Raw genomic sequence first — 72,089 nt, forward strand, 5'->3', positions numbered from 1 at the left:
TCTAGTTATTTCGCTCTCATTATCCAGATCAGCTGTCACTACCTGCCCTAAGCACCGCCAAGTGTATGAAAGTTTTGCAGGCCACAGTGGTGACTTTCGAGGAGCTGCAAAGACAAGTACTGCAATTCTTGCATCACGCTTTTCACTCGGTTGATGTGGCGGATATATAGCTTGTCTGGGCCGCGTATTTCCGTTTGCTAGCCGCCGCAGACAAGCCCAATGTTGCCCACGCCCATTCCTGGCAAGTGCAATGTTGCCAAAACAGACGCTGCAGCCAAGTGCAGTGTTGCCCACGTCTGTTCCCGACAAATGCAATGTTGCCAAAACCGCTGCAGAAGCCCCGCGTCTGGCGTGGCCGCGTATTTCCGTTTGCTAGGCCGTTCCCCCGCGTCTGGCCTGGCCCAAGTTGTATTAAAGGAGCGGAAGTGACAATTGTGTCAGGTAACCTAGGACAGCGCACTGGGCTGTAAGATCATTGCCTTTAGACACTGTTGCAAACAGTTTCATGATGGCATATACTTGCTCTCTTATCTTAGCATTGAACACAGGAATGGAAAAATCCCACTAAGCACAACCTCCCATAACTAAACTGTTCAGAGTGCAAACAGTAGTCATTAATATTGCATCCACTGCTCTGTGTCTAATCTGAGCTCGATGTGGCATCCACATGTTTTCTGCAATCTGTGATCTGGTAGGTCCTAAACATAGGTGATAGTGCTGCTTGGTTTATGTGCTTGCTCCTTTTCTCCAATGCATAATGACTCTTTCGGTGTTGCTTACAGTGAGCCGCCCTTTGGTTGCTTGGAGCTTATATAGTGTCCTTAGAATAAAAAAAAAAGTGGCTACTTCTCTGAACATCAATATTTATTTTTTATTTAACAGTTACTTGCACCACCCCATAGGACAAGAGTATATTTCTCACAGTTTACAGCAGTTTTAGCAAGTAAATATTGTAGAAAGATTTTAATCCAATATTTTTTCCGTGGTCATTCTGTTGTTTCTATTTCAGTTTGCGTTTTGCTCTGTCATTCTGATTTCCTGTCTTTAATTTCCCAGTGGAAATCAAGCAGGACTGTTGTGAATTTTTTCAATTTACTTATAAGTGGCCATGTCTGCAAGCCCCAACAGACACATCCATATTCAAGTATTGATCACACATGACTATCAGCTGTATTCTGAAATCACTGTGCAAATGACCGAATCTCTACTGTAATCAACCCAGAACTGATGGCTGCCTTATTCCCAATGTAATTCACTTGCTTATTTTAAGGCCTGAGATAAAAGCACTCCCAAGCATAAATTTCTTGCTTGTTCTTAAAGTAATATAATTAACTCTGTACCTATCAGTCATTACAGCACTGTCTTGTAAAGTTGATGTGAACAGTTTGCAAAGCTTTTAACAAAGTTGGTGAATCATACACAATTTGTGAATTACACTGGAGGAATATCATCAGGACCACATACCTTGGCCTGATTAACATCTTGCAATAATATACCAATCCCGCTGGTGATCGAGCACTCATACCCTGCACACATCACACGTCCGTAACGTGACATAAAAAATGTCATGCTAGCTCTGCAAATAGATGTCCATCTTTTAGACTTTCAGATTCTGCCTCATAGCCATGGTAAAAGCAACAGTATGCTTTGAGTTATTTGATGCCTATGGTGATATAGTGGCAATAAGCAGGCTGGTGCATCTGCCGAGGTGAAGACATCCTCCTCCAGATTACACGATGGATGGAGGAACCGGAAGCCGAGAAGCATATACGGTCCACTTCTGGGTAAATAGTGATATTTGTTAGGAAAGATGTGGTAAGCGCCTTGCTCACAGCTTCGTCTTTCGCATGAGAGTTTGCGAAAGCGGGTTCATGCTTAGAGCAAGCAAATGGCATTCACTCAGCTGTTGCCACATGCCTCACGCATATTTCTAGCAATGATGCAGCGCGTACTCAACTTCAATTGGACAGTGGCTCACCGTAGGTATGAAGCGTACTTGAGCATACGGCAGAAAAGCGCATGTGCCTCATGTTTGCGTGGAAGGAGCCAGGACTAATTCTACAGTTCGCATGTTCTAACGCAACAACATACAGTAAATGGTACAACTGGAATATATGGTGTTTGTCATGCTCAAAGCAGAACAAATTGTTCATCGCTGGTGCACTCAAAGTATGCGCACCAAACACCAATCTCCCCAATACGCGCAGCGGGTAAGCATTCTTGACTCAGAGGTATAATTATCCTTGCGGGTGATAAGCCAAACAAGTGCAATGAGAATAACATTGAGCCAAGCTAGAATTGAAAACCAGACTTTTAAAAACACTGACAAACTCGGGAAAAAATGTACCAGGTCTATCCGACCTACTTTTTGCCATAATGTTTCCAGAAACCCACCTACTTGTTTTCTAGACAGCCCTAAAACTGGTGTGATTGTGTTATCACTTACTTGCTAAAGGCTTTGTGAGCAACTGGCAGTAAGGTAAACAGCCTCTAAAATTTCAATTCTTGATCACCCTCTTCTTTATGGATGAATATGTTAGCATTCTTCCATGCTTCCAATATGCCTGAAGTCATATGGCATTGCATGTAAGCAGGTGGCAATTAAGTTTTCCCAGCGGAACGCCTTCAGTGTAAAAACCTGTGTGTAAATATCTGGGATGTCCAGGCTGTTTTATTCTCATACACAAAGAAGAATTCTCGCGTCTTTGGAAATCACCCAATTTCTTGATTTGTTTTCTTCCTTACAGTTCACTATATTTCACATCTGAAGTGAAAGTTGAGTGAACAATGCTAATAAAAAAGCCTCGGCTCAGTGTAAAAGGTACTATTCACGCTGTAGGGCATCCTGAAAATACCAAATGTCTGCACATTCACATCTTGTCAGCTTTTCCTCGTATGATTTCTCTCATAAGATGTAATGCTATGCGTGTGGACAAAAATAGTCAATCTGTGTAATTACTTCTCAGCTTTAGAAAATTTGCTGAACACTGAATTTAAAAGTGAACTTGTAGGTATAGGAAATTATTACGATAGCTTGATTTGCTAATTTTACTGATCAGGTCTTTTTATTATTAGTACACGCAGATGAGACTGGGGGAGGGCCCTTGCATATCAAATTGTGACTTGAAACTTTCTTTTTGCAGAGAAAAAAAAAAGTGTTGTTGACAATTTGGAGAAATATCTCTCTTTCGAGCATGACCCGTTACTTTATTTGTCCCGGTATCTCCCCACAAAACACAAGAAGGGCTACGCAATGTGTAACAAATGTCTACAAAAGTTTACGATAATGTCTAGAAGAAATCTATTTTCAGATGTTCTGTTGACAATAGGCAAAAAGAGGTGTTATATGCCTGCTAATGCTCCGCCAAAAAAGATCTAGAAAACTTCTTCGTAAGAACTCCTTAAGAACATATTTAGACTTTTTTATTTTTGGAAATGGCTCCTTATATGAAGCCTATAGACTCAAGATCAGTAAGCTATATATTTAGAACCCTCTAAATTCAACGAGTGGGATCCCAGTAAAAAAAAAACAATGGGTCCAATTAGAAAATTTTCACTTGAAACCAATGGGTCGAAAACCAAATGTGTTTTAAGCACCCATTGGGCTCGACCAATTGAGCCCAACTGGTGCTTCCAATTAGAAATAATTGGCCATCCAACCAGACGAAATGATCCACCAATGGAAGTTGGCATACCTATTTGACTCATGGTTTGAGCTGGTCAGCAAAAAAAAATTACAATTGATTGGATCCAATTGGCTTTTCTTCTATAACTGCTGTGAGACTGCTGCAAACATTTCTACAAGGGAACTAAAATTATAAATACACGTCGTTAAGAAAACAAGAGAGACCAACAAGCATGCATTATGCACATATAGAGTCATACACTGTATACCAACACAAGTTCTCAACGTATATCCACAGAGCACGCGTTTGTAGTCACTTATACATACCGTCTAGCTGGAGCCAGTTGCAGGGGAACATTAAGCAAAGCTAATTTAAGAAAACCCGCAGTGATGGTGGAAGTGATGAAAAGAATTCAAGAGATTAAGCTGCTACTATCTCTTTTACAAGAACCTAATTAGCCTAGTGTTCTGTTTTATAGCCAGCTAAATATATCCACAGATTGAAAGACATGATTGACTTACACTTAAATTTTCTATTTGGATCGCCCAGTTGAAACCAACTGGAGCTTCCAGGTTGGAGATCAGCTTCCAAATGGTTTTCTTGGTTCCAACTGGGAGCTCCAATTGATTTCAAATGGTTCCAGTTGGGCGATACAACTGGGAGTGCCGAAATCAATTGGAACCTCACAAACCAGTTGGAAATGCAGAACCAATTGGAATGTCCAACTGGGACTAGGGAAACCAAATGGACTACTCACTTGGATTCATGAGCCCAGCTGGCTGACCAATTGGAATCGAATGGTATGCCCAACTGGACCCATTGTTTTTTTTTTTACTGGGCTATTTCATTAGGTTTAGTGCTCATGCGTCTTTTAGAGCTGCAGATTTTGTTTGCTCAGATATGTGCAGTATAGGTCGAACTGCAAAGGACAGGCAGCTGCCCTTTGCATCATAAATACACCTTCAAATAAGGCAAGAAAACCCACTTCATCAGTGTCTGCTATAGTTTATTATATAAGTGTCCAATAGAAAAACAATATTGCTTGGCATTAAAACTGGTAGTAGCAGCTAGGATGCTTCTTTTGCATGCCACCTTGCAAATTTTTCTTAGAGTGAAAAGTTTCATACCTGCAGTTTCATACCTGCATAAGTTCCCAAGTAAACTTCTCATTAGAGAACTTTTTAAAACGTTACGAGCAAACTATATATTTAGAGTTTTCAGAACGTTTGTGAGTAAACCTCTTTTGTCTTACATTTTAAAATGTTTGTGAATAAACCTCTTTAGTCAGTACGTTTTTAAAACGTTTGTGGATAAACCTCCATTGCTGAGATGTTTTTAAATGTTTCAATCTAGAGTTTGACGTTGCTAGATGTTTGGAGTTGTTTGAAGACGTTTTATAGAAGTTATTTGTTTCATGGCTCATTCCTCTCTCACATTACCAATTAATAGTCTGACACAAGTCTTATCCTAACTTATATTTTCAGAAGCCATCTTTGTATGAGAGTATACTGTAGGACGCAACATTACTGAGAAATGAACAAAAAAAAATGCTGTGCAAATTTTAATTATGCCAAAGCATATTTCATAAGTGTTTTTATGTGTCCCTCATCTGGGCTTTGTGCTCACCGCAGTATGCAGGAGCAACTGGCGCAGCAGCATGTTCTCTTCAACAAGTGGTAGCCAATATAGCTGGCCACCTAAACCTTTGTGCTAATCTTGCCCATTACTTTTTTTTTCATTTGCATGCAGTAAATTTAAGTGCGAGCCTAATTGAGACATCTCGCATAAAATAAATTTGGTTTGCACGCTGATATCGCCTGAAAAAAAAAGAAGCCATCAATCAACAGAGTTGTGTAAACCAAAGCATGTTCATAAATTCTTTGCAGTTCTGAACTCGTTTGAACCGGCTTGAACCTGTGTCACCCAGAATGAAAATTTTCTCTGGAGCCAACCTGAACTTGAAAAGCGGTATGTCTAACCGAATCTGATCCCCCAAAAGTTTTGTTTCGACGTGTTTTTCATATTCTGGACATTCTGTTGCACTAATGCTATCTAACTACAGCATTTGCTTTTGAAATTGACTCGGTGAGGGTTTTTCCTAGGATGAGAACAAGGCAAAGAAAGGTGCTTCAGATTTGAAGAACATGCTTCACTGACATGCTTCATAGAAGGTGTAAGGTTTCTTTAGCCTATGCTTAATTTTTTAACGTCACTGGAAGAAATGGCCACCTTTTAGTACGCTCTTCTTTTCAGCCTCAAGGTGGTGTAATCATATCTTTGTTTATGGGGGTTTAACACCCCGAAGCGACTCAGGCTATGAGGGCCGCTGTAGTGAAGGGCTCCAGAAAATTTGACCACCTGGCATTCTTTAACATCCACTGACATCGCACAATACGCGGGCCTCTAGAATTTGGCCTCCATCGAAATTCGACCGCCGCGTTTGGGACTGAACCCGCATCTTTTGGGTCAGCAGCCAAGTGCTAGGAGGTGTAATCATAGACCTGTGTTTAATGCTTTACAAGACACAAGCTGCATGCGAATCGCGTATGGATACAAAGGTAAAATTGCACTTGGAATGACTCCAGAAATTGAATGACATCACTTTACAAGCTACTTTCTCCTTTCGTTTAGTAGAAAACAACAAGTACACTATTGTACTAATGACTTCGTAAAAATACATCGAATGTGGTCTCTATCCGTACCTCATCGTAGTCGACGCTTAAGAAAACTTTCATCAGAATTGAAAGTTACTTCATAAGGTATTATGAGGCAGTTCACCGGTGGAAAAGGCTCAAAAGCTGAACAGTTTATCAAATATTATCCATTTTTAACTGTACACCTCCACCTGTAAAAGCAAAGTCAACACGAAAAAGGTCATTTGGCAAAAAATAAAAATGCTGAATAGTCTGTTTGATACTTAATTATTATTCAACATGCAAAAATATCTTATATAGGTGCACCATTGTCCATTTGGCGGCACGTGAACCAAGTGAGAGTTCCGCTATCCTGCAAAGTGTTCAGCACTGCAGTGTTCATGCTTGCCTAACTGTTCTCAGAGCAAGAGCATATGTTGAGTATTTTAGCTTTTTGATTCTCTTCTCTGGTTTCTGTGGGTGTGTAACAAATCAGGAAAGATATTGCTCAGGGCAGATTCGTGTATTATTGTTAGCATATGACTGGGCACTGGTGTTGAAAATTGGTTGTCGGGGAAAAGAAGTGGCGCAGTATCTGTCTCACATCTCGGCAAACACCAGAACCGCGCCGTAAGGGAAAAGGTAAAGGAGGGATTGAGAAAAGAAAGGAAGAAAGGTGGTGGTTATGCTCAGATTCGCTGTTGCTTTATTGCAGGTTCTGAGCAAAGAAGCTTTGGAAGTGGAGATAGTTCGAGCAAGGAAGGCAGTGGAAGTGTCTCTTGACAGCGGAATTTCTTAGCTCTGCTGAACAAATAGAAGGGGAGTGCCTACTTTTGCTTGCAAGTGAGTCCCTTTAATATCTGTAATTGTATGTATGCTGTTCTCAGTCCATTAGTCATAATCGGGGTGATGTGCTGTCCTCTAAAGTCATTCCTGTGTGCACTTGGGGCTCACTAGCTGAGAGCAGGCAAGCATGCCTAGTGGAAGGAGAATGGCTCAAAACATGTGGTGGCTGTGGAGATGATGGGGTAGTTCCCGAGCATGCCTCCCTGACTTTGAGCCAGCCGCAGCTGCCCTCCAAGTGAATGTTCCTGGCTGCTCAGCTTGATGGGATTCTGGGTATGTAAATTTTAGATGGCTGTGGCATTCTTAGTGACCTCAGAAACTGGGTCATCAAAGTATGTCATCTACTGAGTCCTCAAACATTGTAATCATGCATGTTGTTGGGCTAGCAGTAGACAGTTTAATGATCTCATTGTGGCTGTGCATCATCTGGCATTGTGCAATTTTCAGCCTAAAGACTGCACTGATTGGAAATAACTTTACTGTTACAAGGTTATGAGGTAGTGTATTGTTTGCCATACATCATGCGGCTACGGGAAAAAGGAAGCGAGATCTTTGCCCACATTCCTTATCATTGTTATATGAGAATATAAGAGAAAAGAAATCAGACCATTATTTATTCAAGTTTCCTGTGAGCGTGGAAGTGACAGTGTGACCTCTGCAAACATCAGGATGGCTCCATTTTTGTTGCAGTGATAGCAAAATTTATTTTTGAGTTAGCACTGTGGTATTCATTTCGGGGCCAATTGTGCTATGGCCTTTTTGGCACTGTATTACAGTACAATATATATGGTACAGTGTGCATGGATCAGCCCAGTGAATTCTTCATTCACCTCATGCGCCACTATAACTTTATTGGCAGAAGATTATTTGTTTGTTCATTTGCTTTCAGCCTTTAACAGAAAGCCCCTTTTCATTTCAAGGTTGCATTTTTTGTGCTGTTCTCCTTGGCTGAAATATTTCCTGAATTTTTGTCAGATGTCAAGTAGTTACACCAGCTATGTTGCAGTGGCTGTGTACGTGGTGGTATAACATTGATTGTACAGGACAACTGCATTTTACTGCTGCCTACTCTTAGCTTGGGAATGGATGACTGTAAGGGCAGCACATTTGGGAAGGCATGTGTAAAACGTCACAGTGAGAGAACAGGGACTAAATGACCAGTAAGCCACCTAAGCTGGTGATGCCAAGTTCATCTAGAAGCATAAAATACAGGACGTTTACGTGCCTCTTAATTTTTTTTGCCACACAATGCCTGGATAGAAGGGAACACAAAGTGCAAAAACAAACAAAAATATTCATTCTATGAGGGGTAACTGTGTAGAGTGGCAATATTTTCTGAAGTCTTTCTTATGAGGATAATTTTTTTTGTGCTTCTTCACCATCGACATGTAAGGGGCTTTGACACAGAAAGGATTATTTATTTTGTGCCTTCTGAGAGTTGACGCTATGTAAAATAATTTGGTGCGGCATCTTAGCGTCTTTCAAGGTTGCCTTGTGTTTGTCATGTGAACATAGCTTCACTTTTCGATGCTAGTGTGTCTCTTATCATGTGAGACTGCTTTCATTAGAAGCTGTCCATTACAGTCTGTGCCTGAGAAGCAATGGGGCTCAGGTGCTGGCCAGCTAGCTAGATGCTGTCAACCGCAGGCAGTGCCAGCACTAGTGCTCTACTTCAGCAAGCATATGATTTTGAGAGACCTACAGGCAGACTTTGCTGTGAAAGTGCGCACTCTTGGCCAGAAGTCTTCAGGCGAAATGCTTTTCGCTTGAGCCACATAATGGAGCCATCACGTACGGTGGGATTAAAGGGCCTTGAAATATTAGGAGGTGGTTTCTTCTCGCACTAGAGAAGCTTGCTGCTTGAAGTGTACTTTGAATGCTCCAAGACGCGAAGCATTCAAGAGGCATTCATTCCACTACAAGTGAATGCTGTGGCCTGAAGACTTTTGACGGGGGGGTGTCCATCCATGCCTTGGTACGCGCAGCTTACCATGATATTTTTGAAAAAAAGAAACTGCCTTGAATCTGTGTTGTTTTGGTTTGGCACATTGAAATAATATTGCTACCACAGTTAGTGAAAGCATTTTTAATTCATGCATTTACTGGATAACAGCAATTTTTAAAAAATATCGGGAAATTAGTTTTTGCATAGTTGAACCATGTTATCACAAAAATGTCCAATAATGAATTATTGGGCATAAAGAAAAAAAGCATAACGCTGCTTGAAGAGCTCACTAGAAAGGAGGGGAAGGCTTTGAGGTGAGAAAAGTAAATCAAAGGCACAGTGACTATTTCAGTTTGAGTGTACACCGGAACTGTGCCAAGATGGAAGGGCTAACTGGAGTGAAAAGAATGGAGCGGTGTTCCACATACAGCCTTTGGCAAAAGCAAGGAGTCCACAGGGTTTTCTTCTTGGCCATGCTGTGTGGATTGATGTGCATCGTAAGAGTTCCAGATCTCTTGAAAGTGAGGGGAACTCTCATCGTTATCCCTGCGGAGGTTGAACACCCACGGATGCTACAAAAGCCCCACATTCAGCTTAGACGCAAACCCGTCTAGCTCTCTAATTTTGACAGAGGCTGCACATGCCATGCATGTTCTAGGCTGTGTTTGTGGGTAGGCCCAGCCCATTCCCCAAACATAGCAACCCATGCATCCAGCATGTCATTTTTAAAGGAATCCTCCTGAGGTAAAACTTTCCCAGACATAGATAGATGACGAATCGTTTCAGTTCCTAAGCAGAATACTATAAGCTTCCAATCTGCACTTCTTTATTTACTTGTGGCACACGGCATGGGCAGTGCAAGCTTTTACAAGCAAAGAATGTATTTCCCCCTTGGCATTCCAAGAACAGCATCCAAGTTGCCTCATTCTTTATTTAGAGGAAACTTGGTTCGAAACCACAAACAAGTAATGAAATACAGATTTCACAAAGCCATGCGTTGTTTATCGTCTGCAGTTTCAAACTTCAAATACGTTGCAGACGATCAACATTTCTGTCGAGTTTAGTCTGCAATCTCTGCAGTGCCTTCTGCTTCCTGTGCGCTCTGGTGTAACAGTGTTGTTACCAAATTTCAAGAAACGATATCTAGCGTTAACAAAATAACTTAGTTTGTAGCTGCATTGAGATGCAGGCAAAATACAAAAAGCACATATTCTGCGCAATATCAGTCTATGCTAAAGAACCCCTGGTTTTCCTTGCAAGAGGTCTTCCTTTCTCAGCAATTATTGTGAAACATAAGGTGCAGTAAATAGAGACAATTTGTACATTAAGTTTGCAAAGTTGTACCACGATCATTAGTGCATTAGAACTATTACTGTGTGCCTGTCAACAGTTTTCAAAGAAAGGGCTGGTTACAATGTTCTTTAAGTTTGGGGCGTTGGCTCGTATTAGCTCGTTCCTCGGTCTTATGCTGTCGTCATGGAGCTCACGGTCAGTCTCTGTTTATGCTTGGCCTCATACATACTAGCTTAGCCACTGTGTGTAGCTGCTAGTGCATTGGGTTTTATGTGCTGTCTGATATTGATAGTTCATTATGTGCCAAAATATACAGCAAAAGTGTGTTAAAGCTGAACAAAAAAATGTGCTCATATACATGGCTGATGCTGAGGAGTAATTGTGGCTAGGTGTTAGAAAAAAATGCTCAATGGAGACTTGTGCTGACTTACAAAATTTTTGAAAGATAAAATAATCGCTTGAAGATGTATACGGCGCACGATGCTCTTGTTTGTCAATAAATTTAGAGCAGAATTCAGTGCAATCTTGGTCCCTCATAGCCTGAGTCGCTTTGGGACATTAAACCCCCATAAACCAAATCAGTGCAATCTCAGTGATACGAATCTCATGGGGTCGTGAAAAATATTGTTTCCCAAAATTCGCATAATCAAAAAGTAAACAAAATATATATGCTGAAGCACAGGAAATGCATTCATGTAGGTCTGTTTGCTGCATACAGGGTATATATATGGCTGCACGCCACAACTGTGTGGTCATGGTGATGCTCGTCGGTGGGATCATAATTCCTGAGTTCACATCATTCCAAATGGTGCGGAAGACTAAACAGGGTATCCAAAATTGTGCTGACTTCGTGCAATGCGCTTCATTCGTGGCACTTTATAAATGCATTAAATACCGAGATATGTACCAGGGACGATCGTATCATTGAGATACATTTGTGCACATGTGAGCTATGCAAAGTGAAATCGTATGACACCACCTGGAACGCTGTACGATCCACAAACGGTTGCGTGAATTTTGGTACGAATGATGGTAAAACTTGTACCAGATGGAGGTCGGCCAGTGTCGAGTATATATAGACGAACGACATATACAGGATTGTCTGAAGTGCCTGTGCTTGGCTGGGTGTGTCTGTCATACGGCCGCTAGGTGACGTCACCCAGTTTTTCTTGTCATTGCTGAGATTTTTGTACCATCTGCGAGTGCACATTTACACGCCGCATGATTTTATCGTATTGGGACTAGTAATGCTCTTGCATTAAGTCACTTGCAAAAGAAAATGCTGGACAAGCCAATTTCGTACGTTTTAGGATGGCTAAACCCAAGTTTAAGTCTTGACGATTCCAAAAGGAGTGGTTTACTTTCGAGGCTGGGCTGGATGCTTGAGGACAAAGTGTTGCCGTCAAAGATTTGACACCACGAATGACGTTTGTTGTTGCTGCATACAAGACAGAGAAACGATAGAACATTCTCTTCTCAAGTCCCAGACCCCCCTCCCTGAGTGCAGGATGCCGCTGTAGGAATCCGCAAGGCCCTAGGGTTTCGGAACAGACAGGACATGCTCAATTTTCAAAAAGTTAGAAGCAAGTAAGAGACGACTAGAGGATTGGTGGAGAAGGTGACGAGAGTAGTTTGGAAGGAAAATCAGCAGTTAATCTGAAGATCTTGAACATGCATGGAATTAATGGCTAGGTGACACCTCTCACCACCCTGATACAAAAGTAAGGCTAAAAAATTCGAGGACGCTTAAGCTTCGATCGCGTTTAAGGGTGAAACGTGACAGCGTGTTGCAGCGGTGCCAGGAAGCCCACGAATCACCCGTTCGGCGCGACGCTTTGCCCATTGGAAACACCTTTGAACCCAGTTTTCTTTTTTTTTAAATTGTTTCAATTAATTTATCAATTACACACTCTAAATTTTCTCAACTGCCATGTCATCAAACATTGGTTTTTTCAGTCTGAGCGTTTTGACAGCTTTGAACCCCCTTCTCCAATTGTTTCATTTCTTTAATTAATCAATTAATTGCAATGATTTCCTTAGCTTGTCATCGCCTATCACACACCAATCAGTCATCAATCTCTAGAAGTACAAATTACGATACGATTTTTTTACGCACCCCCGATTATTTGGCACGCGCTGCCAAATACTACAATTTTTTTTAAATTGTTTTTTAGGAAAGGAAATGACGCAGTAACTGTCTCACATATCTCGGTGAACACCTAGCTGAACAGCGCTGTAAGGGAAGTGATAAAGGAGGGAGTGAAAGAAGAAAGAAAGAAAGAAAGAAAGAAAGAAAGAAAGAAAGAAAGAAAGAAAGAAAGAAAGAAAGAAAGAAAGAGGTGCCGTGGAGGTCCCCGGAATAATTTAGACCACCTGAGGATCTTTAACGTGCACTGACATAGCAGAGCACACAGGCGCCTTTTGTGTTTCATCTCCACCGAAACGCGTCCCCCGCGGTCGGCTTCGATCGAACCCAGTTAGTCCGACTCAGTATAGACGAGTGCCTTAGAAAATAACCACTGAGCCACCGCGGCGGGGTACGACTACTAGCTACTACGCCGACGGCTTTTCAACATAACCAGCTGTACAAGCTGTCGCGTAAATTTTTTTATCTGGTGGGTAGGTGGTGATGACGGGACCTGTCTCGAACAGCTAGGAAATTTCGTGACAGATAAACCGAAAACATTTTGTGAGACGACAATCTAAATGCTAATTGAAATACCCTATTACACTATCCCCGCCAACCACGTCTGAGATGTATAATATGTCTCTCGAGTCCTCCTCTGGAAACCACCGAGCTCTCAAAAGGAAGTATCTTTCAACAGCAGTTGGTCGGGGCACGGCTGCTGCTGTCATTCGTAGCTGTGTTGCCAGTGAAAGTATACGTAGCGTCTTTTAACTGTACGCGGTATTCTATACTAACACGTAAGAACAGTTTCAATTTTTTCCTCCATGTCCTTTAAATTCAAGACGCACCAAGTTCAAAACTGCCGCGGAACAACGCGAAGAAATTTCTCTCCGCCGAAACTGCCTGGCAGGTGCAATCACTGCAGTCGACAAATCACGTGCAGTCACTGCAATCGACAAATCACATCGACGGAAGCGGCGCCCCCACGCTGTCGCTTGGGAAGAATGTTCACTCGTGCTTCTCCATTTGCCGAGGCCACAGCACATTCAGACGCTGGCTCATATAGAACGCTTAGATGTGCTCGTCGTCGCAGTCGTGTCAGCTCAAGGGTTCTCCATCAATGAACCTCCGCGACCAGTCGAAAGGATGTCTCCCTACGCAGCTTCCTGTGAGCCTGCCCTGGAAGACACCCTGTGCTACCTCCACGACATATTCAGAAGGTCAGAGTTCGCCAGAACATTCGCCGAGTTCTGTCTCGCCCGGCGGCAAACGTACGATGTGTGCGCCGCCAACTTCAGCGACCCTTGCGCGTTCGAGCGGTGTGGCGAATTGCAGGCCCTGCTGGCACAGGACTACCTCTGGGCTCTTTGCCACCTCGACGACGTGTTCAGCAAGTCGGACGTCACCGGAACGTTCGCCGAGTTCTGTCTCGCCCGGCGGCACACGTAGTACAGTACGACTTGTGCGTCGCCAACTTCAGCGACCCTTGCGCGTTCGAGAGGCATGGCGAATTGCAGGCCCTGCTGGAACAGGACTACCTCTGGGCTTTTTGCCACCTCGACGACGTGTTCAGCAAGTCGGACGTCACCGGAGCGTTCGTCGAGTTCCATCTCGCGCCGCGGTGCACGCTTCCGTACTCGTACAACGGGTACGTGCGTCGCCATGATCGTGATCGTGGCGCATTGGAGCAGTGCGAGGAATGGGAGCCCCTGCTGCAAGAAGACTGCTTCCGGGGCTCGTTCGGATGCCCCCCACGGCCACGACGCAGCAGTTGCTGTGGGGAAGACGGACGTGTGATTATTTCGATAGGGAATTTCGACACGTGCAACAACAGAAGACGGTGTTTGCGAGTCAGCTAACCCTACCTGCCCAGTGGCGTCTGGTGGCCATCCATACCCGCAGCGCTACGCAGGACACCATCGCTTATGCGAGAACACGCACCATATGTACAATCTATGACTCTGCTAAAATGTGGTGTTTGCAATTTTGCCGCGATATGATGCTTATATTTCTAAGAGTAAATAAAACAGCGTTGATGAGTGAAGAAGGGGCATGACTGCAGCAAAATTTACTGCATCAGCAAATCAGAGGATACTAAGGTTCTACATTACTGTCATTCTCCAAATTTTTACAAGATATCTGTCTTCACACCTCTTGTAAACACTTGAGGAGTGGCAGTGGAGAAATTGTGCCACTTTGCGTGACACCCTCACTAATTGGCATTCGGTAACTTTTGCTGGGGAGGACCACGGTCACTTATAATTATTTACCATCACCTTCATATCCTCTTCCACACCATGGTTATATAATGCTGGTATGGCTGCTGATCTTTCCAATTAATCAAATACTTTCTTGTAATGTATGAAAGATATATAGGGGCTGGTTATATTCAACACCTTTCTCTGTCATCTTATTGATGGTGTAAATATGGTCTTATGCTGAGTACCTTTTCCGAAACGATGTGGCCGTAGATTCATCCAGCGTACCCAGTTCCTAAAGTTATGGTGGACATCTGTGTAGGTTCATGGCTAAAGTCATTTGCAAAGTACAGTACTCACGGATTGAAATAGGACATTTGGAGCGCGTGGCCGTCGCTTCATGGAGCGCCGCCCGTAGATGCTCATGGAACCAAGGTGGTGCATTGTGGTATGGCACGAGGGGGAGAACATCTACAAAGCAGAATTGTTCCTTCCAGTCGCCAACGAGCCGGCCTGTGGTTTAGCACATGCCTGCGTGGCACTGCAAGGCTTGCGCTTCGAATGTCCTATTTCAATCCGTGAGTACTGTACATGATATGCACTGTTTCCCACCAAGTGTCATCATTATCATCATCAGCATGACCACATCCACTGCAGGGCGAAGGCCTCTCCCATGTCTCTGCAGTTAACCCTGTCGTTTCTTAGCTGTGCCCACTGTATGCCTTCATCCGCTCGCCTAACCTTCTGCCGCCCTCTGCTACACTTGCCTTCTCTTGGAATCCACTTCGTTACCTTTAAGGGCCAGTGGTTATCTTGCATTCGCATTACATTCCCTGCCCAAGCCCATTTCGACTAGGATGTCATTAACCCGCGTTTGTTCCTTCACCCACTTTGCCTGCTTCTAGTGTACTAACGTTACACCTATCATTTTTCTTTCCATGGCTCGCTGCGCTTTCCTTAATTTAAGCTGAACCCTTTTCGTTAGCCTCCATGTTTCTGCCCCGTAGGTGAGTACAGGTAAGATACGGCGGTTGTACGCTTTTCTATTGAGGGATATTAGTAGACTGCCATTCATGATCTGAGAGAACCTGCTATATGCACTCCACTCCATTCTTTTCCTTCTAGTTATTTCGCTCTCATTATCCAGATCAGCTGTCACTACCTGCCCTAAGCACCGCCAAGTGTATGAAAGTTTTGCAGGCCACAGTGGTGACTTTCGAGGAGCTGCAAAGACAAGTACTGCAATTCTTGCATCACGCTTTTCACTCGGTTGATGTGGCGGATATATAGCTTGTCTGGGCCGCGTATTTCCGTTTGCTAGCCGCCGCAGACAAGCCCAATGTTGCCCACGCCCATTCCTGGCAAGTGCAATGTTGCCAAAACAGACGCTGCAGCCAAGTGCAGTGTTGCCCACGTCTGTTCCCGACAAATGCAATGTTGCCAAAACCGCTGCAGAAGCCCCGCGTCTGGCGTGGCCGCGTATTTCCGTTTGCTAGGCCGTTCCCCCGCGTCTGGCCTGGCCCAAGTTGTATTAAAGGAGCGGAAGTGACAATTGTGTCAGGTAACCTAGGACAGCGCACTGGGCTGTAAGATCATTGCCTTTAGACACTGTTGCAAACAGTTTTATGATGGCATATACTTGCTCTCTTATCTTAGCATTGAACACAGGAATGGAAAAATCCCACTAAGCACAACCTCCCATAACTAAACTGTTCAGAGTGCAAACAGTAGTCATTAATATTGCATCCACTGCTCTGTGTCTAATCTGAGCTCGATGTGGCATCCACATGTTTTCTGCAATCTGTGATCTGGTAGGTCCTAAACATAGGTGATAGTGCTGCTTGGTTTATGTGCTTGCTCCTTTTCTCCAATGCATAATGACTCTTTCGGTGTTGCTTACAGTGAGCCGCCCTTTGGTTGCTTGGAGCTTATATAGTGTCCTCAGAATAAAAAAAAAAGTGGCTACTTCTCTGAACATCAATATTTATTTTTTATTTAACAGTTACTTGCACCACCCCATAGGACAAGAGTATATTTCTCACAGTTTACAGCAGTTTTAGCAAGTAAATATTGTAGAAAGATTTTAATCCAATATTTTTTCCGTGGTCATTCTGTTGTTTCTATTTCAGTTTGCGTTTTGCTCTGTCATTCTGATTTCCTGTCTTTAATTTCCCAGTGGAAATCAAGCAGGACTGTTGTGAATTTTTTCAATTTACTTATAAGTGGCCATGTCTGCAAGCCCCAACAGACACATCCATATTCAAGTATTGATCACACATGACTATCAGCTGTATTCTGAAATCACTGTGCAAATGACCGAATCTCTACTGTAATCAACCCAGAACTGATGGCTGCCTTATTCCCAATGTAGTTCACTTGCTTATTTTAAGGCCTGAGATAAAAGCACTCCCAAGAATAAATTTCTTGCTTGTTCTTAAAGTAATATAATTAACTCTGTACCTATCAGTCATTACAGCACTGTCTTGTAAAGTTGATGTGAACAGTTTGCAAAGCTTTTAACAAAGTTGGTGAATCATACACAATTTGTGAATTACACTGGAGGAATATCATCAGGACCACATACCTTGGCCTGATTAACATCTTGCAATAATATACCAATCCCGCTGGTGATCGAGCACTCATACCCTGCACACATCACACGTCCGTAACGTGACATAAAAAATGTCATGCTAGCTCTGCAAATAGATGTCCATCTTTTAGACTTTCAGATTCTGCCTCATAGCCATGGTAAAAGCAACAGTATGCTTTGAGTTATTTGATGCCTATGGTGATATAGTGGCAATAAGCAGGCTGGTGCATCTGCCGAGGTGAAGACATCCTCCTCCAGATTACACGATGGATGGAGGAACCGGAAGCCGAGAAGCATATACGGTCCACTTCTGGGTAAATAGTGATATTTGTTAGGAAAGATGTGGTAAGCGCCTTGCTCACAGCTTCGTCTTTCGCATGAGAGTTTGCGAAAGCGGGTTCATGCTTAGAGCAAGCAAATGGCATTCACTCAGCTGTTGCCACATGCCTCACGCATATTTCTAGCAATGATGCAGCGCGTACTCAACTTCAATTGGACAGTGGCTCACCGTAGGTATGAAGCGTACTTGAGCATACGGCAGAAAAGCGCATGTGCCTCATGTTTGCGTGGAAGGAGCCAGGACTAATTCTACAGTTCGCATGTTCTAACGCAACAACATACAGTAAATGGTACAACTGGAATATATGGTGTTTGTCATGCTCAAAGCAGAACAAATTGTTCAACGCTGGTGCACTCAAAGTATGCGCACCAAACACCAATCTCCCTAATACGCGCAGCGGGTAAGCATTCTTGACTCAGAGGTATAATTATCCTTGCGGGTGATAAGCCAAACAAGTGCAATGAGAATAACATTGAGCCAAGCTAGAATTGAAAACCAGACTTTTAAAAACACTGACAAACTCGGGAAAAAATGTACCAGGTCTATCCGACCTACTTTTTGCCATAATGTTTCCAGAAACCCACCTACTTGTTTTCTAGACAGCCCTAAAACTGGTGTGATTGTGTTATCACTTACTTGCTAAAGGCTTTGTGAGCAACTGGCAGTAAGGTAAACAGCCTCTAAAATTTCAATTCTTGATCACCCTCTTCTTTATGGATGAATATGTTAGCATTCTTCCATGCTTCCAATATGCCTGAAGTCATATGGCATTGCATGTAAGCAGGTGGCAATTAAGTTTTCCCAGCGGAACGCCTTCAGTGTAAAAACCTGTGTGTAAATATCTGGGATGTCCAGGCTGTTTTATTCTCATACACAAAGAAGAATTCTCGCGTCTTTGGAAATCACCCAATTTCTTGATTTGTTTTCTTCCTTACAGTTCACTATATTTCACATCTGAAGTGAAAGTTGAGTGAACAATGCTAATAAAAAAGCCTCGGCTCAGTGTAAAAGGTACTATTCACGCTGTAGGGCATCCTGAAAATACCAAATGTCTGCACATTCACATCTTGTCAGCTTTTCCTCGTATGATTTCTCTCATAAGATGTAATGCTATGCGTGTGGACAAAAATAGTCAATCTGTGTAATTACTTCTCAGCTTTAGAAAATTTGCTGAACACTGAATTTAAAAGTGAACTTGTAGGTATAGGAAATTATTACGATAGCTTGATTTGCTAATTTTACTGATCAGGTCTTTTTATTATTAGTACACGCAGATGAGACTGGGGGAGGGCCCTTGCATATCAAATTGTGACTTGAAACTTTCTTTTTGCAGAGAAAAAAAAAAAGTGTTGTTGACAATTTGGAGAAATATCTCTCTTTCGAGCATGACCCGTTACTTTATTTGTCCCGGTATCTCCCCACAAAACACAAGAAGGGCTACGCAATGTGTAACAAATGTCTACAAAAGTTTACGATAATGTCTAGAAGAAATCTATTTTCAGATGTTCTGTTGACAATAGGCAAAAAGAGGTGTTATATGCCTGCTAATGCTCCGCCAAAAAAGATCTAGAAAACTTCTTCGTAAGAACTCCTTAAGAACATATTTAGACTTTTTTATTTTTGGAAATGGCTCCTTATATGAAGCCTATAGACTCAAGATCAGTAAGCTATATATTTAGAACCCTCTAAATTCAATGAGTGGGATCCCAGTAAAAAAAAAACAATGGGTCCAATTAGAAAATTTTCACTTGAAACCAATGGGTCGAAAACCAAATGTGTTTTAAGCACCCATTGGGCTCGACCAATTGAGCCCAACTGGTGCTTCCAATTAGAAATAATTGGCCATCCAACCAGACGAAATGATCCACCAATGGAAGTTGGCATACCTATTTGACTCATGGTTTGAGCTGGTCAGCAAAAAAAAATTACAATTGATTGGATCCAATTGGCTTTTCTTCTATAACTGCTGTGAGACTGCTGCAAACATTTCTACAAGGGAACTAAAATTATAAATACACGTCGTTAAGAAAACAAGAGAGACCAACAAGCATGCATTATGCACATATAGAGTCATACACTGTATACCAACACAAGTTCTCAACGTATATCCACAGAGCACGCGTTTGTAGTCACTTATACATACCGTCTAGCTGGAGCCAGTTGCAGGGGAACATTAAGCAAAGCTAATTTAAGAAAACCCGCAGTGATGGTGGAAGTGATGAAAAGAATTCAAGAGATTAAGCTGCTACTATCTCTTTTACAAGAACCTAATTAGCCTAGTGTTCTGTTTTATAGCCAGCTAAATATATCCACAGATTGAAAGACATGATTGACTTACACTTAAATTTTCTATTTGGATCGCCCAGTTGAAACCAACTGGAGCTTCCAGGTTGGAGATCAGCTTCCAAATGGTTTTCTTGGTTCCAACTGGGAGCTCCAATTGATTTCAAATGGTTCCAGTTGGGCGATACAACTGGGAGTGCCGAAATCAATTGGAACCTCACAAACCAGTTGGAAATGCAGAACCAATTGGAATGTCCAACTGGGACTAGGGAAACCAAATGGACTACTCACTTGGATTCATGAGCCCAGCTGGCTGACCAATTGGAATCGAATGGTATGCCCAACTGGACCCATTGTTTTTTTTTTTACTGGGCTATTTCATTAGGTTTAGTGCTCATGCGTCTTTTAGAGCTGCAGATTTTGTTTGCTCAGATATGTGCAGTATAGGTCGAACTGCAAAGGACAGGCAGCTGCCCTTTGCATCATAAATACACCTTCAAATAAGGCAAGAAAACCCACTTCATCAGTGTCTGCTATAGTTTATTATATAAGTGTCCAATAGAAAAACAATATTGCTTGGCATTAAAACTGGTAGTAGCAGCTAGGATGCTTCTTTTGCATGCCACCTTGCAAATTTTTCTTAGAGTGAAAAGTTTCATACCTGCAGTTTCATACCTGCATAAGTTCCCAAGTAAACTTCTCATTAGAGAACTTTTTAAAACGTTACGAGCAAACTATATATTTAGAGTTTTCAGAACGTTTGTGAGTAAACCTCTTTTGTCTTACATTTTAAAATGTTTGTGAATAAACCTCTTTAGTCAGTACGTTTTTAAAACGTTTGTGGATAAACCTCCATTGCTGAGATGTTTTTAAATGTTTCAATCTAGAGTTTGACGTTGCTAGATGTTTGGAGTTGTTTGAAGACGTTTTATAGAAGTTATTTGTTTCATGGCTCATTCCTCTCTCACATTACCAATTAATAGTCTGACACAAGTCTTATCCTAACTTATATTTTCAGAAGCCATCTTTGTATGAGAGTATACTGTAGGACGCAACATTACTGAGAAATGAACAAAAAAAAATGCTGTGCAAATTTTAATTATGCCAAAGCATATTTCATAAGTGTTTTTATGTGTCCCTCATCTGGGCTTTGTGCTCACCGCAGTATGCAGGAGCAACTGGCGCAGCAGCATGTTCTCTTCAACAAGTGGTAGCCAATATAGCTGGCCACCTAAACCTTTGTGCTAATCTTGCCCATTACTTTTTTTTTCATTTGCATGCAGTAAATTTAAGTGCGAGCCTAATTGAGACATCTCGCATAAAATAAATTTGGTTTGCACGCTGATATCGCCTGAAAAAAAAAGAAGCCATCAATCAACAGAGTTGTGTAAACCAAAGCATGTTCATAAATTCTTTGCAGTTCTGAACTCGTTTGAACCGGCTTGAACCTGTGTCACCCAGAATGAAAATTTTCTCTGGAGCCAACCTGAACTTGAAAAGCGGTATGTCTAACCGAATCTGATCCCCCAAAAGTTTTGTTTCGACGTGTTTTTCATATTCTGGACATTCTGTTGCACTAATGCTATCTAACTACAGCATTTGCTTTTGAAATTGACTCGGTGAGGGTTTTTCCTAGGATGAGAACAAGGCAAAGAAAGGTGCTTCAGATTTGAAGAACATGCTTCACTGACATGCTTCATAGAAGGTGTAAGGTTTCTTTAGCCTATGCTTAATTTTTTAACGTCACTGGAAGAAATGGCCACCTTTTAGTACGCTCTTCTTTTCAGCCTCAAGGTGGTGTAATCATATCTTTGTTTATGGGGGTTTAACACCCCGAAGCGACTCAGGCTATGAGGGCCGCTGTAGTGAAGGGCTCCAGAAAATTTGACCACCTGGCATTCTTTAACATCCACTGACATCGCACAATACGCGGGCCTCTAGAATTTGGCCTCCATCGAAATTCGACCGCCGCGTTTGGGACTGAACCCGCATCTTTTGGGTCAGCAGCCAAGTGCTAGGAGGTGTAATCATAGACCTGTGTTTAATGCTTTACAAGACACAAGCTGCATGCGAATCGCGTATGGATACAAAGGTAAAATTGCACTTGGAATGACTCCAGAAATTGAATGACATCACTTTACAAGCTACTTTCTCCTTTCGTTTAGTAGAAAACAACAAGTACACTATTGTACTAATGACTTCGTAAAAATACATCGAATGTGGTCTCTATCCGTACCTCATCGTAGTCGACGCTTAAGAAAACTTTCATCAGAATTGAAAGTTACTTCATAAGGTATTATGAGGCAGTTCACCGGTGGAAAAGGCTCAAAAGCTGAACAGTTTATCAAATATTATCCATTTTTAACTGTACACCTCCACCTGTAAAAGCAAAGTCAACACGAAAAAGGTCATTTGGCAAAAAATAAAAATGCTGAATAGTCTGTTTGATACTTAATTATTATTCAACATGCAAAAATATCTTATATAGGTGCACCATTGTCCATTTGGCGGCACGTGAACCAAGTGAGAGTTCCGCTATCCTGCAAAGTGTTCAGCACTGCAGTGTTCATGCTTGCCTAACTGTTCTCAGAGCAAGAGCATATGTTGAGTATTTTAGCTTTTTGATTCTCTTCTCTGGTTTCTGTGGGTGTGTAACAAATCAGGAAAGATATTGCTCAGGGCAGATTCGTGTATTATTGTTAGCATATGACTGGGCACTGGTGTTGAAAATTGGTTGTCGGGGAAAAGAAGTGGCGCAGTATCTGTCTCACATCTCGGCAAACACCAGAACCGCGCCGTAAGGGAAAAGGTAAAGGAGGGATTGAGAAAAGAAAGGAAGAAAGGTGGTGGTTATGCTCAGATTCGCTGTTGCTTTATTGCAGGTTCTGAGCAAAGAAGCTTTGGAAGTGGAGATAGTTCGAGCAAGGAAGGCAGTGGAAGTGTCTCTTGACAGCGGAATTTCTTAGCTCTGCTGAACAAATAGAAGGGGAGTGCCTACTTTTGCTTGCAAGTGAGTCCCTTTAATATCTGTAATTGTATGTATGCTGTTCTCAGTCCATTAGTCATAATCGGGGTGATGTGCTGTCCTCTAAAGTCATTCCTGTGTGCACTTGGGGCTCACTAGCTGAGAGCAGGCAAGCATGCCTAGTGGAAGGAGAATGGCTCAAAACATGTGGTGGCTGTGGAGATGATGGGGTAGTTCCCGAGCATGCCTCCCTGACTTTGAGCCAGCCGCAGCTGCCCTCCAAGTGAATGTTCCTGGCTGCTCAGCTTGATGGGATTCTGGGTATGTAAATTTTAGATGGCTGTGGCATTCTTAGTGACCTCAGAAACTGGGTCATCAAAGTATGTCATCTACTGAGTCCTCAAACATTGTAATCATGCATGTTGTTGGGCTAGCAGTAGACAGTTTAATGATCTCATTGTGGCTGTGCATCATCTGGCATTGTGCAATTTTCAGCCTAAAGACTGCACTGATTGGAAATAACTTTACTGTTACAAGGTTATGAGGTAGTGTATTGTTTGCCATACATCATGCGGCTACGGGAAAAAGGAAGCGAGATCTTTGCCCACATTCCTTATCATTGTTATATGAGAATATAAGAGAAAAGAAATCAGACCATTATTTATTCAAGTTTCCTGTGAGCGTGGAAGTGACAGTGTGACCTCTGCAAACATCAGGATGGCTCCATTTTTGTTGCAGTGATAGCAAAATTTATTTTTGAGTTAGCACTGTGGTATTCATTTCGGGGCCAATTGTGCTATGGCCTTTTTGGCACTGTATTACAGTACAATATATATGGTACAGTGTGCATGGATCAGCCCAGTGAATTCTTCATTCACCTCATGCGCCACTATAACTTTATTGGCAGAAGATTATTTGTTTGTTCATTTGCTTTCAGCCTTTAACAGAAAGCCCCTTTTCATTTCAAGGTTGCATTTTTTGTGCTGTTCTCCTTGGCTGAAATATTTCCTGAATTTTTGTCAGATGTCAAGTAGTTACACCAGCTATGTTGCAGTGGCTGTGTACGTGGTGGTATAACATTGATTGTACAGGACAACTGCATTTTACTGCTGCCTACTCTTAGCTTGGGAATGGATGACTGTAAGGGCAGCACATTTGGGAAGGCATGTGTAAAACGTCACAGTGAGAGAACAGGGACTAAATGACCAGTAAGCCACCTAAGCTGGTGATGCCAAGTTCATCTAGAAGCATAAAATACAGGACGTTTACGTGCCTCTTAATTTTTTTTGCCACACAATGCCTGGATAGAAGGGAACACAAAGTGCAAAAACAAACAAAAATATTCATTCTATGAGGGGTAACTGTGTAGAGTGGCAATATTTTCTGAAGTCTTTCTTATGAGGATAATTTTTTTTGTGCTTCTTCACCATCGACATGTAAGGGGCTTTGACACAGAAAGGATTATTTATTTTGTGCCTTCTGAGAGTTGACGCTATGTAAAATAATTTGGTGCGGCATCTTAGCGTCTTTCAAGGTTGCCTTGTGTTTGTCATGTGAACATAGCTTCACTTTTCGATGCTAGTGTGTCTCTTATCATGTGAGACTGCTTTCATTAGAAGCTGTACATTACAGTCTGTGCCTGAGAAGCCATGGGGCTAAGGTGCTGGCCAGCTAGCTAGATGCTGTCAACCGCAGGCAGTGCCAGCACTAGTGCTCTACTTCAGCAAGCATATGATTTTGAGAGACCTACAGGCAGACTTTGCTGTGAAAGTGCGCAGTCTTGGCCAGAAGTCTTCAGGCGAAATGCTTTTCGCTTGAGCCACATAATGGAGCCATCACGTACGGTGGGATTAAAGGGCCTTGAAATATTAGGAGGTGGTTTCTTCTCGCACTAGAGAAGCTTGCTGCTTGAAGTGTACTTTGAATGCTCCAAGACGCGAAGCATTCAAGAGGCATTCATTCCACTACAAGTGAATGCTGTGGCCTGAAGACTTTTGACGGGGGGGTGTCCATCCATGCCTTGGTACGCGCAGCTTACCATGATATTTTTGAAAAAAAGAAACTGCCTTGAATCTGTGTTGTTTTGGTTTGGCACATTGAAATAATATTGCTACCACAGTTAGTGAAAGCATTTTTAATTCATGCATTTACTGGATAACAGCAATTTTTAAAAAATATCGGGAAATTAGTTTTTGCATAGTTGAACCATGTTATCACAAAAATGTCCAATAATGAATTATTGGGCATAAAGAAAAAAAGCATAACGCTGCTTGAAGAGCTCACTAGAAAGGAGGGGAAGGCTTTGAGGTGAGAAAAGTAAATCAAAGGCACAGTGACTATTTCAGTTTGAGTGTACACCGGAACTGTGCCAAGATGGAAGGGCTAACTGGAGTGAAAAGAATGGAGCGGTGTTCCACATACAGCCTTTGGCAAAAGCAAGGAGTCCACAGGGTTTTCTTCTTGGCCATGCTGTGTGGATTGATGTGCATCGTAAGAGTTCCAGATCTCTTGAAAGTGAGGGGAACTCTCATCGTTATCCCTGCGGAGGTTGAACACCCACGGATGCTACAAAAGCCCCACATTCAGCTTAGACGCAAACCCGTCTAGCTCTCTAATTTTGACAGAGGCTGCACATGCCATGCATGTTCTAGGCTGTGTTTGTGGGTAGGCCCAGCCCATTCCCCAAACATAGCAACCCATGCATCCAGCATGTCATTTTTAAAGGAATCCTCCTGAGGTAAAACTTTCCCAGACATAGATAGATGACGAATCGTTTCAGTTCCTAAGCAGAATACTATAAGCTTCCAATCTGCACTTCTTTATTTACTTGTGGCACACGGCATGGGCAGTGCAAGCTTTTACAAGCAAAGAATGTATTTCCCCCTTGGCATTCCAAGAACAGCATCCAAGTTGCCTCATTCTTTATTTAGAGGAAACTTGGTTCGAAACCACAAACAAGTAATGAAATACAGATTTCACAAAGCCATGCGTTGTTTATCGTCTGCAGTTTCAAACTTCAAATACGTTGCAGACGATCAACATTTCTGTCGAGTTTAGTCTGCAATCTCTGCAGTGCCTTCTGCTTCCTGTGCGCTCTGGTGTAACAGTGTTGTTACCAAATTTCAAGAAACGATATCTAGCGTTAACAAAATAACTTAGTTTGTAGCTGCATTGAGATGCAGGCAAAATACAAAAAGCACATATTCTGCGCAATATCAGTCTATGCTAAAGAACCCCTGGTTTTCCTTGCAAGAGGTCTTCCTTTCTCAGCAATTATTGTGAAACATAAGGTGCAGTAAATAGAGACAATTTGTACATTAAGTTTGCAAAGTTGTACCACGATCATTAGTGCATTAGAACTATTACTGTGTGCCTGTCAACAGTTTTCAAAGAAAGGGCTGGTTACAATGTTCTTTAAGTTTGGGGCGTTGGCTCGTATTAGCTCGTTCCTCGGTCTTATGCTGTCGTCATGGAGCTCACGGTCAGTCTCTGTTTATGCTTGGCCTCATACATACTAGCTTAGCCACTGTGTGTAGCTGCTAGTGCATTGGGTTTTATGTGCTGTCTGATATTGATAGTTCATTATGTGCCAAAATATACAGCAAAAGTGTGTTAAAGCTGAACAAAAAAATGTGCTCATATACATGGCTGATGCTGAGGAGTAATTGTGGCTAGGTGTTAGAAAAAAATGCTCAATGGAGACTTGTGCTGACTTACAAAATTTTTGAAAGATAAAATAATCGCTTGAAGATGTATACGGCGCACGATGCTCTTGTTTGTCAATAAATTTAGAGCAGAATTCAGTGCAATCTTGGTCCCTCATAGCCTGAGTCGCTTTGGGACATTAAACCCCCATAAACCAAATCAGTGCAATCTCAGTGATACGAATCTCATGGGGTCGTGAAAAATATTGTTTCCCAAAATTCGCATAATCAAAAAGTAAACAAAATATATATGCTGAAGCACAGGAAATGCATTCATGTAGGTCTGTTTGCTGCATACAGGGTATATATATGGCTGCACGCCACAACTGTGTGGTCATGGTGATGCTCGTCGGTGGGATCATAATTCCTGAGTTCACATCATTCCAAATGGTGCGGAAGACTAAACAGGGTATCCAAAATTGTGCTGACTTCATGCAATGCGCTTCATTCGAGGCACTTTATAAATGCATTAAATACCGAGATTTGTACCAGGGACGATCGTATCATTGAGATACATTTGTGCACATGTGAGCTATGCAAAGTGAAATCGTATGACACCACCTGGAACGCTGTACGATCCACAAACGGTTGCGTGAATTTTGGTACGAATGATGGTAAAACTTGTACCAGATGGAGGTCGGCCAGTGTCGAGTATATATAGACGAACGACATATACAGGATTGTCTGAAGTGCCTGTGCTTGGCTGGGTGTGTCTGTCATACGGCCGCTAGGTGACGTCACCCAGTTTTTCTTGTCATTGCTGAGATTTTTGTACCATCTGCGAGTGCACATTTACACGCCGCATGATTTTATCGTATTGGGACTAGTAATGCTCTTGCATTAAGTCACTTGCAAAAGAAAATGCTGGACAAGCCAATTTCGTACGTTTTAGGATGGCTAAACCCAAGTTTAAGTCTTGACGATTCCAAAAGGAGTGGTTTACTTTCGAGGCTGGGCTGGATGCTTGAGGACAAAGTGTTGCCGTCAAAGATTTGACACCACGAATGACGTTTGTTGTTGCTGCATACAAGACAGAGAAACGATAGAACATTCTCTTCTCAAGTCCCAGACCCCCCTCCCTGAGTGCAGGATGCCGCTGTAGGAATCCGCAAGGCCCTAGGGTTTCGGAACAGACAGGACATGCTCAATTTTCAAAAAGTTAGAAGCAAGTAAGAGACGACTAGAGGATTGGTGGAGAAGGTGACGAGAGTAGTTTGGAAGGAAAATCAGCAGTTAATCTGAAGATCTTGAACATGCATGGAATTAATGGCTAGGTGACACCTCTCACCACCCTGATACAAAAGTAAGGCTAAAAAATTCGAGGACGCTTAAGCTTCGATCGCGTTTAAGGGTGAAACGTGACAGCGTGTTGCAGCGGTGCCAGGAAGCCCACGAATCACCCGTTCGGCGCGACGCTTTGCCCATTGGAAACACCTTTGAACCCAGTTTTCTTTTTTTTTAAATTGTTTCAATTAATTTATCAATTACACACTCTAAATTTTCTCAACTGCCATGTCATCAAACATTGGTTTTTTCAGTCTGAGCGTTTTGACAGCTTTGAACCCCCTTCTCCAATTGTTTCATTTCTTTAATTAATCAATTAATTGCAATGATTTCCTTAGCTTGTCATCGCCTATCACACACCAATCAGTCATCAATCTCTAGAAGTACAAATTACGATACGATTTTTTTACGCACCCCCGATTATTTGGCACGCGCTGCCAAATACTACAATTTTTTTTAAATTGTTTTTTAGGAAAGGAAATGACGCAGTAACTGTCTCACATATCTCGGTGAACACCTAGCTGAACAGCGCTGTAAGGGAAGTGATAAAGGAGGGAGTGAAAGAAGAAAGAAAGAAAGAAAGAAAGAAAGAAAGAAAGAAAGAAAGAAAGAAAGAAAGAAAGAAAGAAAGAAAGAAAGAAAGAAAGAAAGAGGTGCCGTGGAGGTCCCCGGAATAATTTAGACCACCTGAGGATCTTTAACGTGCACTGACATAGCAGAGCACACAGGCGCCTTTTGTGTTTCATCTCCACCGAAACGCGTCCCCCGCGGTCGGCTTCGATCGAACCCAGTTAGTCCGACTCAGTATAGACGAGTGCCTTAGAAAATAACCACTGAGCCACCGCGGCGGGGTACGACTACTAGCTACTACGCCGACGGCTTTTCAACATAACCAGCTGTACAAGCTGTCGCGTAAATTTTTTTATCTGGTGGGTAGGTGGTGATGACGGGACCTGTCTCGAACAGCTAGGAAATTTCGTGACAGATAAACCGAAAACATTTTGTGAGACGACAATCTAAATGCTAATTGAAATACCCTATTACACTATCCCCGCCAACCACGTCTGAGATGTATAATATGTCTCTCGAGTCCTCCTCTGGAAACCACCGAGCTCTCAAAAGGAAGTATCTTTCAACAGCAGTTGGTCGGGGCACGGCTGCTGCTGTCATTCGTAGCTGTGTTGCCAGTGAAAGTATACGTAGCGTCTTTTAACTGTACGCGGTATTCTATACTAACACGTAAGAACAGTTTCAATTTTTTCCTCCATGTCCTTTAAATTCAAGACGCACCAAGTTCAAAACTGCCGCGGAACAACGCGAAGAAATTTCTCTCCGCCGAAACTGCCTGGCAGGTGCAATCACTGCAGTCGACAAATCACGTGCAGTCACTGCAATCGACAAATCACATCGACGGAAGCGGCGCCCCCACGCTGTCGCTTGGGAAGAATGTTCACTCGTGCTTCTCCATTTGCCGAGGCCACAGCACATTCAGACGCTGGCTCATATAGAACGCTTAGATGTGCTCGTCGTCGCAGTCGTGTCAGCTCAAGGGTTCTCCATCAATGAACCTCCGCGACCAGTCGAAAGGATGTCTCCCTACGCAGCTTCCTGTGAGCCTGCCCTGGAAGACACCCTGTGCTACCTCCACGACATATTCAGAAGGTCAGAGTTCGCCAGAACATTCGCCGAGTTCTGTCTCGCCCGGCGGCACACGTACGATGTGTGCGCCGCCAACTTCAGCGACCCTTGCGCGTTCGAGCGGTGTGGCGAATTGCAGGCCCTGCTGGCACAGGACTACCTCTGGGCTCTTTGCCACCTCGACGACGTGTTCAGCAAGTCGGACGTCACCGGAACGTTCGCCGAGTTCTGTCTCGCCCGGCGGCACACGTAGTACAGTACGACTTGTGCGTCGCCAACTTCAGCGACCCTTGCGCGTTCGAGAGGCATGGCGAATTGCAGGCCCTGCTGGAACAGGACTACCTCTGGGCTTTTTGCCACCTCGACGACGTGTTCAGCAAGTCGGACGTCACCGGAGCGTTCGTCGAGTTCCATCTCGCGCCGCGGTGCACGCTTCCGTACTCGTACAACGGGTACGTGCGTCGCCATGATCGTGATCGTGGCGCATTGGAGCAGTGCGAGGAATGGGAGCCCCTGCTGCAAGAAGACTGCTTCCGGGGCTCGTTCGGATGCCCCCCACGGCCACGACGCAGCAGTTGCTGTGGGGAAGACGGACGTGTGATTATTTCGATAGGGAATTTCGACACGTGCAACAACAGAAGACGGTGTTTGCGAGTCAGCTAACCCTACCTGCCCAGTGGCGTCTGGTGGCCATCCATACCCGCAGCGCTACGCAGGACACCATCGCTTATGCGAGAACACGCACCATATGTACAATCTATGACTCTGCTAAAATGTGGTGTTTGCAATTTTGCCGCGATATGATGCTTATATTTCTAAGAGTAAATAAAACAGCGTTGATGAGTGAAGAAGGGGCATGACTGCAGCAAAATTTACTGCATCAGCAAATCAGAGGATACTAAGGTTCTACATTACTGTCATTCTCCAAATTTTTACAAGATATCTGTCTTCACACCTCTTGTAAACACTTGAGGAGTGGCAGTGGAGAAATTGTGCCACTTTGCGTGACACCCTCACTAATTGGCATTCGGTAACTTTTGCTGGGGAGGACCACGGTCACTTATAATTATTTACCATCACCTTCATATCCTCTTCCACACCATGGTTATATAATGCTGGTATGGCTGCTGATCTTTCCAATTAATCAAATACTTTCTTGTAATGTATGAAAGATATATAGGGGCTGGTTATATTCAACACCTTTCTCTGTCATCTTATTGATGGTGTAAATATGGTCTTATGCTGAGTACCTTTTCCGAAACGATGTGGCCGTAGATTCATCCAGCGTACCCAGTTCCTAAAGTTATGGTGGACATCTGTGTAGGTTCATGGCTAAAGTCATTTGCAAAGTACAGTACTCACGGATTGAAATAGGACATTTGGAGCGCGTGGCCGTCGCTTCATGGAGCGCCGCCCGTAGATGCTCATGGAACCAAGGTGGTGCATTGTGGTATGGCACGAGGGGGAGAACATCTACAAAGCAGAATTGTTCCTTCCAGTCGCCAACGAGCCGGCCTGTGGTTTAGCACATGCCTGCGTGGCACTGCAAGGCTTGCGCTTCGAATGTCCTATTTCAATCCGTGAGTACTGTACATGATATGCACTGTTTCCCACCAAGTGTCATCATTATCATCATCAGCATGACCACATCCACTGCAGGGCGAAGGCCTCTCCCATGTCTCTGCAGTTAACCCTGTCGTTTCTTAGCTGTGCCCACTGTATGCCTTCATCCGCTCGCCTAACCTTCTGCCGCCCTCTGCTACACTTGCCTTCTCTTGGAATCCACTTCGTTACCTTTAAGGGCCAGTGGTTATCTTGCATTCGCATTACATTCCCTGCCCAAGCCCATTTCGACTAGGATGTCATTAACCCGCGTTTGTTCCTTCACCCACTTTGCCTGCTTCTAGTGTACTAACGTTACACCTATCATTTTTCTTTCCATGGCTCGCTGCGCTTTCCTTAATTTAAGCTGAACCCTTTTCGTTAGCCTCCATGTTTCTGCCCCGTAGGTGAGTACAGGTAAGATACGGCGGTTGTACGCTTTTCTATTGAGGGATATTAGTAGACTGCCATTCATGATCTGAGAGAACCTGCTATATGCACTCCACTCCATTCTTTTCCTTCTAGTTATTTCGCTCTCATTATCCAGATCAGCTGTCACTACCTGCCCTAAGCACCGCCAAGTGTATGAAAGTTTTGCAGGCCACAGTGGTGACTTTCGAGGAGCTGCAAAGACAAGTACTGCAATTCTTGCATCACGCTTTTCACTCGGTTGATGTGGCGGATATATAGCTTGTCTGGGCCGCGTATTTCCGTTTGCTAGCCGCCGCAGACAAGCCCAATGTTGCCCACGCCCATTCCTGGCAAGTGCAATGTTGCCAAAACAGACGCTGCAGCCAAGTGCAGTGTTGCCCACGTCTGTTCCCGACAAATGCAATGTTGCCAAAACCGCTGCAGAAGCCCCGCGTCTGGCGTGGCCGCGTATTTCCGTTTGCTAGGCCGTTCCCCCGTGTCTGGCCTGGCCCAAGTTGTATTAAAGGAGCGGAAGTGACAATTGTGTCAGGTAACCTAGGACAGCGCACTGGGCTGTAAGATCATTGCCTTTAGACACTGTTGCAAACAGTTTTATGATGGCATATACTTGCTCTCTTATCTTAGCATTGAACACAGGAATGGAAAAATCCCACTAAGCACAACCTCCCATAACTAAACTGTTCAGAGTGCAAACAGTAGTCATTAATATTGCATCCACTGCTCTGTGTCTAATCTGAGCTCGATGTGGCATCCACATGTTTTCTGCAATCTGTGATCTGGTAGGTCCTAAACATAGGTGATAGTGCTGCTTGGTTTATGTGCTTGCTCCTTTTCTCCAATGCATAATGACTCTTTCGGTGTTGCTTACAGTGAGCCGCCCTTTGGTTGCTTGGAGCTTATATAGTGTCCTCAGAATAAAAAAAAAAGTGGCTACTTCTCTGAACATCAATATTTATTTTTTATTTAACAGTTACTTGCACCACCCCATAGGACAAGAGTATATTTCTCACAGTTTACAGCAGTTTTAGCAAGTAAATATTGTAGAAAGATTTTAATCCAATATTTTTTCCGTGGTCATTCTGTTGTTTCTATTTCAGTTTGCGTTTTGCTCTGTCATTCTGATTTCCTGTCTTTAATTTCCCAGTGGAAATCAAGCAGGACTGTTGTGAATTTTTTCAATTTACTTATAAGTGGCCATGTCTGCAAGCCCCAACAGACACATCCATATTCAAGTATTGATCACACATGACTATCAGCTGTATTCTGAAATCACTGTGCAAATGACCGAATCTCTACTGTAATCAACCCAGAACTGATGGCTGCCTTATTCCCAATGTAGTTCACTTGCTTATTTTAAGGCCTGAGATAAAAGCACTCCCAAGAATAAATTTCTTGCTTGTTCTTAAAGTAATATAATTAACTCTGTACCTATCAGTCATTACAGCACTGTCTTGTAAAGTTGATGTGAACAGTTTGCAAAGCTTTTAACAAAGTTGGTGAATCATACACAATTTGTGAATTACACTGGAGGAATATCATCAGGACCACATACCTTGGCCTGATTAACATCTTGCAATAATATACCAATCCCGCTGGTGATCGAGCACTCATACCCTGCACACATCACACGTCCGTAACGTGACATAAAAAATGTCATGCTAGCTCTGCAAATAGATGTCCATCTTTTAGACTTTCAGATTCTGCCTCATAGCCATGGTAAAAGCAACAGTATGCTTTGAGTTATTTGATGCCTATGGTGATATAGTGGCAATAAGCAGGCTGGTGCATCTGCCGAGGTGAAGACATCCTCCTCCAGATTACACGATGGATGGAGGAACCGGAAGCCGAGAAGCATATACGGTCCACTTCTGGGTAAATAGTGATATTTGTTAGGAAAGATGTGGTAAGCGCCTTGCTCACAGCTTCGTCTTTCGCATGAGAGTTTGCGAAAGCGGGTTCATGCTTAGAGCAAGCAAATGGCATTCACTCAGCTGTTGCCACATGCCTCACGCATATTTCTAGCAATGATGCAGCGCGTACTCAACTTCAATTGGACAGTGGCTCACCGTAGGTATGAAGCGTACTTGAGCATACGGCAGAAAAGCGCATGTGCCTCATGTTTGCGTGGAAGGAGCCAGGACTAATTCTACAGTTCGCATGTTCTAACGCAACAACATACAGTAAATGGTACAACTGGAATATATGGTGTTTGTCATGCTCAAAGCAGAACAAATTGTTCAACGCTGGTGCACTCAAAGTATGCGCACCAAACACCAATCTCCCTAATACGCGCAGCGGGTAAGCATTCTTGACTCAGAGGTATAATTATCCTTGCGGGTGATAAGCCAAACAAGTGCAATGAGAATAACATTGAGCCAAGCTAGAATTGAAAACCAGACTTTTAAAAACACTGACAAACTCGGGAAAAAATGTACCAGGTCTATCCGACCTACTTTTTGCCATAATGTTTCCAGAAACCCACCTACTTGTTTTCTAGACAGCCCTAAAACTGGTGTGATTGTGTTATCACTTACTTGCTAAAGGCTTTGTGAGCAACTGGCAGTAAGGTAAACAGCCTCTAAAATTTCAATTCTTGATCACCCTCTTCTTTATGGATGAATATGTTAGCATTCTTCCATGCTTCCAATATGCCTGAAGTCATATGGCATTGCATGTAAGCAGGTGGCAATTAAGTTTTCCCAGCGGAACGCCTTCAGTGTAAAAACCTGTGTGTAAATATCTGGGATGTCCAGGCTGTTTTATTCTCATACACAAAGAAGAATTCTCGCGTCTTTGGAAATCACCCAATTTCTTGATTTGTTTTCTTCCTTACAGTTCACTATATTTCACATCTGAAGTGAAAGTTGAGTGAACAATGCTAATAAAAAAGCCTCGGCTCAGTGTAAAAGGTACTATTCACGCTGTAGGGCATCCTGAAAATACCAAATGTCTGCACATTCACATCTTGTCAGCTTTTCCTCGTATGATTTCTCTCATAAGATGTAATGCTATGCGTGTGGACAAAAATAGTCAATCTGTGTAATTACTTCTCAGCTTTAGAAAATTTGCTGAACACTGAATTTAAAAGTGAACTTGTAGGTATAGGAAATTATTACGATAGCTTGATTTGCTAATTTTACTGATCAGGTCTTTTTATTATTAGTACACGCAGATGAGACTGGGGGAGGGCCCTTGCATATCAAATTGTGACTTGAAACTTTCTTTTTGCAGAGAAAAAAAAAAGTGTTGTTGACAATTTGGAGAAATATCTCTCTTTCGAGCATGACCCGTTACTTTATTTGTCCCGGTATCTCCCCACAAAACACAAGAAGGGCTACGCAATGTGTAACAAATGTCTACAAAAGTTTACGATAATGTCTAGAAGAAATCTATTTTCAGATGTTCTGTTGACAATAGGCAAAAAGAGGTGTTATATGCCTGCTAATGCTCCGCCAAAAAAGATCTAGAAAACTTCTTCGTAAGAACTCCTTAAGAACATATTTAGACTTTTTTATTTTTGGAAATGGCTCCTTATATGAAGCCTATAGACTCAAGATCAGTAAGCTATATATTTAGAACCCTCTAAATTCAACGAGTGGGATCCCAGTAAAAAAAAAACAATGGGTCCAATTAGAAAATTTTCACTTGAAACCAATGGGTCGAAAACCAAATGTGTTTTAAGCACCCATTGGGCTCGACCAATTGAGCCCAACTGGTGCTTCCAATTAGAAATAATTGGCCATCCAACCAGACGAAATGATCCACCAATGGAAGTTGGCATACCTATTTGACTCATGGTTTGAGCTGGTCAGCAAAAAAAAATTACAATTGATTGGATCCAATTGGCTTTTCTTCTATAACTGCTGTGAGACTGCTGCAAACATTTCTACAAGGGAACTAAAATTATAAATACACGTCGTTAAGAAAACAAGAGAGACCAACAAGCATGCATTATGCACATATAGAGTCATACACTGTATACCAACACAAGTTCTCAACGTATATCCACAGAGCACGCGTTTGTAGTCACTTATACATACCGTCTAGCTGGAGCCAGTTGCAGGGGAACATTAAGCAAAGCTAATTTAAGAAAACCCGCAGTGATGGTGGAAGTGATGAAAAGAATTCAAGAGATTAAGCTGCTACTATCTCTTTTACAAGAACCTAATTAGCCTAGTGTTCTGTTTTATAGCCAGCTAAATATATCCACAGATTGAAAGACATGATTGACTTACACTTAAATTTTCTATTTGGATCGCCCAGTTGAAACCAACTGGAGCTTCCAGGTTGGAGATCAGCTTCCAAATGGTTTTCTTGGTTCCAACTGGGAGCTCCAATTGATTTCAAATGGTTCCAGTTGGGCGATACAACTGGGAGTGCCGAAATCAATTGGAACCTCACAAACCAGTTGGAAATGCAGAACCAATTGGAATGTCCAACTGGGACTAGGGAAACCAAATGGACTACTCACTTGGATTCATGAGCCCAGCTGGCTGACCAATTGGAATCGAATGGTATGCCCAACTGGACCCATTGTTTTTTTTTTTACTGGGCTATTTCATTAGGTTTAGTGCTCATGCGTCTTTTAGAGCTGCAGATTTTGTTTGCTCAGATATGTGCAGTATAGGTCGAACTGCAAAGGACAGGCAGCTGCCCTTTGCATCATAAATACACCTTCAAATAAGGCAAGAAAACCCACTTCATCAGTGTCTGCTATAGTTTATTATATAAGTGTCCAATAGAAAAACAATATTGCTTGGCATTAAAACTGGTAGTAGCAGCTAGGATGCTTCTTTTGCATGCCACCTTGCAAATTTTTCTTAGAGTGAAAAGTTTCATACCTGCAGTTTCATACCTGCATAAGTTCCCAAGTAAACTTCTCATTAGAGAACTTTTTAAAACGTTACGAGCAAACTATATATTTAGAGTTTTCAGAACGTTTGTGAGTAAACCTCTTTTGTCTTACATTTTAAAATGTTTGTGAATAAACCTCTTTAGTCAGTACGTTTTTAAAACGTTTGTGGATAAACCTCCATTGCTGAGATGTTTTTAAATGTTTCAATCTAGAGTTTGACGTTGCTAGATGTTTGGAGTTGTTTGAAGACGTTTTATAGAAGTTATTTGTTTCATGGCTCATTCCTCTCTCACATTACCAATTAATAGTCTGACACAAGTCTTATCCTAACTTATATTTTCAGAAGCCATCTTTGTATGAGAGTATACTGTAGGACGCAACATTACTGAGAAATGAACAAAAAAAAATGCTGTGCAAATTTTAATTATGCCAAAGCATATTTCATAAGTGTTTTTATGTGTCCCTCATCTGGGCTTTGTGCTCACCGCAGTATGCAGGAGCAACTGGCGCAGCAGCATGTTCTCTTCAACAAGTGGTAGCCAATATAGCTGGCCACCTAAACCTTTGTGCTAATCTTGCCCATTACTTTTTTTTTCATTTGCATGCAGTAAATTTAAGTGCGAGCCTAATTGAGACATCTCGCATAAAATAAATTTGGTTTGCACGCTGATATCGCCTGAAAAAAAAAAGAAGCCATCAATCAACAGAGTTGTGTAAACCAAAGCATGTTCATAAATTCTTTGCAGTTCTGAACTCGTTTGAACCGGCTTGAACCTGTGTCACCCAGAATGAAAATTTTCTCTGGAGCCAACCTGAACTTGAAAAGCGGTATGTCTAACCGAATCTGATCCCCCAAAAGTTTTGTTTCGACGTGTTTTTCATATTCTGGACATTCTGTTGCACTAATGCTATCTAACTACAGCATTTGCTTTTGAAATTGACTCGGTGAGGGTTTTTCCTAGGATGAGAACAAGGCAAAGAAAGGTGCTTCAGATTTGAAGAACATGCTTCACTGACATGCTTCATAGAAGGTGTAAGGTTTCTTTAGCCTATGCTTAATTTTTTAACGTCACTGGAAGAAATGGCCACCTTTTAGTACGCTCTTCTTTTCAGCCTCAAGGTGGTGTAATCATATCTTTGTTTATGGGGGTTTAACACCCCGAAGCGACTCAGGCTATGAGGGCCGCTGTAGTGAAGGGCTCCAGAAAATTTGACCACCTGGCATTCTTTAACATCCACTGACATCGCACAATACGCGGGCCTCTAGAATTTGGCCTCCATCGAAATTCGACCGCCGCGTTTGGGACTGAACCCGCATCTTTTGGGTCAGCAGCCAAGTGCTAGGAGGTGTAATCATAGACCTGTGTTTAATGCTTTACAAGACACAAGCTGCATGCGAATCGCGTATGGATACAAAGGTAAAATTGCACTTGGAATGACTCCAGAAATTGAATGACATCACTTTACAAGCTACTTTCTCCTTTCGTTTAGTAGAAAACAACAAGTACACTATTGTACTAATGACTTCGTAAAAATACATCGAATGTGGTCTCTATCCGTACCTCATCGTAGTCGACGCTTAAGAAAACTTTCATCAGAATTGAAAGTTACTTCATAAGGTATTATGAGGCAGTTCACCGGTGGAAAAGGCTCAAAAGCTGAACAGTTTATCAAATATTATCCATTTTTAACTGTACACCTCCACCTGTAAAAGCAAAGTCAACACGAAAAAGGTCATTTGGCAAAAAATAAAAATGCTGAATAGTCTGTTTGATACTTAATTATTATTCAACATGCAAAAATATCTTATATAGGTGCACCATTGTCCATTTGGCGGCACGTGAACCAAGTGAGAGTTCCGCTATCCTGCAAAGTGTTCAGCACTGCAGTGTTCATGCTTGCCTAACTGTTCTCAGAGCAAGAGCATATGTTGAGTATTTTAGCTTTTTGATTCTCTTCTCTGGTTTCTGTGGGTGTGTAACAAATCAGGAAAGATATTGCTCAGGGCAGATTCGTGTATTATTGTTAGCATATGACTGGGCACTGGTGTTGAAAATTGGTTGTCGGGGAAAAGAAGTGGCGCAGTATCTGTCTCACATCTCGGCAAACACCAGAACCGCGCCGTAAGGGAAAAGGTAAAGGAGGGATTGAGAAAAGAAAGGAAGAAAGGTGGTGGTTATGCTCAGATTCGCTGTTGCTTTATTGCAGGTTCTGAGCAAAGAAGCTTTGGAAGTGGAGATAGTTCGAGCAAGGAAGGCAGTGGAAGTGTCTCTTGACAGCGGAATTTCTTAGCTCTGCTGAACAAATAGAAGGGGAGTGCCTACTTTTGCTTGCAAGTGAGTCCCTTTAATATCTGTAATTGTATGTATGCTGTTCTCAGTCCATTAGTCATAATCGGGGTGATGTGCTGTCCTCTAAAGTCATTCCTGTGTGCACTTGGGGCTCACTAGCTGAGAGCAGGCAAGCATGCCTAGTGGAAGGAGAATGGCTCAAAACATGTGGTGGCTGTGGAGATGATGGGGTAGTTCCCGAGCATGCCTCCCTGACTTTGAGCCAGCCGCAGCTGCCCTCCAAGTGAATGTTCCTGGCTGCTCAGCTTGATGGGATTCTGGGTATGTAAATTTTAGATGGCTGTGGCATTCTTAGTGACCTCAGAAACTGGGTCATCAAAGTATGTCATCTACTGAGTCCTCAAACATTGTAATCATGCATGTTGTTGGGCTAGCAGTAGACAGTTTAATGATCTCATTGTGGCTGTGCATCATCTGGCATTGTGCAATTTTCAGCCTAAAGACTGCACTGATTAGAAATAACTTTACTGTTACAAGGTTATGAGGTAGTGTATTGTTTGCCATACATCATGCGGCTACGGGAAAAAGGAAGCGAGATCTTTGCCCACATTCCTTATCATTGTTATATGAGAATATAAGAGAAAAGAAATCAGACCATTATTTATTCAAGTTTCCTGTGAGCGTGGAAGTGACAGTGTGACCTCTGCAAACATCAGGATGGCTCCATTTTTGTTGCAGTGATAGCAAAATTTATTTTTGAGTTAGCACTGTGGTATTCATTTCGGGGCCAATTGTGCTATGGCCTTTTTGGCACTGTATTACAGTACAATATATATGGTACAGTGTGCATGGATCAGCCCAGTGAATTCTTCATTCACCTCATGCGCCACTATAACTTTATTGGCAGAAGATTATTTGTTTGTTCATTTGCTTTCAGCCTTTAACAGAAAGCCCCTTTTCATTTCAAGGTTGCATTTTTTGTGCTGTTCTCCTTGGCTGAAATATTTCCTGAATTTTTGTCAGATGTCAAGTAGTTACACCAGCTATGTTGCAGTGGCTGTGTACGTGGTGGTATAACATTGATTGTACAGGACAACTGCATTTTACTGCTGCCTACTCTTAGCTTGGGAATGGATGACTGTAAGGGCAGCACATTTGGGAAGGCATGTGTAAAACGTCACAGTGAGAGAACAGGGACTAAATGACCAGTAAGCCACCTAAGCTGGTGATGCCAAGTTCATCTAGAAGCATAAAATACAGGACGTTTACGTGCCTCTTAATTTTTTTTGCCACACAATGCCTGGATAGAAGGGAACACAAAGTGCAAAAACAAACAAAAATATTCATTCTATGAGGGGTAACTGTGTAGAGTGGCAATATTTTCTGAAGTCTTTCTTATGAGGATAATTTTTTTTGTGCTTCTTCACCATCGACATGTAAGGGGCTTTGACACAGAAAGGATTATTTATTTTGTGCCTTCTGAGAGTTGACGCTATGTAAAATAATTTGGTGCGGCATCTTAGCGTCTTTCAAGGTTGCCTTGTGTTTGTCATGTGAACATAGCTTCACTTTTCGATGCTAGTGTGTCTCTTATCATGTGAGACTGCTTTCATTAGAAGCTGTCCATTACAGTCTGTGCCTGAGAAGCAATGGGGCTCAGGTGCTGGCCAGCTAGCTAGATGCTGTCAACCGCAGGCAGTGCCAGCACTAGTGCTCTACTTCAGCAAGCATATGATTTTGAGAGACCTACAGGCAGACTTTGCTGTGAAAGTGCGCAGTCTTGGCCAGAAGTCTTCAGGCGAAATGCTTTTCGCTTGAGCCACATAATGGAGCCATCACGTACGGTGGGATTAAAGGGCCTTGAAATATTAGGAGGTGGTTTCTTCTCGCACTAGAGAAGCTTGCTGCTTGAAGTGTACTTTGAATGCTCCAAGACGCGAAGCATTCAAGAGGCATTCATTCCACTACAAGTGAATGCTGTGGCCTGAAGACTTTTGACGGGGGGGTGTCCATCCATGCCTTGGTACGCGCAGCTTACCATGATATTTTTGAAAGAAAGAAACTGCCTTGAATCTGTGTTGTTTTGGTTTGGCACATTGAAATAATATTGCTACCACAGTTAGTGAAAGCATTTTTAATTCATGCATTTACTGGATAACAGCAATTTTTAAAAAATATCGGGAAATTAGTTTTTGCATAGTTGAACCATGTTATCACAAAAATGTCCAATAACGAATTATTGGGCATAAAGAAAAAAAGCATAACGCTGCTTGAAGAGCTCACTAGAAAGGAGGGGAAGGCTTTGAGGTGAGAAAAGTAAATCAAAGGCACAGTGACTATTTCAGTTTGAGTGTACACCGGAACTGTGCCAAGATGGAAGGGCTAACTGGAGTGAAAAGAATGGAGCGGTGTTCCACATACAGCCTTTGGCAAAAGCAAGGAGTCCACAGGGTTTTCTTCTTGGCCATGCTGTGTGGATTGATGTGCATCGTAAGAGTTCCAGATCTCTTGAAAGTGAGGGGAACTCTCATCGTTATCCCTGCGGAGGTTGAACACCCACGGATGCTACAAAAGCCCCACATTCAGCTTAGACGCAAACCCGTCTAGCTCTCTAATTTTGACAGAGGCTGCACATGCCATGCATGTTCTAGGCTGTGTTTGTGGGTAGGCCCAGCCCATTCCCCAAACATAGCAACCCATGCATCCAGCATGTCATTTTTAAAGGAATCCTCCTGAGGTAAAACTTTCCCAGACATAGATAGATGACGAATCGTTTCAGTTCCTAAGCAGAATACTATAAGCTTCCAATCTGCACTTCTTTATTTACTTGTGGCACACGGCATGGGCAGTGCAAGCTTTTACAAGCAAAGAATGTATTTCCCCCTTGGCATTCCAAGAACAGCATCCAAGTTGCCTCATTCTTTATTTAGAGGAAACTTGGTTCGAAACCACAAACAAGTAATGAAATACAGATTTCACAAAGCCATGCGTTGTTTATCGTCTGCAGTTTCAAACTTCAAATACGTTGCAGACGATCAACATTTCTGTCGAGTTTAGTCTGCAATCTCTGCAGTGCCTTCTGCTTCCTGTGCGCTCTGGTGTAACAGTGTTGTTACCAAATTTCAAGAAACGATATCTAGCGTTAACAAAATAACTTAGTTTGTAGCTGCATTGAGATGCAGGCAAAATACAAAAAGCACATATTCTGCGCAATATCAGTCTATGCTAAAGAACCCCTGGTTTTCCTTGCAAGAGGTCTTCCTTTCTCAGCAATTATTGTGAAACATAAGGTGCAGTAAATAGAGACAATTTGTACATTAAGTTTGCAAAGTTGTACCACGATCATTAGTGCATTAGAACTATTACTGTGTGCCTGTCAACAGTTTTCAAAGAAAGGGCTGGTTACAATGTTCTTTAAGTTTGGGGCGTTGGCTCGTATTAGCTCGTTCCTCGGTCTTATGCTGTCGTCATGGAGCTCACGGTCAGTCTCTGTTTATGCTTGGCCTCATACATACTAGCTTAGCCACTGTGTGTAGCTGCTAGTGCATTGGGTTTTATGTGCTGTCTGATATTGATAGTTCATTATGTGCCAAAATATACAGCAAAAGTGTGTTAAAGCTGAACAAAGAAATGTGCTCATATACATGGCTGATGCTGAGGAGTAATTGTGGCTAGGTGTTAGAAAAAAATGCTCAATGGAGACTTGTGCTGACTTACAAAATTTTTGAAAGATAAAATAATCGCTTGAAGATGTATACGGCGCACGATGCTCTTGTTTGTCAATAAATTTAGAGCAGAATTCAGTGCAATCTTGGTCCCTCATAGCCTGAGTCGCTTTGGGACATTAAGCCCCCATAAACCAAATCAGTGCAATCTCAGTGATACGAATCTCATGGGGTCGTGAAAAATATTGTTTCCCAAAATTCGCATAATCAAAAAGTAAACAAAATATATATGCTGAAGCACAGGAAATGCATTCATGTAGGTCTGTTTGCTGCATACAGGGTATATATATGGCTGCACGCCACAACTGTGTGGTCATGGTGATGCTCGTCGGTGGGATCATAATTCCTGAGTTCACATCATTCCAAATGGTGCGGAAGACTAAACAGGGTATCCAAAATTGTGCTGACTTCGTGCAATGCGCTTCATTCGAGGCACTTTATAAATGCATTAAATACCGAGATTTGTACCAGGGACGATCGTATCATTGAGATACATTTGTGCACATGTGAGCTATGCAAAGTGAAATCGTATGACACCACCTGGAACGCTGTACGATCCACAAACGGTTGCGTGAATTTTGGTACGAATGATGGTAAAACTTGTACCAGATGGAGGTCGGCCAGTGTCGAGTATATATAGACGAACGACATATACAGGATTGTCTGAAGTGCCTGTGCTTGGCTGGGTGTGTCTGTCATACGGCCGCTAGGTGACGTCACCCAGTTTTTCTTGTCATTGCTGAGATTTTTGTACCATCTGCGAGTGCACATTTACACGCCGCATGATTTTATCGTATTGGGACTAGTAATGCTCTTGCATTAAGTCACTTGCAAAAGAAAATGCTGGACAAGCCAATTTCGTACGTTTTAGGATGGCTAAACCCAAGTTTAAGTCTTGACAATTCCAAAAGGAGTGGTTTACTTTCGAGGCTGGGCTGGATGCTTGAGGACAAAGTGTTGCCGTCAAAGATTTGACACCACGAATGACGTTTGTTGTTGCTGCATACAAGACAGAGAAACGATAGAACATTCTCTTCTCAAGTCCCAGACCCCCCTCCCTGAGTGCAGGATGCCGCTGTAGGAATCCGCAAGGCCCTAGGGTTTCGGAACAGACAGGACATGCTCAATTTTCAAAAAGTTAGAAGCAAGTAAGAGACGACTAGAGGATTGGTGGAGAAGGTGACGAGAGTAGTTTGGAAGGAAAATCAGCAGTTAATCTGAAGATCTTGAACATGCATGGAATTAATGGCTAGGTGACACCTCTCACCACCCTGATACAAAAGTAAGGCTAAAAAATTCGAGGACGCTTAAGCTTCGATCGCGTTTAAGGGTGAAACGTGACAGCGTGTTGCAGCGGTGCCAGGAAGCCCACGAATCACCCGTTCGGCGCGACGCTTTGCCCATTGGAAACACCTTTGAACCCAGTTTTCTTTTTTTTTAAATTGTTTCAATTAATTTATCAATTACACACTCTAAATTTTCTCAACTGCCATGTCATCAAACATTGGTTTTTTCAGTCTGAGCGTTTTGACAGCTTTGAACCCCCTTCTCCAATTGTTTCATTTCTTTAATTAATCAATTAATTGCAATGATTTCCTTAGCTTGTCATCGCCTATCACACACCAATCAGTCATCAATCTCTAGAAGTACAAATTACGATACGATTTTTTTACGCACCCCCGATTATTTGGCACGCGCTGCCAAATACTACAATTTTTTTTAAATTGTTTTTTAGGAAAGGAAATGACGCAGTAACTGTCTCACATATCTCGGTGAACACCTAGCTGAACAGCGCTGTAAGGGAAGTGATAAAGGAGGGAGTGAAAGAAGAAAGAAAGAAAGAAAGAAAGAAAGAAAGAAAGAAAGAAAGAAAGAAAGAAAGAAAGAAAGAAAGAAAGAAAGAGGTGCCGTGGAGGTCCCCGGAATAATTTAGACCACCTGAGGATCTTTAACGTGCACTGACATAGCAGAGCACACAGGCGCCTTTTGTGTTTCATCTCCACCGAAACGCGTCCCCCGCGGTCGGCTTCGATCGAACCCAGTTAGTCCGACTCAGTATAGACGAGTGCCTTAGAAAATAACCACTGAGCCACCGCGGCGGGGTACGACTACTAGCTACTACGCCGACGGCTTTTCAACATAACCAGCTGTACAAGCTGTCGCGTAAATTTTTTTATCTGGTGGGTAGGTGGTGATGACGGGACCTGTCTCGAACAGCTAGGAAATTTCGTGACAGATAAACCGAAAACATTTTGTGAGACGACAATCTAAATGCTAATTGAAATACCCTATTACACTATCCCCGCCAACCACGTCTGAGATGTATAATATGTCTCTCGAGTCCTCCTCTGGAAACCACCGAGCTCTCAAAAGGAAGTATCTTTCAACAGCAGTTGGTCGGGGCACGGCTGCTGCTGTCATTCGTAGCTGTGTTGCCAGTGAAAGTATACGTAGCGTCTTTTAACTGTACGCGGTATTCTATACTAACACGTAAGAACAGTTTCAATTTTTTCCTCCATGTCCTTTAAATTCAAGACGCACCAAGTTCAAAACTGCCGCGGAACAACGCGAAGAAATTTCTCTCCGCCGAAACTGCCTGGCAGGTGCAATCACTGCAGTCGACAAATCACGTGCAGTCACTGCAATCGACAATTCACATCGACGGAAGCGGCGCCCCCACGCTGTCGCTTGGGAAGAATGTTCACTCGTGCTTCTCCATTTGCCGAGGCCACAGCACATTCAGACGCTGGCTCATATAGAACGCTTAGATGTGCTCGTCGTCGCAGTCGTGTCAGCTCAAGGGTTCTCCATCAATGAACCTCCGCGACCAGTCGAAAGGATGTCTCCCTACGCAGCTTCCTGTGAGCCTGCCCTGGAAGACACCCTGTGCTACCTCCACGACATATTCAGAAGGTCAGAGTTCGCCAGAACATTCGCCGAGTTCTGTCTCGCCCGGCGGCAAACGTACGATGTGTGCGCCGCCAACTTCAGCGACCCTTGCGCGTTCGAGCGGTGTGGCGAATTGCAGGCCCTGCTGGCACAGGACTACCTCTGGGCTCTTTGCCACCTCGACGACGTGTTCAGCAAGTCGGACGTCACCGGAACGTTCGCCGAGTTCTGTCTCGCCCGGCGGCACACGTAGTACAGTACGACTTGTGCGTCGCCAACTTCAGCGACCCTTGCGCGTTCGAGAGGCATGGCGAATTGCAGGCCCTGCTGGAACAGGACTACCTCTGGGCTTTTTGCCACCTCGACGACGTGTTCAGCAAGTCGGACGTCACCGGAGCGTTCGTCGAGTTCCATCTCGCGCCGCGGTGCACGCTTCCGTACTCGTACAACGGGTACGTGCGTCGCCATGATCGTGATCGTGGCGCCTTGGAGCAGTGCGAGGAATGGGAGCCCCTGCTGCAAGAAGACTGCTTCCGGGGCTCGTTCGGATGCCCCCCACGGCCACGACGCAGCAGTTGCTGTGGGGAAGACGGACGTGTGATTATTTCGATAGGGAATTTCGACACGTGCAACAACAGAAGACGGTGTTTGCGAGTCAGCTAACCCTACCTGCCCAGTGGCGTCTGGTGGCCATCCATACCCGCAGCGCTACGCAGGACACCATCGCTTATGCGAGAACACGCACCATATGTACAATCTATGACTCTGCTAAAATGTGGTGTTTGCAATTTTGCCGCGATATGATGCTTATATTTCTAAGAGTAAATAAAACAGCGTTGATGAGTGAAGAAGGGGCATGACTGCAGCAAAATTTACTGCATCAGCAAATCAGAGGATACTAAGGTTCTACATTACTGTCATTCTCCAAATTTTTACAAGATATCTGTCTTCACACCTCTTGTAAACACTTGAGGAGTGGCAGTGGAGAAATTGTGCCACTTTGCGTGACACCCTCACTAATTGGCATTCGGTAACTTTTGCTGGGGAGGACCACGGTCACTTATAATTATTTACCATCACCTTCATATCCTCTTCCACACCATGGTTATATAATGCTGGTATGGCTGCTGATCTTTCCAATTAATCAAATACTTTCTTGTAATGTATGAAAGATATATAGGGGCTGGTTATATTCAACACCTTTCTCTGTCATCTTATTGATGGTGTAAATATGGTCTTATGCTGAGTACCTTTTCCGAAACGATGTGGCCGTAGATTCATCCAGCGTACCCAGTTCCTAAAGTTATGGTGGACATCTGTGTAGGTTCATGGCTAAAGTCATTTGCAAAGTACAGTACTCACGGATTGAAATAGGACATTTGGAGCGCGTGGCCGTCGCTTCATGGAGCGCCGCCCGTAGATGCTCATGGAACCAAGGTGGTGCATTGTGGTATGGCACGAGGGGGAGAACATCTACAAAGCAGAATTGTTCCTTCCAGTCGCCAACGAGCCGGCCTGTGGTTTAGCACATGCCTGCGTGGCACTGCAAGGCTTGCGCTTCGAATGTCCTATTTCAATCCGTGAGTACTGTACATGATATGCACTGTTTCCCACCAAGTGTCATCATTATCATCATCAGCATGACCACATCCACTGCAGGGCGAAGGCCTCTCCCATGTCTCTGCAGTTAACCCTGTCGTTTCTTAGCTGTGCCCACTGTATGCCTTCATCCGCTCGCCTAACCTTCTGCCGCCCTCTGCTACACTTGCCTTCTCTTGGAATCCACTTCGTTACCTTTAAGGGCCAGTGGTTATCTTGCATTCGCATTACATTCCCTGCCCAAGCCCATTTCGACTAGGATGTCATTAACCCGCGTTTGTTCCTTCACCCACTTTGCCTGCTTCTAGTGTACTAACGTTACACCTATCATTTTTCTTTCCATGGCTCGCTGCGCTTTCCTTAATTTAAGCTGAACCCTTTTCGTTAGCCTCCATGTTTCTGCCCCGTAGGTGAGTACAGGTAAGATACGGCGGTTGTACGCTTTTCTATTGAGGGATATTAGTAGACTGCCATTCATGATCTGAGAGAACCTGCTATATGCACTCCACTCCATTCTTTTCCTTCTAGTTATTTCGCTCTCATTATCCAGATCAGCTGTCACTACCTGCCCTAAGCACCGCCAAGTGTATGAAAGTTTTGCAGGCCACAGTGGTGACTTTCGAGGAGCTGCAAAGACAAGTACTGCAATTCTTGCATCACGCTTTTCACTCGGTTGATGTGGCGGATATATAGCTTGTCTGGGCCGCGTATTTCCGTTTGCTAGCCGCCGCAGACAAGCCCAATGTTGCCCACGCCCATTCCTGGCAAGTGCAATGTTGCCAAAACAGACGCTGCAGCCAAGTGCAGTGTTGCCCACGTCTGTTCCCGACAAATGCAATGTTGCCAAAACCGCTGCAGAAGCCCCGCGTCTGGCGTGGCCGCGTATTTCCGTTTGCTAGGCCGTTCCCCCGCGTCTGGCCTGGCCCAAGTTGTATTAAAGGAGCGGAAGTGACAATTGTGTCAGGTAACCTAGGACAGCGCACTGGGCTGTAAGATCATTGCCTTTAGACACTGTTGCAAACAGTTTTATGATGGCATATACTTGCTCTCTTATCTTAGCATTGAACACAGGAATGGAAAAATCCCACTAAGCACAACCTCCCATAACTAAACTGTTCAGAGTGCAAACAGTAGTCATTAATATTGCATCCACTGCTCTGTGTCTAATCTGAGCTCGATGTGGCATCCACATGTTTTCTGCAATCTGTGATCTGGTAGGTCCTAAACATAGGTGATAGTGCTGCTTGGTTTATGTGCTTGCTCCTTTTCTCCAATGCATAATGACTCTTTCGGTGTTGCTTACAGTGAGCCGCCCTTTGGTTGCTTGGAGCTTATATAGTGTCCTTAGAATAAAAAAAAAAGTGGCTACTTCTCTGAACATCAATATTTATTTTTTATTTAACAGTTACTTGCACCACCCCATAGGACAAGAGTATATTTCTCACAGTTTACAGCAGTTTTAGCAAGTAAATATTGTAGAAAGATTTTAATCCAATATTTTTTCCGTGGTCATTCTGTTGTTTCTATTTCAGTTTGCGTTTTGCTCTGTCATTCTGATTTCCTGTCTTTAATTTCCCAGTGGAAATCAAGCAGGACTGTTGTGAATTTTTTCAATTTACTTATAAGTGGCCATGTCTGCAAGCCCCAACAGACACATCCATATTCAAGTATTGATCACACATGACTATCAGCTGTATTCTGAAATCACTGTGCAAATGACCGAATCTCTACTGTAATCAACCCAGAACTGATGGCTGCCTTATTCCCAATGTAGTTCACTTGCTTATTTTAAGGCCTGAGATAAAAGCACTCCCAAGAATAAATTTCTTGCTTGTTCTTAAAGTAATATAATTAACTCTGTACCTATCAGTCATTACAGCACTGTCTTGTAAAGTTGATGTGAACAGTTTGCAAAGCTTTTAACAAAGTTGGTGAATCATACACAATTTGTGAATTACACTGGAGGAATATCATCAGGACCACATACCTTGGCCTGATTAACATCTTGCAATAATATACCAATCCCGCTGGTGATCGAGCACTCATACCCTGCACACATCACACGTCCGTAACGTGACATAAAAAATGTCATGCTAGCTCTGCAAATAGATGTCCATCTTTTAGACTTTCAGATTCTGCCTCATAGCCATGGTAAAAGCAACAGTATGCTTTGAGTTATTTGATGCCTATGGTGATATAGTGGCAATAAGCAGGCTGGTGCATCTGCCGAGGTGAAGACATCCTCCTCCAGATTACACGATGGATGGAGGAACCGGAAGCCGAGAAGCATATACGGTCCACTTCTGGGTAAATAGTGATATTTGTTAGGAAAGATGTGGTAAGCGCCTTGCTCACAGCTTCGTCTTTCGCATGAGAGTTTGCGAAAGCGGGTTCATGCTTAGAGCAAGCAAATGGCATTCACTCAGCTGTTGCCACATGCCTCACGCATATTTCTAGCAATGATGCAGCGCGTACTCAACTTCAATTGGACAGTGGCTCACCGTAGGTATGAAGCGTACTTGAGCATACGGCAGAAAAGCGCATGTGCCTCATGTTTGCGTGGAAGGAGCCAGGACTAATTCTACAGTTCGCATGTTCTAACGCAACAACATACAGTAAATGGTACAACTGGAATATATGGTGTTTGTCATGCTCAAAGCAGAACAAATTGTTCAACGCTGGTGCACTCAAAGTATGCGCACCAAACACCAATCTCCCCAATACGCGCAGCGGGTAAGCATTCTTGACTCAGAGGTATAATTATCCTTGCGGGTGATAAGCCAAACAAGTGCAATGAGAATAACATTGAGCCAAGCTAGAATTGAAAACCAGACTTTTAAAAACACTGACAAACTCGGGAAAAAATGTACCAGGTCTATCCGACCTACTTTTTGCCATAATGTTTCCAGAAACCCACCTACTTGTTTTCTAGACAGCCCTAAAACTGGTGTGATTGTGTTATCACTTACTTGCTAAAGGCTTTGTGAGCAACTGGCAGTAAGGTAAACAGCCTCTAAAATTTCAATTCTTGATCACCCTCTTCTTTATGGATGAATATGTTAGCATTCTTCCATGCTTCCAATATGCCTGAAGTCATATGGCATTGCATGTAAGCAGGTGGCAATTAAGTTTTCCCAGCGGAACGCCTTCAGTGTAAAAACCTGTGTGTAAATATCTGGGATGTCCAGGCTGTTTTATTCTCATACACAAAGAAGAATTCTCGCGTCTTTGGAAATCACCCAATTTCTTGATTTGTTTTCTTCCTTACAGTTCACTATATTTCACATCTGAAGTGAAAGTTGAGTGAACAATGCTAATAAAAAAGCCTCGGCTCAGTGTAAAAGGTACTATTCACGCTGTAGGGCATCCTGAAAATACCAAATGTCTGCACATTCACATCTTGTCAGCTTTTCCTCGTATGATTTCTCTCATAAGATGTAATGCTATGCGTGTGGACAAAAATAGTCAATCTGTGTAATTACTTCTCAGCTTTAGAAAATTTGCTGAACACTGAATTTAAAAGTGAACTTGTAGGTATAGGAAATTATTACGATAGCTTGATTTGCTAATTTTACTGATCAGGTCTTTTTATTATTAGTACACGCAGATGAGACTGGGGGAGGGCCCTTGCATATCAAATTGTGACTTGAAACTTTCTTTTTGCAGAGAAAAAAAAAAGTGTTGTTGACAATTTGGAGAAATATCTCTCTTTCGAGCATGACCCGTTACTTTATTTGTCCCGGTATCTCCCCACAAAACACAAGAAGGGCTACGCAATGTGTAACAAATGTCTACAAAAGTTTACGATAATGTCTAGAAGAAATCTATTTTCAGATGTTCTGTTGACAATAGGCAAAAAGAGGTGTTATATGCCTGCTAATGCTCCGCCAAAAAAGATCTAGAAAACTTCTTCGTAAGAACTCCTTAAGAACATATTTAGACTTTTTTATTTTTGGAAATGGCTCCTTATATGAAGCCTATAGACTCAAGATCAGTAAGCTATATATTTAGAACCCTCTAAATTCAACGAGTGGGATCCCAGTAAAAAAAAAACAATGGGTCCAATTAGAAAATTTTCACTTGAAACCAATGGGTCGAAAACCAAATGTGTTTTAAGCACCCATTGGGCTCGACCAATTGAGCCCAACTGGTGCTTCCAATTAGAAATAATTGGCCATCCAACCAGACGAAATGATCCACCAATGGAAGTTGGCATACCTATTGGACTCATGGTTTGAGCTGGTCAGCAAAAAAAAATTACAATTGATTGGATCCAATTGGCTTTTCTTCTATAACTGCTGTGAGACTGCTGCAAACATTTCTACAAGGGAACTAAAATTATAAATACACGTCGTTAAGAAAACAAGAGAGACCAACAAGCATGCATTATGCACATATAGAGTCATACACTGTATACCAACACAAGTTCTCAACGTATATCCACAGAGCACGCGTTTGTAGTCACTTATACATACCGTCTAGCTGGAGCCAGTTGCAGGGGAACATTAAGCAAAGCTAATTTAAGAAAACCCGCAGTGATGGTGGAAGTGATGAAAAGAATTCAAGAGATTAAGCTGCTACTATCTCTTTTACAAGAACCTAATTAGCCTAGTGTTCTGTTTTATAGCCAGCTAAATATATCCACAGATTGAAAGACATGATTGACTTACACTTAAATTTTCTATTTGGATCGCCCAGTTGAAACCAACTGGAGCTTCCAGGTTGGAGATCAGCTTCCAAATGGTTTTCTTGGTTCCAACTGGGAGCTCCAATTGATTTCAAATGGTTCCAGTTGGGCGATACAACTGGGAGTGCCGAAATCAATTGGAACCTCACAAACCAGTTGGAAATGCAGAACCAATTGGAATGTCCAACTGGGACTAGGGAAACCAAATGGACTACTCACTTGGATTCATGAGCCCAGCTGGCTGACCAATTGGAATCGAATGGTATGCCCAACTGGACCCATTGTTTTTTTTTTTACTGGGCTATTTCATTAGGTTTAGTGCTCATGCGTCTTTTAGAGCTGCAGATTTTGTTTGCTCAGATATGTGCAGTATAGGTCGAACTGCAAAGGACAGGCAGCTGCCCTTTGCATCATAAATACACCTTCAAATAAGGCAAGAAAACCCACTTCATCAGTGTCTGCTATAGTTTATTATATAAGTGTCCAATAGAAAAACAATATTGCTTGGCATTAAAACTGGTAGTAGCAGCTAGGATGCTTCTTTTGCATGCCACCTTGCAAATTTTTCTTAGAGTGAAAAGTTTCATACCTGCAGTTTCATACCTGCATAAGTTCCCAAGTAAACTTCTCATTAGAGAACTTTTTAAAACGTTACGAGCAAACTATATATTTAGAGTTTTCAGAACGTTTGTGAGTAAACCTCTTTTGTCTTACATTTTAAAATGTTTGTGAATAAACCTCTTTAGTCAGTACGTTTTTAAAACGTTTGTGGATAAACCTCCATTGCTGAGATGTTTTTAAATGTTTCAATCTAGAGTTTGACGTTGCTAGATGTTTGGAGTTGTTTGAAGACGTTTTATAGAAGTTATTTGTTTCATGGCTCATTCCTCTCTCACATTACCAATTAATAGTCTGACACAAGTCTTATCCTAACTTATATTTTCAGAAGCCATCTTTGTATGAGAGTATACTGTAGGACGCAACATTACTGAGAAATGAACAAAAAAAAATGCTGTGCAAATTTTAATTATGCCAAAGCATATTTCATAAGTGTTTTTATGTGTCCCTCATCTGGGCTTTGTGCTCACCGCAGTATGCAGGAGCAACTGGCGCAGCAGCATGTTCTCTTCAACAAGTGGTAGCCAATATAGCTGGCCACCTAAACCTTTGTGCTAATCTTGCCCATTACTTTTTTTTTCATTTGCATGCAGTAAATTTAAGTGCGAGCCTAATTGAGACATCTCGCATAAAATAAATTTGGTTTGCACGCTGATATCGCCTGAAAAAAAAAGAAGCCATCAATCAACAGAGTTGTGTAAACCAAAGCATGTTCATAAATTCTTTGCAGTTCTGAACTCGTTTGAACCGGCTTGAACCTGTGTCACCCAGAATGAAAATTTTCTCTGGAGCCAACCTGAACTTGAAAAGCGGTATGTCTAACCGAATCTGATCCCCCAAAAGTTTTGTTTCGACGTGTTTTTCATATTCTGGACATTCTGTTGCACTAATGCTATCTAACTACAGCATTTGCTTTTGAAATTGACTCGGTGAGGGTTTTTCCTAGGATGAGAACAAGGCAAAGAAAGGTGCTTCAGATTTGAAGAACATGCTTCACTGACATGCTTCATAGAAGGTGTAAGGTTTCTTTAGCCTATGCTTAATTTTTTAACGTCACTGGAAGAAATGGCCACCTTTTAGTACGCTCTTCTTTTCAGCCTCAAGGTGGTGTAATCATATCTTTGTTTATGGGGGTTTAACACCCCGAAGCGACTCAGGCTATGAGGGCCGCTGTAGTGAAGGGCTCCAGAAAATTTGACCACCTGGCATTCTTTAACATCCACTGACATCGCACAATACGCGGGCCTCTAGAATTTGGCCTCCATCGAAATTCGACCGCCGCGTTTGGGACTGAACCCGCATCTTTTGGGTCAGCAGCCAAGTGCTAGGAGGTGTAATCATAGACCTGTGTTTAATGCTTTACAAGACACAAGCTGCATGCGAATCGCGTATGGATACAAAGGTAAAATTGCACTTGGAATGACTCCAGAAATTGAATGACATCACTTTACAAGCTACTTTCTCCTTTCGTTTAGTAGAAAACAACAAGTACACTATTGTACTAATGACTTCGTAAAAATACATCGAATGTGGTCTCTATCCGTACCTCATCGTAGTCGACGCTTAAGAAAACTTTCATCAGAATTGAAAGTTACTTCATAAGGTATTATGAGGCAGTTCACCGGTGGAAAAGGCTCAAAAGCTGAACAGTTTATCAAATATTATCCATTTTTAACTGTACACCTCCACCTGTAAAAGCAAAGTCAACACGAAAAAGGTCATTTGGCAAAAAATAAAAATGCTGAATAGTCTGTTTGATACTTAATTATTATTCAACATGCAAAAATATCTTATATAGGTGCACCATTGTCCATTTGGCGGCACGTGAACCAAGTGAGAGTTCCGCTATCCTGCAAAGTGTTCAGCACTGCAGTGTTCATGCTTGCCTAACTGTTCTCAGAGCAAGAGCATATGTTGAGTATTTTAGCTTTTTGATTCTCTTCTCTGGTTTCTGTGGGTGTGTAACAAATCAGGAAAGATATTGCTCAGGGCAGATTCGTGTATTATTGTTAGCATATGACTGGGCACTGGTGTTGAAAATTGGTTGTCGGGGAAAAGAAGTGGCGCAGTATCTGTCTCACATCTCGGCAAACACCAGAACCGCGCCGTAAGGGAAAAGGTAAAGGAGGGATTGAGAAAAGAAAGGAAGAAAGGTGGTGGTTATGCTCAGATTCGCTGTTGCTTTATTGCAGGTTCTGAGCAAAGAAGCTTTGGAAGTGGAGATAGTTCGAGCAAGGAAGGCAGTGGAAGTGTCTCTTGACAGCGGAATTTCTTAGCTCTGCTGAACAAATAGAAGGGGAGTGCCTACTTTTGCTTGCAAGTGAGTCCCTTTAATATCTGTAATTGTATGTATGCTGTTCTCAGTCCATTAGTCATAATCGGGGTGATGTGCTGTCCTCTAAAGTCATTCCTGTGTGCACTTGGGGCTCACTAGCTGAGAGCAGGCAAGCATGCCTAGTGGAAGGAGAATGGCTCAAAACATGTGGTGGCTGTGGAGATGATGGGGTAGTTCCCGAGCATGCCTCCCTGACTTTGAGCCAGCCGCAGCTGCCCTCCAAGTGAATGTTCCTGGCTGCTCAGCTTGATGGGATTCTGGGTATGTAAATTTTAGATGGCTGTGGCATTCTTAGTGACCTCAGAAACTGGGTCATCAAAGTATGTCATCTACTGAGTCCTCAAACATTGTAATCATGCATGTTGTTGGGCTAGCAGTAGACAGTTTAATGATCTCATTGTGGCTGTGCATCATCTGGCATTGTGCAATTTTCAGCCTAAAGACTGCACTGATTGGAAATAACTTTACTGTTACAAGGTTATGAGGTAGTGTATTGTTTGCCATACATCATGCGGCTACGGGAAAAAGGAAGCGAGATCTTTGCCCACATTCCTTATCATTGTTATATGAGAATATAAGAGAAAAGAAATCAGACCATTATTTATTCAAGTTTCCTGTGAGCGTGGAAGTGACAGTGTGACCTCTGCAAACATCAGGATGGCTCCATTTTTGTTGCAGTGATAGCAAAATTTATTTTTGAGTTAGCACTGTGGTATTCATTTCGGGGCCAATTGTGCTATGGCCTTTTTGGCACTGTATTACAGTACAATATATATGGTACAGTGTGCATGGATCAGCCCAGTGAATTCTTCATTCACCTCATGCGCCACTATAACTTTATTGGCAGAAGATTATTTGTTTGTTCATTTGCTTTCAGCCTTTAACAGAAAGCCCCTTTTCATTTCAAGGTTGCATTTTTTGTGCTGTTCTCCTTGGCTGAAATATTTCCTGAATTTTTGTCAGATGTCAAGTAGTTACACCAGCTATGTTGCAGTGGCTGTGTACGTGGTGGTATAACATTGATTGTACAGGACAACTGCATTTTACTGCTGCCTACTCTTAGCTTGGGAATGGATGACTGTAAGGGCAGCACATTTGGGAAGGCATGTGTAAAACGTCACAGTGAGAGAACAGGGACTAAATGACCAGTAAGCCACCTAAGCTGGTGATGCCAAGTTCATCTAGAAGCATAAAATATAGGACGTTTACGTGCCTCTTAATTTTTTTTGCCACACAATGCCTGGATAGAAGGGAACACAAAGTGCAAAAACAAACAAAAATATTCATTCTATGAGGGGTAACTGTGTAGAGTGGCAATATTTTCTGAAGTCTTTCTTATGAGGATAATTTTTTTTGTGCTTCTTCACCATCGACATGTAAGGGGCTTTGACACAGAAAGGATTATTTATTTTGTGCCTTCTGAGAGTTGACGCTATGTAAAATAATTTGGTGCGGCATCTTAGCGTCTTTCAAGGTTGCCTTGTGTTTGTCATGTGAACATAGCTTCACTTTTCGATGCTAGTGTGTCTCTTATCATGTGAGACTGCTTTCATTAGAAGCTGTACATTACAGTCTGTGCCTGAGAAGCCATGGGGCTAAGGTGCTGGCCAGCTAGCTAGATGCTGTCAACCGCAGGCAGTGCCAGCACTAGTGCTCTACTTCAGCAAGCATATGATTTTGAGAGACCTACAGGCAGACTTTGCTGTGAAAGTGCGCAGTCTTGGCCAGAAGTCTTCAGGCGAAATGCTTTTCGCTTGAGCCACATAATGGAGCCATCACGTACGGTGGGATTAAAGGGCCTTGAAATATTAGGAGGTGGTTTCTTCTCGCACTAGAGAAGCTTGCTGCTTGAAGTGTACTTTGAATGCTCCAAGACGCGAAGCATTCAAGAGGCATTCATTCCACTACAAGTGAATGCTGTGGCCTGAAGACTTTTGACGGGGGGGTGTCCATCCATGCCTTGGTACGCGCAGCTTACCATGATATTTTTGAAAAAAAGAAACTGCCTTGAATCTGTGTTGTTTTGGTTTGGCACATTGAAATAATATTGCTACCACAGTTAGTGAAAGCATTTTTAATTCATGCATTTACTGGATAACAGCAATTTTTAAAAAATATCGGGAAATTAGTTTTTGCATAGTTGAACCATGTTATCACAAAAATGTCCAATAACAAATTATTGGGCATAAAGAAAAAAAGCATAACGCTGCTTGAAGAGCTCACTAGAAAGGAGGGGAAGGCTTTGAGGTGAGAAAAGTAAATCAAAGGCACAGTGACTATTTCAGTTTGAGTGTACACCGGAACTGTGCCAAGATGGAAGGGCTAACTGGAGTGAAAAGAATGGAGCGGTGTTCCACATACAGCCTTTGGCAAAAGCAAGGAGTCCACAGGGTTTTCTTCTTGGCCATGCTGTGTGGATTGATGTGCATCGTAAGAGTTCCAGATCTCTTGAAAGTGAGGGGAACTCTCATCGTTATCCCTGCGGAGATTGAACACCCACGGATGCTACAAAAGCCCCACATTCAGCTTAGACGCAAACCCGTCTAGCTCTCTAATTTTGACAGAGGCTGCACATGCCATGCATGTTCTAGGCTGTGTTTGTGGGTAGGCCCAGCCCATTCCCCAAACATAGCAACCCATGCATCCAGCATGTCATTTATAAAGGAATCCTCCTGAGGTAAAACTTTCCCAGACATAGATAGATGACGAATCATTTCAGTTCCTAAGCAGAATACTATAAGCTTCCAATCTGCACTTCTTTATTTACTTGTGGCACACGGCATGGGCAGTGCAAGCTTTTACAAGCAAAGAATGTATTTCCCCCTTGGCATTCCAAGAACAGCATCCAAGTTGCCTCATTCTTTATTTAGAGGAAACTTGGTTCGAAACCACAAACAAGTAATGAAATACAGATTTCACAAAGCCATGCGTTGTTTATCGTCTGCAGTTTCAAACTTCAAATACGTTGCAGACGATCAACATTTCTGTCGAGTTTAGTCTGCAATCTCTGCAGTGCCTTCTGCTTCCTGTGCGCTCTGGTGTAACAGTGTTGTTACCAAATTTCAAGAAACGATATCTAGCGTTAACAAAATAACTTAGTTTGTAGCTGCATTGAGATGCAGGCAAAATACAAAAAGCACATATTCTGCGCAATATCAGTCTATGCTAAAGAACCCCTGGTTTTCCTTGCAAGAGGTCTTCCTTTCTCAGCAATTATTGTGAAACATAAGGTGCAGTAAATAGAGACAATTTGTACATTAAGTTTGCAAAGTTGTACCACGATCATTAGTGCATTAGAACTATTACTGTGTGCCTGTCAACAGTTTTCAAAGAAAGGGCTGGTTACAATGTTCTTTAAGTTTGGGGCGTAGGCTCGTATTAGCTCGTTCCTCGGTCTTATGCTGTCGTCATGGAGCTCACGGTCAGTCTCTGTTTATGCTTGGCCTCATACATACTAGCTTAGCCACTGTGTGTAGCTGCTAGTGCATTGGGTTTTATGTGCTGTCTGATATTGATAGTTCATTATGTGCCAAAATATACAGCAAAAGTGTGTTAAAGCTGAACAAAAAAATGTGCTCATATACATGGCTGATGCTGAGGAGTAATTGTGGCTAGGTGTTAGAAAAAAATGCTCAATGGAGACTTGTGCTGACTTACAAAATTTTTGAAAGATAAAATAATCGCTTGAAGATGTATACGGCGCACGATGCTCTTGTTTGTCAATAAATTTAGAGCAGAATTCAGTGCAATCTTGGTCCCTCATATCCTGAGTCGCTTTGGGACATTAAACCCCCATAAACCAAATCAGTGCAATCTCAGTGATACGAATCTCATGGGGTCGTGAAAAATATTGTTTCCCAAAATTCGCATAATCAAAAAGTAAACAAAATATATATGCTGAAGCACAGGAAATGCATTCATGTAGGTCTGTTTGCTGCATACAGGGTATATATATGGCTGCACGCCACAACTGTGTGGTCATGGTGATGCTCGTCGGTGGGATCATAATTCCTGAGTTCACATCATTCCAAATGGTGCGGAAGACTAAAAAGGGTATCCAAAATTGTGCTGACTTCGTGCAATGCGCTTCATTCGAGGCACTTTATAAATGCATTAAATACCGAGATTTGTACCAGGGACGATCGTATCATTGAGATACATTTGTGCACATGTGAGCTATGCAAAGTGAAATCGTATGACACCACCTGGAACGCTGTACGATCCACAAACGGTTGCGTGAATTTTGGTACGAATGATGGTAAAACTTGTACCAGATGGAGGTCGGCCAGTGTCGAGTATATATAGACGAACGACATATACAGGATTGTCTGAAGTGCCTGTGCTTGGCTGGGTGTGTCTGTCATACGGCCGCTAGGTGACGTCACCCAGTTTTTCTTGTCATTGCTGAGATTTTTGTACCATCTGCGAGTGCACATTTACACGCCGCATGATTTTATCATATTGGGACTAGTAATGCTCTTGCATTAAGTCACTTGCAAAAGAAAATGCTGGACAAGCCAATTTCGTACGTTTTAGGATGGCTAAACCCAAGTTTAAGTCTTGACAATTCCAAAAGGAGTGGTTTACTTTCGAGGCTGGGCTGGATGCTTGAGGACAAAGTGTTGCCGTCAAAGATTTGACACCACGAATGACGTTTGTTGTTGCTGCATACAAGACAGAGAAACGATAGAACATTCTCTTCTCAAGTCCCAGACCCCCCTCCCTGAGTGCAGGATGCCGCTGTAGGAATCCGCAAGGCCCTAGGGTTTCGGAACAGACAGGACATGCTCAATTTTCAAAAAGTTAGAAGCAAGTAAGAGACGACTAGAGGATTGGTGGAGAAGGTGACGAGAGTAGTTTGGAAGGAAAATCAGCAGTTAATCTGAAGATCTTGAACATGCATGGAATTAATGGCTAGGTGACACCTCTCACCACCCTGATACAAAAGTAAGGCTAAAAAATTCGAGGACGCTTAAGCTTCGATCGCGTTTAAGGGTGAAACGTGACAGCGTGTTGCAGCGGTGCCAGGAAGCCCACGAATCACCCGTTCGGCGCGACGCTTTGCCCATTGGAAACACCTTTGAACCCAGTTTTCTTTTTTTTAAATTGTTTCAATTAATTTATCAATTACACACTCTAAATTTTCTCAACTGCCATGTCATCAAACATTGGTTTTTTCAGTCTGAGCGTTTTGACAGCTTTGAACCCCCTTCTCCAATTGTTTCATTTCTTTAATTAATCAATTATTTGCAATGATTTCCTTAGCTTGTCATCGCCTATCACACACCAATCAGTCATCAATCTCTAGAAGTACAAATTACGATACGATTATTTTACGCACCCCCCGATTATTTGGCACCCGCTGCCAAATACTACAATTTTTTTTAAATTGTTTTTTAGGAAAGGAAATGACGCAGTAACTGCCTCACATATCTCGGTGGAAACCTAGCTGAACAGCGCTGTAAGGGAAGTGATAAAGGAGGGAGTGAAAGAAGAAAGAAAGAAAGAAAGAAAGAGGTGCCGTGGAGGTCCCCGGAATAATTTAGACCACCTGAGGATCTTTAACGTGCACTGACATAGCAGAGCACACAGGCGCCTTTTGTGTTTCATCTCCACCGAAACGCGTCCCCCGCGTTCGGCTTCGATCGAACCCAGTTAGTCCGACTCAGTATAGACGAGTGCCTTAGAAAATAACCACTGAGCCACCGCGGCGGGGTACGACTACTAGCTACTACGCCGACGGCTTTTCAACATAACCAGCTGTACAAGCTGTCGCGTAAATTTTTTTATCTGGTGGGTAGGTGGTGATGACGGGACCTGTCTCGAACAGCTAGGAAATTTCGTGACAGATAAACCGAAAACATTTTGTGAGACGACAATCTAAATGCTAATTGAAATACCCTATTACACTATCCCCGCCAACCACGTCTGAGATGTATAATATGTCTCTTGAGTCCTCCTCTGGAAACCACCGAGCTCTCAAAAGGAAGTATCTTTCAACAGCAGTTGGTCGGGGCACGGCTGCTGCTGTCATTCGTAGCTGTGTTGCCAGTGAAAGTATACGTAGCGTCTTTTAACTGTACGCGGTATTCTATACTAACACGTAAGAACAGTTTCAATTTTTTCCTCCATGTCCTTTAAATTCAAGACGCACCAAGTTCAAAACTGCCGCGGAACAACGCGAAGAAATTTCTCTCCGCCGAAACTGCCTGGCAGGTGCAATCACTGCAGTCGACAAATCACGTGCAGTCACTGCAATCGACAAATCACGTCGACGGAAGCGGCGCCCCCACGCTGTCGCTTGGGAAGAATGTTCACTCGAGCTTCTCCATTTGCCGAGGCCACAGCACATTCAGACGCTGGCTCATATAGAACGCTCAGATGTGCTCGTCGTCGCAGTCGTGTCAGCTCAAGGGTTCTCCATCAATGAACCTCCGCGACCAGTCGAAAGGATGTCTCCCTACGCAGCTTCCTGTGAGCCTGCCCTGGAAGACACCCTGTGCTACCTCCACGACATATTCAGAAGGTCAGAGTTCGCCAGAACATTCGCCGAGTTCTGTCTCGCCCGGCGGCACACGTACGATGTGTGCGCCGCCAACTTCAGCGACCCTTGCGCGTTCGAGCGGTGTGGCGAATTGCAGGCCCTGCTGGCACAGGACTACCTCTGGGCTCTTTGCCACCTCGACGACGTGTTCAGCAAGTCGGACGTCACCGGAACGTTCGCCGAGTTCTGTCTCGCCCGGCGGCACACGTAGTACAGTACGACTTGTGCGTCGCCAACTTCAGCGACCCTTGCGCGTTCGAGAGGCATGGCGAATTGCAGGCCCTGCTGGAACAGGACTACCTCTGGGCTTTTTGCCACCTCGACGACGTGTTCAGCAAGTCGGACGTCACCGGAGCGTTCGTCGAGTTCCATCTCGCGCCGCGGTGCACGCTTCCGTACTCGTACAACGGGTACGTGCGTCGCCATGATCGTGATCGTGGCGCATTGGAGCAGTGCGAGGAATGGGAGCCCCTGCTGCAAGAAGACTGCTTCCGGGGCTCGTTCGGATGCCCCCCACGGCCACGACGCAGCAGTTGCTGTGGGGAAGACGGACGTGTGATTATTTCGATAGGGAATTTCGACACGTGCAACAACAGAAGACGGTGTTTGCGAGTCAGCTAACCCTACCTGCCCAGTGGCGTCTGGTGGCCATCCATACCCGCAGCGCTACGCAGGACACCATCGCTTATGCGAGAACACGCACCATATGTACAATCTATGACTCTGCTAAAATGTGGTGTTTGCAATTTTGCCGCGATATGATGCTTATATTTCTAAGAGTAAATAAAACAGCGTTGATGAGTGAAGAAGGGGCATGACTGCAGCAAAATTTACTGCATCAGCAAATCAGAGGATACTAAGGTTCTACATTACTGTCATTCTCCAAATTTTTACAAGATATCTGTCTTCACACCTCTTGTAAACACTTGAGGAGTGGCAGTGGAGAAATTGTGCCACTTTGCGTGACACCCTCACTAATTGGCATTCGGTAACTTTTGCTGGGGAGGACCACGGTCACTTATAATTATTTACCATCACCTTCATATCCTCTTCCACACCATGGTTATATAATGCTGGTATGGCTGCTGATCTTTCCAATTATTCAAATACTTTCTTGTAATGTATGAAAGATATATAGGGGCTGGTTATATTCAACACCTTTCTCTGTCATCTTATTGATGGTGTAAATATGGTCTTATGCTGAGTACCTTTTCCGAAACGATGTGGCCGTAGATTCATCCAGCGTACCCAGTTCCTAAAGTTATGGTGGACATCTGTGTAGGTTCATGGCTAAAGTCATTTGCAAAGTACAGTACTCACGGATTGAAATAGGACATTTGGAGCGCGTGGCCGTCGCTTCATGGAGCGCCACCCGTAGATGCTCATGGAACCAAGGTGGTGCATTGTGGTATGGCACGAGGGGGAGAACATCTACAAAGCAGAATTGTTCCTTCCAGTCGCCAACGAGCCGGCCTGTGGTTTAGCACATGCCTGCGTGGCACTGCAAGGCTTGCGCTTCGAATGTCCTATTTCAATCCGTGAGTACTGTACATGATATGCACTGTTTCCCACCAAGTGTCATCATTATCATCATCAGCATGACCACATCCACTGCAGGGCGAAGGCCTCTCCCATGTCTCTGCAGTTAACCCTGTCGTTTCTTAGCTGTGCCCACTGTATGCCTTCATCCGCTCGCCTAACCTTCTGCCGCCCTCTGCTACACTTGCCTTCTCTTGGAATCTACTTCGTTACCTTTAAGGGCCAGTGGTTATCTTGCATTCGCATTACATTCCCTGCCCAAGCCCATTTCGACTAGGATGTCATTAACCGGCGTTTGTTCCTTCACCCACTTTGCCTGCTTCTAGTGTACTAACGTTACACCTATCATTTTTCTTTCCATGGCTCGCTGCGCTTTCCTTAATTTAAGCTGAACCCTTTTCGTTAGCCTCCATGTTTCTGCCCCGTAGGTGAGTACAGGTAAGATACGGCGGTTGTACGCTTTTCTATTGAGGGATATTAGTAGACTGCCATTCATGATCTGAGAGAACCTGCTATATGCACTCCACTCCATTCTTTTCCTTCTAGTTATTTCGCTCTCATTATCCAGATCAGCTGTCACTACCTGCCCTAAGCACCGCCAAGTGTATGAAAGTTTTGCAGGCCACAGTGGTGACTTTCGAGGAGCTGCAAAGACAAGTACTGCAATTCTTGCATCACGCTTTTCACTCGGTTGATGTGGCGGATATATAGCTTGTCTGGGCCGCGTATTTCCGTTTGCTAGCCGCCGCAGACAAGCCCAATGTTGCCCACGCCCATTCCTGGCAAGTGCAATGTTGCCAAAACAGACGCTGCAGCCAAGTGCAGTGTTGCCCACGTCTGTTCCCGACAAATGCAATGTTGCCAAAACCGCTGCAGAAGCCCCGCGTCTGGCGTGGCCGCGTATTTCCGTTTGCTAGGCCGTTCCCCCGCGTCTGGCCTGGCCCAAGTTGTATTAAAGGAGCGGAAGTGACAATTGTGTCAGGTAACCTAGGACAGCGCACTGGGCTGTAAGATCATTGCCTTTAGACACTGTTGCAAACAGTTTCATGATGGCATATACTTGCTCTCTTATCTTAGCATTGAACACAGGAATGGAAAAATCCCACTAAGCACAACCTCCCATAACTAAACTGTTCAGAGTGCAAACAGTAGTCATTAATATTGCATCCACTGCTCTGTGTCTAATCTGAGCTCGATGTGGCATCCACATGTTTTCTGCAATCTGTGATCTGGTAGGTCCTAAACATAGGTGATAGTGCTGCTTGGTTTATGTGCTTGCTCCTTTTCTCCAATGCATAATGACTCTTTCGGTGTTGCTTACAGTGAGCCGCCCTTTGGTTGCTTGGAGCTTATATAGTGTCCTTAGAATAAAAAAAAAAGTGGCTACTTCTCTGAACATCAATATTTATTTTTTATTTAACAGTTACTTGCACCACCCCATAGGACAAGAGTATATTTCTCACAGTTTACAGCAGTTTTAGCAAGTAAATATTGTAGAAAGATTTTAATCCAATATTTTTTCCGTGGTCATTCTGTTGTTTCTATTTCAGTTTGCGTTTTGCTCTGTCATTCTGATTTCCTGTCTTTAATTTCCCAGTGGAAATCAAGCAGGACTGTTGTGAATTTTTTCAATTTACTTATAAGTGGCCATGTCTGCAAGCCCCAACAGACACATCCATATTCAAGTATTGATCACACATGACTATCAGCTGTATTCTGAAATCACTGTGCAAATGACCGAATCTCTACTGTAATCAACCCAGAACTGATGGCTGCCTTATTCCCAATGTAATTCACTTGCTTATTTTAAGGCCTGAGATAAAAGCACTCCCAAGCATAAATTTCTTGCTTGTTCTTAAAGTAATATAATTAACTCTGTACCTATCAGTCATTACAGCACTGTCTTGTAAAGTTGATGTGAACAGTTTGCAAAGCTTTTAACAAAGTTGGTGAATCATACACAATTTGTGAATTACACTGGAGGAATATCATCAGGACCACATACCTTGGCCTGATTAACATCTTGCAATAATATACCAATCCCGCTGGTGATCGAGCACACATACCCTGCACACATCACACGTCCGTAACGTGACATAAAAAATGTCATGCTAGCTCTGCAAATAGATGTCCATCTTTTAGACTTTCAGATTCTGCCTCATAGCCATGGTAAAAGCAACAGTATGCTTTGAGTTATTTGATGCCTATGGTGATATAGTGGCAATAAGCAGTCTGGTGCATCTGCCGAGGTGAAGACATCCTCCTCCAGATTACACGATGGATGGAGGAACCGGAAGCCGAGAAGCATATACGGTCCACTTCTGGGTAAATAGTGATATCTGTTAGGAAAGATGTGGTAAGCGCCTTGCTCACAGCTTCGTCTTTCGCATGAGAGTTTGCGAAAGCGGGTTCATGCTTAGAGCAAGCAAATGGCATTCACTCAGCTGTTGCCACATGCCTCACGCATATTTCTAGCAATGATGCAGCGCGTACTCAACTTCAATTGGACAGTGGCTCACCGTAGGTATGAAGCGTACTTGAGCATACGGCAGAAAAGCGCATGTGCCTCATGTTTGCGTGGAAGGAGCCAGGACTAATTCTACAGTTCGCATGTTCTAACGCAACAACATACAGTAAATGGTACAACTGGAATATATGGTGTTTGTCATGCTCAAAGCAGAACAAATTGTTCATCGCTGGTGCACTCAAAGTATGCGCACCAAACACCAATCTCCCCAATACGCGCAGCGGGTAAGCATTCTTGACTCAGAGGTATAATTATCCTTGCGGGTGATAAGCCAAACAAGTGCAATGAGAATAACATTGAGCCAAGCTAGAATTGAAAACCAGACTTTTAAAAACACTGACAAACTCGGGAAAAAATGTACCAGGTCTATCCGACCTACTTTTTGCCATAATGTTTCCAGAAACCCACCTACTTGTTTTCTAGACAGCCCTAAAACTGGTGTGATTGTGTTATCACTTACTTGCTAAAGGCTTTGTGAGCAACTGGCAGTAAGGTAAACAGCCTCTAAAATTTCAATTCTTGATCACCCTCTTCTTTATGGATGAATATGTTAGCATTCTTCCATGCTTCCAATATGCCTGAAGTCATATGGCATTGCATGTAAGCAGGTGGCAATTAAGTTTTCCCAGCGGAACGCCTTCAGTGTAAAAACCTGTGTGTAAATATCTGGGATGTCCAGGCTGTTTTATTCTCATACACAAAGAAGAATTCTCGCGTCTTTGGAAATCACCCAATTTCTTGATTTGTTTTCTTCCTTACAGTTCACTATATTTCACATCTGAAGTGAAAGTTGAGTGAACAATGCTAATAAAAAAGCCTCGGCTCAGTGTAAAAGGTACTATTCACGCTGTAGGGCATCCTGAAAATACCAAATGTCTGCACATTCACATCTTGTCAGCTTTTCCTCGTATGATTTCTCTCATAAGATGTAATGCTATGCGTGTGGACAAAAATAGTCAATCTGTGTAATTACTTCTCAGCTTTAGAAAATTTGCTGAACACTGAATTTAAAAGTGAACTTGTAGGTATAGGAAATTATTACGATAGCTTGATTTGCTAATTTTACTGATCAGGTCTTTTTATTATTAGTACACGCAGATGAGACTGGGGGAGGGCCCTTGCATATCAAATTGTGACTTGAAACTTTCTTTTTGCAGAGAAAAAAAAAAGTGTTGTTGACAATTTGGAGAAATATCTCTCTTTCGAGCATGACCCGTTACTTTATTTGTCCCGGTATCTCCCCACAAAACACAAGAAGGGCTACGCAATGTGTAACAAATGTCTACAAAAGTTTACGATAATGTCTAGAAGAAATCTATTTTCAGATGTTCTGTTGACAATAGGCAAAAAGAGGTGTTATATGCCTGCTAATGCTCCGCCAAAAAAGATCTAGAATACTTCTTCGTAAGAACTCCTTAAGAACATATTTAGACTTTTTTATTTTTGGAAATGGCTCCTTATATGAAGCCTATAGACTCAAGATCAGTAAGCTATATATTTAGAACCCTCTAAATTCAACGAGTGGGATCCCAGTAAAAAAAAAACAATGGGTCCAATTAGAAAATTTTCACTTGAAACCAATGGGTCGAAAACCAAATGTGTTTTAAGCACCCATTGGGCTCGACCAATTGAGCCCAACTGGTGCTTCCAATTAGAAATAATTGGCCATCCAACCAGACGAAATGATCCACCAATGGAAGTTGGCATACCTATTTGACTCATGGTTTGAGCTGGTCAGCAAAAAAAAATTACAATTGATTGGATCCAATTGGCTTTTCTTCTATAACTGCTGTGAGACTGCTGCAAACATTTCTACAAGGGAACTAAAATTATAAATACACGTCGTTAAGAAAACAAGAGAGACCAACAAGCATGCATTATGCACATATAGAGTCATACACTGTATACCAACACAAGTTCTCAACGTATATCCACAGAGCACGCGTTTGTAGTCACTTATACATACCGTCTAGCTGGAGCCAGTTGCAGGGGAACATTAAGCAAAGCTAATTTAAGAAAACCCGCAGTGATGGTGGAAGTGATGAAAAGAATTCAAGAGATTAAGCTGCTACTATCTCTTTTACAAGAACCTAATTAGCCTAGTGTTCTGTTTTATAGCCAGCTAAATATATCCACAGATTGAAAGACATGATTGACTTACACTTAAATTTTCTATTTGGATCGCCCAGTTGAAACCAACTGGAGCTTCCAGGTTGGAGATCAGCTTCCAAATGGTTTTCTTGGTTCCAACTGGGAGCTCCAATTGATTTCAAATGGTTCCAGTTGGGCGATACAACTGGGAGTGCCGAAATCAATTGGAACCTCACAAACCAGTTGGAAATGCAGAACCAATTGGAATGTCCAACTGGGACTAGGGAAACCAAATGGACTACTCACTTGGATTCATGAGCCCAGCTGGCTGACCAATTGGAATCGAATGGTATGCCCAACTGGACCCATTGTTTTTTTTTTTACTGGGCTATTTCATTAGGTTTAGTGCTCATGCGTCTTTTAGAGCTGCAGATTTTGTTTGCTCAGATATGTGCAGTATAGGTCGAACTGCAAAGGACAGGCAGCTGCCCTTTGCATCATAAATACACCTTCAAATAAGGCAAGAAAACCCACTTCATCAGTGTCTGCTATAGTTTATTATATAAGTGTCCAATAGAAAAACAATATTGCTTGGCATTAAAACTGGTAGTAGCAGCTAGGATGCTTCTTTTGCATGCCACCTTGCAAATTTTTCTTAGAGTGAAAAGTTTCATACCTGCAGTTTCATACCTGCATAAGTTCCCAAGTAAACTTCTCATTAGAGAACTTTTTAAAACGTTACGAGCAAACTATATATTTAGAGTTTTCAGAACGTTTGTGAGTAAACCTCTTTTGTCTTACATTTTAAAATGTTTGTGAATAAACCTCTTTAGTCAGTACGTTTTTAAAACGTTTGTGGATAAACCTCCATTGCTGAGATGTTTTTAAATGTTTCAATCTAGAGTTTGACGTTGCTAGATGTTTGGAGTTGTTTGAAGACGTTTTATAGAAGTTATTTGTTTCATGGCTCATTCCTCTCTCACATTACCAATTAATAGTCTGACACAAGTCTTATCCTAACTTATATTTTCAGAAGCCATCTTTGTATGAGAGTATACTGTAGGACGCAACATTACTGAGAAATGAACAAAAAAAAATGCTGTGCAAATTTTAATTATGCCAAAGCATATTTCATAAGTGTTTTTATGTGTCCCTCATCTGGGCTTTGTGCTCACCGCAGTATGCAGGAGCAACTGGCGCAGCAGCATGTTCTCTTCAACAAGTGGTAGCCAATATAGCTGGCCACCTAAACCTTTGTGCTAATCTTGCCCATTACTTTTTTTTTCATTTGCATGCAGTAAATTTAAGTGCGAGCCTAATTGAGACATCTCGCATAAAATAAATTTGGTTTGCACGCTGATATCGCCTGAAAAAAAAAGAAGCCATCAATCAACAGAGTTGTGTAAACCAAAGCATGTTCATAAATTCTTTGCAGTTCTGAACTCGTTTGAACCGGCTTGAACCTGTGTCACCCAGAATGAAAATTTTCTCTGGAGCCAACCTGAACTTGAAAAGCGGTATGTCTAACCGAATCTGATCCCCCAAAAGTTTTGTTTCGACGTGTTTTTCATATTCTGGACATTCTGTTGCACTAATGCTATCTAACTACAGCATTTGCTTTTGAAATTGACTCGGTGAGGGTTTTTCCTAGGATGAGAACAAGGCAAAGAAAGGTGCTTCAGATTTGAAGAACATGCTTCACTGACATGCTTCATAGAAGGTGTAAGGTTTCTTTAGCCTATGCTTAATTTTTTAACGTCACTGGAAGAAATGGCCACCTTTTAGTACGCTCTTCTTTTCAGCCTCAAGGTGGTGTAATCATATCTTTGTTTATGGGGGTTTAACACCCCGAAGCGACTCAGGCTATGAGGGCCGCTGTAGTGAAGGGCTCCAGAAAATTTGACCACCTGGCATTCTTTAACATCCACTGACATCGCACAATACGCGGGCCTCTAGAATTTGGCCTCCATCGAAATTCGACCGCCGCGTTTGGGACTGAACCCGCATCTTTTGGGTCAGCAGCCAAGTGCTAGGAGGTGTAATCATAGACCTGTGTTTAATGCTTTACAAGACACAAGCTGCATGCGAATCGCGTATGGATACAAAGGTAAAATTGCACTTGGAATGACTCCAGAAATTGAATGACATCACTTTACAAGCTACTTTCTCCTTTCGTTTAGTAGAAAACAACAAGTACACTATTGTACTAATGACTTCGTAAAAATACATCGAATGTGGTCTCTATCCGTACCTCATCGTAGTCGACGCTTAAGAAAACTTTCATCAGAATTGAAAGTTACTTCATAAGGTATTATGAGGCAGTTCACCGGTGGAAAAGGCTCAAAAGCTGAACAGTTTATCAAATATTATCCATTTTTAACTGTACACCTCCACCTGTAAAAGCAAAGTCAACACGAAAAAGGTCATTTGGCAAAAAATAAAAATGCTGAATAGTCTGTTTGATACTTAATTATTATTCAACATGCAAAAATATCTTATATAGGTGCACCATTGTCCATTTGGCGGCACGTGAACCAAGTGAGAGTTCCGCTATCCTGCAAAGTGTTCAGCACTGCAGTGTTCATGCTTGCCTAACTGTTCTCAGAGCAAGAGCATATGTTGAGTATTTTAGCTTTTTGATTCTCTTCTCTGGTTTCTGTGGGTGTGTAACAAATCAGGAAAGATATTGCTCAGGGCAGATTCGTGTATTATTGTTAGCATATGACTGGGCACTGGTGTTGAAAATTGGTTGTCGGGGAAAAGAAGTGGCGCAGTATCTGTCTCACATCTCGGCAAACACCAGAACCGCGCCGTAAGGGAAAAGGTAAAGGAGGGATTGAGAAAAGAAAGGAAGAAAGGTGGTGGTTATGCTCAGATTCGCTGTTGCTTTATTGCAGGTTCTGAGCAAAGAAGCTTTGGAAGTGGAGATAGTTCGAGCAAGGAAGGCAGTGGAAGTGTCTCTTGACAGTGGAATTTCTTAGCTCTGCTGAACAAATAGAAGGGGAGTGCCTACTTTTGCTTGCAAGTGAGTCCCTTTAATATCTGTAATTGTATGTATGCTGTTCTCAGTCCATTAGTCATAATCGGGGTGATGTGCTGTCCTCTAAAGTCATTCCTGTGTGCACTTGGGGCTCACTAGCTGAGAGCAGGCAAGCATGCCTAGTGGAAGGAGAATGGCTCAAAACATGTGGTGGCTGTGGAGATGATGGGGTAGTTCCCGAGCATGCCTCCCTGACTTTGAGCCAGCCGCAGCTGCCCTCCAAGTGAATGTTCCTGGCTGCTCAGCTTGATGGGATTCTGGGTATGTAAATTTTAGATGGCTGTGGCATTCTTAGTGACCTCAGAAACTGGGTCATCAAAGTATGTCATCTACTGAGTCCTCAAACATTGTAATCATGCATGTTGTTGGGCTAGCAGTAGACAGTTTAATGATCTCATTGTGGCTGTGCATCATCTGGCATTGTGCAATTTTCAGCCTAAAGACTGCACTGATTGGAAATAACTTTACTGTTACAAGGTTATGAGGTAGTGTATTGTTTGCCATACATCATGCGGCTACGGGAAAAAGGAAGCGAGATCTTTGCCCACATTCCTTATCATTGTTATATGAGAATATAAGAGAAAAGAAATCAGACCATTATTTATTCAAGTTTCCTGTGAGCGTGGAAGTGACAGTGTGACCTCTGCAAACATCAGGATGGCTCCATTTTTGTTGCAGTGATAGCAAAATTTATTTTTGAGTTAGCACTGTGGTATTCATTTCGGGGCCAATTGTGCTATGGCCTTTTTGGCACTGTATTACAGTACAATATATATGGTACAGTGTGCATGGATCAGCCCAGTGAATTCTTCATTCACCTCATGCGCCACTATAACTTTATTGGCAGAAGATTATTTGTTTGTTCATTTGCTTTCAGCCTTTAACAGAAAGCCCCTTTTCATTTCAAGGTTGCATTTTTTGTGCTGTTCTCCTTGGCTGAAATATTTCCTGAATTTTTGTCAGATGTCAAGTAGTTACACCAGCTATGTTGCAGTGGCTGTGTACGTGGTGGTATAACATTGATTGTACAGGACAACTGCATTTTACTGCTGCCTACTCTTAGCTTGGGAATGGATGACTGTAAGGGCAGCACATTTGGGAAGGCATGTGTAAAACGTCACAGTGAGAGAACAGGGACTAAATGACCAGTAAGCCACCTAAGCTGGTGATGCCAAGTTCATCTAGAAGCATAAAATATAGGACGTTTACGTGCCTCTTAATTTTTTTTGCCACACAATGCCTGGATAGAAGGGAACACAAAGTGCAAAAACAAACAAAAATATTCATTCTATGAGGGGTAACTGTGTAGAGTGGCAATATTTTCTGAAGTCTTTCTTATGAGGATAATTTTTTTTGTGCTTCTTCACCATCGACATGTAAGGGGCTTTGACACAGAAAGGATTATTTATTTTGTGCCTTCTGAGAGTTGACGCTATGTAAAATAATTTGGTGCGGCATCTTAGCGTCTTTCAAGGTTGCCTTGTGTTTGTCATGTGAACATAGCTTCACTTTTCGATGCTAGTGTGTCTCTTATCATGTGAGACTGCTTTCATTAGAAGCTGTACATTACAGTCTGTGCCTGAGAAGCCATGGGGCTAAGGTGCTGGCCAGCTAGCTAGATGCTGTCAACCGCAGGCAGTGCCAGCACTAGTGCTCTACTTCAGCAAGCATATGATTTTGAGAGACCTACAGGCAGACTTTGCTGTGAAAGTGCGCAGTCTTGGCCAGAAGTCTTCAGGCGAAATGCTTTTCGCTTGAGCCACATAATGGAGCCATCACGTACGGTGGGATTAAAGGGCCTTGAAATATTAGGAGGTGGTTTCTTCTCGCACTAGAGAAGCT

The sequence above is a fragment of the Amblyomma americanum genome, chromosome 1 (genome assembly GCF_052857255.1).
Source record: "Amblyomma americanum isolate KBUSLIRL-KWMA chromosome 1, ASM5285725v1, whole genome shotgun sequence".
Classification (NCBI taxonomy): domain Eukaryota; kingdom Metazoa; phylum Arthropoda; class Arachnida; order Ixodida; family Ixodidae; genus Amblyomma; species Amblyomma americanum.